Source organism: Candoia aspera, chromosome 11, assembly GCF_035149785.1.
Source record: "Candoia aspera isolate rCanAsp1 chromosome 11, rCanAsp1.hap2, whole genome shotgun sequence".
Lineage (NCBI taxonomy): Eukaryota > Metazoa > Chordata > Lepidosauria > Squamata > Boidae > Candoia > Candoia aspera.
The window spans coordinates 22,261,349-22,321,132 of record NC_086163.1 but is presented as its reverse complement, the minus strand read 5'-3'; the positions used below and the strand labels follow the sequence as shown (position 1 = coordinate 22,321,132).

The 59,784-nt window shown below is 47.3% G+C and overlaps 3 protein-coding genes across 4 annotated transcripts; 2 read left to right on the top strand and 1 right to left on the bottom strand.

Annotated features, from left to right (window-relative positions):
- Positions 1 to 2,328: 2,328 nt before the first annotated feature.
- Positions 2,329 to 9,425, bottom strand: KLHL36 (kelch like family member 36). 2 transcript variants are annotated; one of them, XM_063312855.1, is made up of 5 exons: positions 9,309 to 9,396; positions 8,019 to 8,098; positions 5,905 to 6,978; positions 5,091 to 5,248; positions 2,329 to 3,286 (listed from the first exon to the last, which is right to left on the bottom strand). In XM_063312855.1, exons 2-5 carry the CDS (start codon positions 8,076 to 8,078, stop codon positions 2,731 to 2,733), a joined length of 1,848 nt encoding a protein of 615 aa, XP_063168925.1. In that variant the 5' UTR covers positions 8,079 to 8,098; positions 9,309 to 9,396; the 3' UTR covers positions 2,329 to 2,730. The 2 variants fall into 2 exon arrangements, with proteins under 2 accessions (XP_063168925.1, XP_063168926.1); XM_063312856.1 differs by lacking the exon at positions 5,091 to 5,248 and having other exon boundaries at positions 5,936 to 6,978; positions 9,309 to 9,425.
- Positions 9,426 to 21,718: 12,293 nt separating this feature from the next.
- Positions 21,719 to 32,433, top strand: COTL1 (coactosin like F-actin binding protein 1). Its single transcript, XM_063312865.1, has 4 exons — positions 21,719 to 21,999; positions 22,501 to 22,583; positions 26,891 to 27,048; positions 30,670 to 32,433. The coding sequence occupies exons 1-4, from the start codon at positions 21,923 to 21,925 to the stop codon at positions 30,778 to 30,780; spliced, it is 429 nt and encodes a 142-aa protein (XP_063168935.1). The 5' UTR covers positions 21,719 to 21,922; the 3' UTR covers positions 30,781 to 32,433.
- A 13,765-nt stretch (positions 32,434 to 46,198) lies between these two features.
- Positions 46,199 to 58,717, top strand: MEAK7 (MTOR associated protein, eak-7 homolog). Its single transcript, XM_063313078.1, has 9 exons — positions 46,199 to 46,276; positions 48,215 to 48,397; positions 49,969 to 50,163; positions 51,035 to 51,265; positions 52,046 to 52,190; positions 54,126 to 54,566; positions 55,616 to 55,734; positions 56,872 to 57,051; positions 58,388 to 58,717. Exons 3-9 carry the CDS (start codon positions 49,993 to 49,995, stop codon positions 58,505 to 58,507), a joined length of 1,407 nt encoding a protein of 468 aa, XP_063169148.1. The 5' UTR covers positions 46,199 to 46,276; positions 48,215 to 48,397; positions 49,969 to 49,992; the 3' UTR covers positions 58,508 to 58,717.
- The last annotated feature ends 1,067 nt before the right edge of the window (positions 58,718 to 59,784 follow it).

The window sequence follows — 59,784 nt, the reverse complement described above, 5'->3', positions numbered from 1 at the left end:
TATAGTGGAGGTTATGAATGGCTGAATCAGAATTTTAAATTCCCAGGCCCAGAACAAAATAAGGCACTTAAAAAATGTCACCTGCTGCATTGCCCTCAAGTTTATCCAAAATCAAGACTATATCAAATAAAGTTCCAGGATCTAAGCCTGTTCAGGAGGGGCAACTTTTAATTTCACTGATCAGCAGCAAATCAGCTTTCATCCACTTTGACTTACAAGGATTCCCCTTCAGTCCGTAGGTAATTATTTTTAAATTTCATGCAACGTGGCATTACTTTCCTGCAATATTTTACCTCTGGACAGCTTCTCTTTCTATCGCATGTGAAAACAATACTGCAACCCCATTTTTAGCAGCTAAAGAACACATACATGTTGGATGTGATCCAGCTGCATTCTTCATATGAAGTCTGGACGATTTACCCACTTCACATGCTCAGTTCAAAATTATTATTCTATCCCTTATTCACTCCCTCCTTTTCTGAACTCTTGTGACGGAAAGCAGCATCACTGGCTGGTCAGCGTGTAGCGAGGCCAACTCTTCTTTGGAAACGATTTATTTTTTGATATCCAAGTCTAGGATTGTAAGAAAAGCAAGGGGAAATGAGAATACATAATTCCATGCTAATATTTATTAAACCTTGTAAAAATAATCAGCTCCACCTACATTAAAGAATAATTCTACACAAATTAGTTCTCAAAGATCGTTCTCTCTCTCTCCCACAGAATATTTACAGTGAATCTCTTAATGGAAACCCTCAAATGCATTTTTTTTCCTGAGTCAGGAAAAACGTCTGACCTTTTGCTCCATAAATTTCCCATTGGCTTAGAAGGGCCCCACCCCTTGCGTTCCTTAACTGGGGGTTTCCTAACTGAATACTGGATGGGTTTAACCACCAGAACAAATGGCACGTGCCACACTAAATACGGTGGGCTTCTGGGTGGAATTCAAGATGCCAATGGTCACCCATACAGCCTTCACGGCATAGGACCTGGCTATTTGTAGAACTGTGTCTCCAGTTCTCTCTGCTTGTCCTATAAAATCCAACCAGGCTGGCAAACTCTGGATTCCATCAATTAGAGTATCACCTTACGGGACCCACAAGGGATGTCTTCTCTGTTGCAGTGTCTGCTGATGGAACATCCTCCCCCTGCCCTCCCAAAACATTTGGTTGGCCCCAATCCTGCCGATTTTTTAAAAAAGCCCCGAAGATCTGCTTCTACCCCAAGCACTGGCCCAGTTGTAACTATATGAGTTGTCAGGCCCAATATAGTATATTTTATTTTATCACATTCCTTTGTTTTGGATTTTTTAATCCTTGTTAGCCATCCAGAGCCACCCAAGAGCGGGGCAGGCATATAAACAGAACAAATAAACAAGAGGAAATGAGGGATTGAGGCTTAAAGAATCACCCATAAAAGAATGGAAAAATGATTCACATTTCATAGAAAATGGTGGGACAGGTGGGGAAAATGGTGAGGTCAAGTTGTTCCTGAGCCATCCTCAGGGAATTGGACTCTTGTCATCCTGTTTTGCTGCTGTTTTCCTACAGACAGTAAAATACTACTAGCAATGGTAATAAACATCTCTTCCAAGACAAGATTTCACAACAAAACAATGCCTACAGGCTGGCAGAAGGGAAAGGAACCTTCCCGTGCCAAAAGTTGCAGGACTATAATTACACAGTAAAAACACTATGTGTGAATAGCATGCTATTTGATCACTGCCAGGTTTTGTGGGGTTTTTTACCTTCAAGTCCATCAGCTCCTAGTGACTACAGGGACAAGTCCCTGCAGTTTTTTCAGCAACATTTTCAGAAGCGGTTGGCCCTTGCCTCCATCTCCCTAAGGCTGAGAGAGAGGGGCTGGCCAAAGTCACCCAACTGGCTTTGTGTCTAAGCCAAGACTAAGACTCAGGTTTTCCTGCTTCTAGTTCAGAACCTTAACCCCTTAACAGCTCCTAAGTGCCAGGCTAGGAATTAGCAAAACTGGGTCTTCAATTAAGAAAGCCTTGCCCCAAACTCATGAGAAATGTGCTTTGCCTGGAATAGAGGGATAATCTTATACCTAATAATTTAAACCATGTCCAAATGTTGACACTGAAGTCCTTGTAAAACCAGAGGCCTATGATTGTGTGTCACAAATGTGCTATATAATAGGCGGAGCGGGATCATTCAGGCCAAAACAAAGCATCAGTGTCATTACCAGTGGGGTAAAAAATGATGTTTCAGGAACCTGTTTTAGCCGCTGAAACCAGAATATACAAATGAAGTACTCCAGAAGAGTTTCAGAAATCTCCAGTTTAGGTGCAGGGGACAGCTGAATACTGCTGCTTCTCAGTTTTGGTCGATTTTCCAGAAGCAGGATGTTTAATATGGCAAGTGAGTTTTGAAGGACAGGCTTCTATTTACACTGCTCTACTTTAAAGAAAAGCTAGCTGCCTGCTCGGCTTTCTCCGAAGACCCCTGACATTCCTCTCCCTCGTCACCGTTTGACAGATGCCCTGTGATTCCTCCTAACTGACTTTGCCCTGTAACACTGTGGCTACGCCAAAGATGAGGATGTCTACCACTGCAGTTTTCTCGCCACTCCGGAGAAGCAAAGATCTACAACAGAGGAAATTCTCCAGCCCAAGTGGAGAAGGAATTTTTCTGATACTTTTGCTGAAGTTTCGAAAAACAGTTCTCCCTATCCGGAAAAGAAAAGGACAGGGCGAGATCCATGCAAGGTTCATCATCTCCCCCTGTCCTGATGGCGTTGTGGTTTGGACTTCTTCTTTTTGTCATCCAGTCTGGGCTTCAAGGCGCACACACAAGCGGAAACCCCGGCTATCGCTCTGGGGAGGTCACCCCCTTTGTGCCATTGCTTTGTCGTTTTGTCGTACACCTGAACAGCTCTGGAGAAGACAGTGTTCTCCCAGCTGTAGCCCCCAAGGATGTAGATCTTGCCCTCCCAGGTGGCCACACCCGATTCACTGTTGGCTTGGAGCAAAGGGGCCACTCTGGTCCACTGGTTGCACTTTGGGCTGTAGGATTCCACCCCCAGAATGTCGAAGCGGGTCATGGTTTCGAGATAGTCGTCGCTGCCCCCGATCGAATAAATGTCATCCTGTAAAGTGCACATGCTGTGCCAGCCCCGAGCTGTGATCATAGGCCTCTTCTCTTCCCAGGTATCCGTCCGATAATCGTAGCACAGCAGATTTTTGCGATAGGGACCAATCTGGTAATCGTGGCCTCCCGAAATGTAGACAAGCTCATCGTGGACAGCACCTGCGTGACCATACGTAAACCTGCGGCAGAAGGAAAAACGAAAGGGGAAGGTAAGCAGCCCTTTAGAGCAGGATGGGAGGATGCTTTCAAACCCCCTTCAATATTTAACTATTTACTTTGTGGTGCAAAGGAGAGTGCCTGGCTGTTTTGAGTTCCTGAAGCCAATGGATTAAATTCTTAAGAGCGCAGAGGTAACAGACAAACGTAAGAGTGGAAATACACCCATGGAGATAGACAAAACTAAACTTCAGGCTCCCTGATAGGTTGGCTGTGATCTAAAACCTTGCACAAGAACTCTGCATTCAGCTAGGAGTCTGACTTTACTCAACAGAGGAGGCTGTCTTACACCAACTCCAACGGCTGGCCCGCCTGGTTGCAAGGTTTTATATTTTGCCTTATAGGAGCTTTCTGGGGCCGGGAACAGAGAAGGATCCTTCCCGTTATTCATCACCTAAATCCATGCAATCCAACCTATGCACTCCCTCACTGAATGGTTTTGCTTCTTGACCCCTTGGACACAATCTTAGATTGCACAACTGCATTTGGTGATGTATCAGCCATGAGATAAAGGTAAGCAGCTGGTAATGCTACAGCTGCAGGCAACCCCTGGTCTAATTTCAAAATTGTTTTGCAAGAAAATACCTGGGAGTTGTTTCATCTTAGTGGCCTGGGGAGGAAGAGCTGGGATAGAAAATTAAAAAAAAAAAAAGAGCAGAGAGGGAAAAAAAGTTGTGTACGCAGGAAATGGCCAGGACCTGTGGTGCCACCAGTTTTCCCGGATCTTCTCTCTGTTGACCTTCCAAAGCAGAGGCCTCCTCAGTCTGGCACTTTCCAGATGGGGGACAACTACAGTTCCCCAAATTCCCCAGCTATGCATGGGCTTTCTTTGCAGACCCAACATATCCAGAGGTCATTGGGGGAAAAGGCAGCACTCTAACTTGGGCAGACGATCTTTGGTGCCAACGACCCATTCTCATTTGCCAATCCAAGGGCCATACGCACCTCCAAAACTGGAGGTCATATCTGGCCCCTTGATACAGGTAGTCCATGCTTAACCACCGTTTAACGAGAGCCCAAAGTTATGACATCCTCAGAAAAAGTGCTTTACAATGTGTATACACAACTATTGCAAAACGTCGCACCACCCCCACCCCCGCAGTCACGTGATCGCAATTTGGGCACTTGGCAGCCAGCTCGCGTTTACAACCAGTTGCAGCATCCTGCGGTTACGTGATCACAATTTGCAATGTTTTTTGCCAGTTTCTGGCAAAAAAGTCCATTGGGGAAGCTGGATTCACTTAACAGCTGCGGTGATTTGCTTAACAACTGTCGTAAAAAATGCCATAAAACCGGGTCCAGTCACGTGGTGACTCACTTAACAACATTTTCTGGTCCCTATTGTGGTTGTTAAGTGAGGACTACCTGTAGTGATAGCTTCCTGCTCCATGAATGTTTCCAACTGTTTTCAGAAGCCACCCACGTGGGCAACTACCACTACGTTGCTAGGGCTGCAAACGTTGGTGCCATCATTACCTCTTTGTGGTGGCAACTTCAGTCATACAACCATGAATCATTTCATGGTGCAGAGCTTCAACTGCATCATCATAGTCCCTATCTTGACTTTTTTGACACCCCAGCAGCGTTTGAAAGAGCCCTTGTGTTCTTTGAATGCTAAAAGCACCCACATCCCCTTGCCACCACCAAGAGTGAGCACTGACCAGCAGATGGCTTTGTCTTACAGTTTTTCTCAACTCAAGGGATAGTTTCAGCCTTCAACCGTTTACCACTGTGACATTTCTCTATCATCGGGCTGCTCCGTTTCACCTTGGCAAGCCTGCTACGTAGGACCACGTGTCTTTCTCAGGGCTGTAGGTCTCAACTGATGACAGTGCTCCATTTTCATTCCTTCCACCCACAGCCACCAGCATATCTTTGGTGGCTGCAAGATAAAAGTCCACTCGCTGTTGCTTCATTGAGGCAAGCTAGGTACGGAAGAGAAAGGCAAAAACATGCCAACGGTCATCCAGTCACAGAAACTGACTATTTAAAACAGCATATTTGTCATAACTTAGGTCAGGGGTGGACGACTGGCAAACCTCAGGGCAAGTGCAGTCTATGAAACTGTTTGCCTGGGCCCTGATAGGTTGTAATCATGTCTTTTTAAAAAGATTTTTCAGAAAGACTATTTTCCAAAATCCAGAGAAACCATAAGGATAGACAAACTGTGGCTTAGTGCAACTGTGAACCCAAACTGTGTATTTATCGCTCCTCTTTGGAAGGATACAGCGCCCTCCTTGAATTTAGTTTTCCCACAATCCCAAGACTTGGAATTAGAACGTCATAGGAATTAAAGTACCCTATGGCCTGCTGGGAGCCCAATCTCACAGTTCAGAGCAGTGTTTCTCAACCTCAGCCGCTTCAAGATGGGTGGACTTCAACTCCCAGAATTCCTCAGCCAGCACCCATGGCTGAGGAATCCTGGGAGTTGAAGTCCACACTGGTCACTGACGTTGAGAAACACTGGTTTGGAGCATCACCCTTCTCACGCCGATTTTTGTTACTTTGGATGCAGAAATGTTGTCCCCCTTTATCCTCAGACATATAGAAAGAAAAATTTCTATTGCAGCTCAAGCCTCACCTTTATCCACTGTTTACACCGAGGATCATACCTATAGAGAAGACCAGACGCAGCATCCCCACCGTTGTCGCGTAAAAAGCTGCCTCCGGCGAGGAAGATGAACCCCCCAAGGACTGCCACGCAGTGGTGGCTCCGCCTTGCTGGGAGCGGCGTCTCCTTCACCCACTGCCCCGTTTTGGGGTCCAGAAAGCACGTGTCGTCACTCAGCTCCAGGCAATTCTCCGACACCTCCCCCCCGACAAACAGGAGCCTCTCTTCATTTGTCCTAAGCGCCGTCCTCTTGTTCTGCAGGATGGGCTGAGCTGCCACCTGGTTGTGATACTCCACCGCCTCTTCGACAAAGTCTCCGCAGTTGGCCTCTTTCGGAAGGAGGGAGCAGATGGCCGGCTTGACCCGATGCAGAAGGTCGCTCTTCGGTATCAGAGGGAAATGGATGTTTTCCAAGACCCGGTGGGCCTCAGTTTCCTGCTCGGGGTGCTGCATCAGCCACTGGAGAGCCGCCTGCAGCAAGTCATGCTCGCATTCCTGCTGAACGTCGCTACTGCCGAGGTACTGGCACAGCTTCTCGACGGGGATGTTTTGCGAGAAGTCCGGGGTGAAAGAGAGCGTGCCGAAGTTCTTCAGGATGAACGAGTCGATGTAGGCGTCCAGGCGCTTGAGGCTGAAGATGGAAGCTAGCTCCTGGAGGTACAAGTAGTTCTCTTCGTTGACCTCGTTCTCCAAGTATTCGCAGCAGAAATCAACCACTTGCCAGATCTGCAGCAGATGGGCTGTTTCCAGGATGTAATCGATATTCCCACCGTTGAGAAACAGATCACACCCGTACAGGAAGTCCATGACCGCTGTCAGGCCGATGCCAGTAGCCCCAAAGAGTTCGACTTCTTTCTGGTAAGCTTCTCGCATGCCGATAGTGAACATGGTGTGGAAATACTCACTGCAGACAGCTAGAACGTTCCGGTGGGCAGGGACTTTCTGCTCATCCACAACGAGAACAACATCGCAGAAGAGGTTGCGATGTCTCTGTTCATTCAAGCTCTGAAGAACAAAGCTGGGGTGGGCAGCACATTTATACACCTGGAGGGAGGTTAAACTGGATCAGACAACACGGCCTACAAATTAGGGTTAGCCATACTCCAGCGCATAGTTTGCTTCTGAGAGTGGCAAAAGAACACCTTCTGTCACTAAGGCTGAAATTCAAAAAACCACTCGCTGAGTGAAATCACTAAGGCTGAAGGGCAAGAAATCATTCACTGCGTACTATATTTTAGAAAGCCAAAATTGAAGCAGCAAGGATATCTCCACTGCACGAAGGACAGAGCTGTGAGATCTACCCTGAGTGCACTCACAAGGGTGTCAAGATCTAGAAAGGGCCAACCTATTCTTCACTCGCAGCAGGGACAATGGTCTCCTTAATTCCAAAAGATTCCTTTAGCCTTGTGACATACGCCATTCCTTGTCCCTCTGACCATGCTGCCAAATTTTAAATTTCCCTGGAGCACCTGCAAAAATTGGCAGCATGGTCTCCTGCTATTCCAAGGTGCAAAACCGGACTGTAAACCATGGCACAGACTTCGAACAGGCGTAGTTAAATAACACCAACACCAGCCTCCTATTCCCCAAATTCTCACCCTACCTCCAGGCATCATGGGGCACTGCCCACGTTGCTTGGCTGCACCACCCCTGAAGTCCTCAGCACCATCAAATTAGGTTCAGCACAGCCCCTGCTCTATATTTAAGGTAGAGGTTCATCTCTGAGGATGGGAGCAGGAATTTGGGCAGGCAGGCAGGCAGGCAGGCAAAATCTAACTCCCCCCAAAAGATTGGCAAAGGTATACTTTTTTGGATGCCTTTCTCAATAGGGTTCCGGCCAAAGATTGAAATGCAAGATGTCCAACCTTGCCTGGCAGGGTTAAAACTAGAGGAATGCATTACCGCCCAGGCCAGCGGCAAAGCAGCAGTGGCTGGGGCTGGGGAGGGGACTGAAAAAGTGGCAAAACACTAATGAAGGGAATAAAACCCTAAAGTCCCATGGCATTCCCCAACCCGGTGCTCTCCAAACACACCGACATTGGAACGCCCATACCAAATATAGAAAGGAAATAAATTAACCAGACCTTTGAAGACTGGCTTATCTTGGACGGGCGAGAAAATCTCACTTGCCTGGTTCCCTCCATCAAGGCAGCGTCTTGCAATTCTGGGGAGGGTTGAAAAAATATAATCAGTGAATGGAAACCAGCCTCAGTCTTCCAGGGGTCACAAAATTCTCTGCTAAAATAAAGACACAGTTTTAGATATTAGTCCCTGGGTGTCACCCCGTCGAACTTAGTGGCTTTACTTCTAAGGAGACACACACAGAATCGCCCTGCAAGCCTGGAACATGCTGCTTTTTAAAAGAAGGGAATATCTACTCAACAAAGGGGATTTATTCACTCAGTCGAAGGCTTATCTTACATCTGAACCAAAAGGGTAAGAAATCTGGCTAGTGGTGTGTGGGCAGAAAGGGGAATGCAAAACACAATTTTGTCGGTTCCTTGAAAGCTGGAGGGAAGATTGGTGGCAGTATCAAGAGAGCATGAAGAATAGCAGCTTACAATTGTTCATGGGCTAGAAGCGCATGATACTCTACACCCATTTGTCAACCTTGGCAGCTTTCAGATGTGTGGACTTCAACTCCCAGAATTCCCCAGCCAGCATGAATTCTGGGAGTTGGAGTCCACACAACTGAAAGCTGCCAAGGTTGAGAAACACTGCTCTACACTATGGTTGGCTTAGGCATGATTTGCTAAACAAACTACCACATTCTGGCTGGCTGTGTGTGTGTGTGTGTGTGTGTGTGTCTTCACGTTAGTGTTGACTCCTGGCAAGTGCCTGGACAAGTCCCTGCAGTTTCCTTGGCAAGGTTTTTCCGAGGTGGTTTGCCATTGCCTCCTTCCTAGGGCTGAGAGAGAGTGACTGGCCCAAGGTCACCCAGCTACCTTTGTGCTCAAGGCAGGACTAGAACTCACGGTCTCTGGGTTTCTAGCCTGGTGCCTCCACCACACCCAACTGGCTCTCTGCACGCCCAGCCATAAACCATGGTTTGCAGATTGCACACCAGATTGCTCTGCCACAAATAAACAAACCAGTTTTCTCTGGGCGGGGCCCAAGGCGGAGTTTGGATCTCAGCCTCTGTCGCCTTGGGAACAGTCTAGACCCCCCCCCACCCCCAGAAGCAACAGTCAGGCTGCCGCCCCCTCCCCAGGAAAAGCCGACGACCCACGCCGGAGTAGGACGCGATCTTCCCGCGAGGCAGAGTGCGGAGGCTGCTAGCAGGGCAGAGGAGGACCGCGGGAGTTTCCCATCATGCCTCAGCCCCAGCATCCCTGGACTTCGCCAGCTGGAGCTGCGACGGCTGCTGTTCTTACCGCTCTCCCCGCGGCTATCCCGATTCCCCTCCGCTCCTTCGGCAGCCCAGGCTCTCAACCAGGAACTGCAGGCGGGAGTGGCAGGCGAGCGCGCCAATGGGAGCCGAAAGGGGCCTGGCGGGGAGGTGGGACTTGTCCGGGCTCTGTTGCGCTGCAGCCCAGAAGAAGCGGCGGCGGCGCTTTGCAGGGGCTTGAGTGGCAGGGGCGTCCGCTGCCCCCCCTCCTCCCCATTAGCACGCCTCTCAGGCGGCTGGAAGAGGAAGAGGCCCCGCCAAGGACCGCCTCTGGATACACTGACGAAGAGGCGGGGGCGGCTGGAGAAAAACTTGCTCCGGGGCCGCGAGAATCCCACGCCGCCGCCCTCGAGGGTGTCCAGCCGCTGTAGGTCCGCTGTTGCGCAGCACATTCAGCCCCCAAGTCTCGGTAGTGGGCAGCATTACAAGAAATTGCACGTTCGGTAAAACACAGGCTTGCAACGTTGACATTTTGATTCTCCCAGGCAGTGTTTCTCAACCTTGGTAACTTTAAGAAGGGTGGACTTCAACTCCCAGAATCCCCCAGCCAGCCATAGCAGAAACACTGCTCTCAAAGGGTTAAACCAAAGGAGGCACAGTTTTTACATTTCTGACCAGCCCTGCCCAAGATTCAGGGCAGCCAACAGTCAAATTGATGACTGACTGACTGACTGACAGACTGACTAATTGATTATGTAACATCAGGTCATTTTTGACTCCTAATGACCACATATATAGGTTGTATCCGTGACAATCTGTTTTCACCTTACGAGGCGGACCAGACGGGAAACACAACCAGATGAGCTAATTCTACTTTATTGTAAGGTTACATTAATCTTCTCTTCTGACTGTTCCCTTGGTTGTGTCTTGTTGCCCTGTCTCCCAAGGTCATTCCTGGGCAGCACCATGCAATCTGGCCTTCCAAGAGAGCACCCATCGCCAGTGTAACTGAGTCCATCCCCCTTGCTGCTGGTCATCCTTCTCCTTCATTCCACCTTTTCTAGCATGAGAGCCTTTTCCAGGGAGTTAGGTCTTTGCACAATATATCTGAAGTGGGATAATTTGAGCCCGGTCATTTGCGCCTTGAGTGAGAACTCTGGGTTGATTTGTTTGATGATCCATCTGTCTGTTTGCTTGGCTGTCCACAGTATTCTCAGGAGTCTTCTCCAGCGCCAAAGTTCAAAGGTGTCAATACTCTTCCTGTTCTGTTTCTTCAAAGTCCAGCTTCCACTTCCATAGAATGTCACAGGGAATGTTATGGCTTGCACAGTTCTGATCTTTTGTAGGTATAGACATATCTATAGTAAAGGTAAAGGTTTCCCTTGACGTAAAGTCCAGTCGTGTCCGACTCTAGGGGGCGGTGCTCATCTCCGTTTCTAAGCCTTAGAGCCGGCGTTGTCCGTAGACACTTCCGGGTCATGTGGCCGGCATGACGACACAGAACGCCGTTACCTTCCCGCCGAAGTGGTACCTATTGATCTACTCACATTCGCATGTTTTCGAACTGCTAGGTGAGCAGGAGCTGGGACGAGCAACGGGAGCTCACCCCGCCGCGCAGTTTTGAACCGCTGACCTTCCGATCGGCAGCTCAGCGGTTTAACCCGCAGCGCCACCGCGTCCCTATAGACTTATCTATACTGTCCAATAAAAACTCCCAAATTGCTCCATTCATGATAGCAATGTATCAGTAGTAAGATAAAACCAAGAGATGATGCAGACACGTTTGTAAAGGTTAAACGTAATCCACGTTGCTAGGTATGACTTAGATGTGCAAAGCCAGCCAACTGTAGTTTACAGTATTCATTAAACCATAATCAACAGTGGCTTCATAAGTGTGACACAAACCGTAATGATGACTTACAAACCATTGCCAGTCACCTGCTTACAAACCATGGCTTATGAGCTACAGTGGCTGGTGTTCAGATTTATGCTAAACAAACTGACAAATATGGGATGCAGGTAATACAATAAATAAGTGATACTGTATATCTGGGCTATCAAATAATATTTAGCACAATGAAATTGTGGGGTGCATGCACCCTAGGGGGTGTACACAGGACAATCCATTGGAGTATGGGAAGAAAACATGACAGTAGAGAGCCTATTTATATTTATTTTTTATTTTTATAAAGTAAAAATGAAGCTGCATTAATACTTAATATACAAAATATATATTGGGGGTATGTTTTATAATCTACCTATTATTACAGTAATGCATGTACATTGTTTATAAATAAATTAAGCATATATTGCAGTGTACGCTCACTTTTTTTTTTTTTTTTTACTGACAAAGAGGTGCAATTAAACATGTTTGGAGACCAATTGTCATGTTCACCGTTTCAATGTGCCTGGTACATCGTAACGCCTCGCATGCCATTTCCTTGGAGGGGGCTGACTCTCAGGAGCGGGTGGATAATTCCACTCTGCTGAGGTGTTATCTCTTGGCTGCTGCATTGGAATGTGTTTGGGTCAGGTCATGGATTCAAGGTTGCTTTCTCAGGCTGAGGCTAACGGTTTCCAGCACCTGGGAAGGGGCGGTTGAGATGTTCGGCCGAGGGAGGGGTTCTCCTCAAGCCAGGGGATTTAGTTTGTATTTTCGCATGCTTTTGCTCATTCTCAGCTTTCTCTGCCATAATATCCCTAATAAACCAGATTTCATTTAAGTAACCTCTTGTGAGTCTGAGTGTTTGGGGTAGGCAACCATTACATAAAGCTGAGAATCTAAAACTTTCAATTCCGCTGGCCCCTATCCTGGAGAAGAAAGGTTCTTCCGATCCTGAGAGGGAGAGTGCCGGCGATGACCGATCCAACTGTGCTACTTGTGGAGAGCGACGAGTCGAGCGAGGGAGAGCCTGACTCTACCATGATGCGACCCGACAGAGCCCCTCTGGGAGAGCTCTCAGCGATTCGGGAGGAGGCGAGTTCGGGGTCTGAAGGCGAAGCTGCGGGCATGAAAACCGCGCCAGAGACCACGGTCACGACCCCGGGCGAACTGGTCACCTGGGACGACAGTCATGGGGACTTCTCGGAGGCGGGGGGCTCGTCCTGGAGGCAGCGATACCCACTATCCCTGACGGTGGTACAGGTGCCGCCGAGGGAGGACTCCCCCACTCTAGACCGGATCCGAGTATTAGAGTCGAAGATGGACTCCCTGGAGCTCATTCTGCAGAAAATGAGCATGGACTTGAGTTCGCTAAAAGAAGTGCGGGAGGGGTCAAGCCAGCGGCATTCGACCCCTTTCTCCCAGATGCAGTCTCCGGAACAGAGAAGGGGAGCTCGCCCGAGAGAGGGGACCCGGGCTCCCAGGGTGGAACTAGTGCAGCCGCTCGTCCCGGAGAGGAGGCAGCAGGGAGCTGTCAAAGCGGCTGAACCGCCAGTGGGGGGGCGCGGCCCGCCAGGCGGAGGACTGAGGGATTTCTCCGTCAAGTTCGATGGAGACCCGACAAAACTCTCGTTCTTCCTGACGAATGCCAATGCTTACATGGAAGAGTGGGGGTCGCTTTTTCGCTTAGAGAAAGCAAAAATCATCACCATTGCCACGAAGCTTAAGGGGAGGGCAGTGGACTGGTATGTACAGATGTGCCAGTCGGAAGCCCCTGAACTGGAGAAATTTGACGACTTCCTCTGGGCCCTACAGCACCATTTCGAAGATCCACTAGCTAAGGAGCAGGCAAAGCGTGCCTTGAAGGAACTCAAGCAGGGATCGAGAACCGTGGCTGACTACGTGCTGGAGTTTAAAGCGCTAGCAGGGAAGGTGGAAGACTGGTCGCAGGCAACTGTAATAGAGTTGTTCAAAGATGGCTTAAACACCGAAGTGCTGCACTGGTCGCTGGGACGAGACGATCCCGACAGCTTGTACGGGTGGATACAGCTCGCTGGAAAGGCTGAGCATGCCCATGAGTTGTTCGCGCAGAGACGGGCGACGAAGTCGGGGCGGGATGGAAAACCCACCCGCCCTTCGGGCACCGTAGGAAGATCTGGACAACGTTCATGGGAAGAGGAGAAGGAGCACTGCTATGCGAAGGGGCAGTGCCTGCGCTGCGGCAAAGAGGGGCACCGTGCGGCGGCGTGCCCGAAGGGGAAGGGCGACGACCGGCAGGGAAAGTCGACTGCGAAGTCCCCCTCCTTGCCGAGAAAGATGAAAGCAGCCGTGGCTGACAGCGAGATGGAAAGCGTGCCGTTTTACGGGGACGAGGGTGAGCCTGAGTTGCTGCAGTCGGCGGGAAACGCCAGCCACCTGCTCTAAAGGGCGCCGCGGGACAGGTGGTAGAGGAGGGGCGCGAGCCTGTGTTGGTGAGTGGCAACTATCACATTCTCACTGCGAAGGTAAAGTTGGGATCACGCACGAAGATGATAGAAGTGTGGGCGATGATTGATTCTGGGTGCTCACGGTGCTTAATGCACCCCGATGTGGTGGCTGCCTTGAAGTTGCCCACCTTTCCGTTGCAACGACCTATGGTTTTCACCCAATTGGACGGATCCATGGCAGGGGGCAAACTGGTCACGCATTTCACCGGTTTGGTAGCCTTGCAAGTGGGTAGCCACCGGGAAGGGTTATCATTTGTAGTAGCTCCGGTGGGGGGCCCTTTGGTGGTTTTGGGGGTCCCATGGTTGGTCCAGCAAAATCCTCAGATAAATTGGGTCTATCGGACTGTAACCTTTAGGGACGGATTTTATCAAGTGCCAGAGGGGAATGAAGCCCCAGAGGAGGTGGTGGGGATAGCAGCAGCTGCGACTCCGCAGTACCCAACCCCTCCTCTTGAGGGTCTACCAGAGGAATACCAGGCGTTTGCGGATGTGTTTGGGGAGAAAGAAGCGGATCAACTCCCCCCACATCGAAAAACTGACTGTGCCATTGAGCTGGTGCCTAACACCCAATTGCCTAAGCCAAAGATTTACTCAATGACTCAAAAGGAACTAACTTTGTTACGGGAGTTTGTGGACAAAAACTTGGCAAGAGGGTTCATTGAACCAGCTAGCTCGCCAGTGGGGGCACCGGTTCTCTTCTGCCCGAAAAAAGATGGGACATTAAGACTCTGTACCGATTTCCGTGGGCTCAATGCGGTCTCGATATCAAATAAATATCCCCTGCCCTTGATAAAAGATATGTTATCACATCTGGCTAAGGGGAAAATCTTCTCGAAACTGGATTTAAGGGAAGCTTATTACCGTGTGAGGATCCGGGAGGGAGATGAATGGAAAACGGCATTCAATTGCCCATTGGGAGCTTTTCAATATAAGGTTTTGCTGTTTAGTTTGGCTGGGGCGCCGGGGGTGTTTATGCAATTGATCAATGAGGTCTTACATGAACATCTGTTTAAGGGGGTATTGGTCTATTTGGATGATGTATTGATTTATACTGAAACTCTGGAGGAACATGTACAGTTGGTTAGGCAGGTGCTTTGCAAACTAAGGAAAGCTGAGTTGTATGGCAAACTGTCCAAATGTGCATTCCATAAAATGCAAATTGATTATCTGGGGTACAGAATCTCAGATAAGGGCATAGAGATGGATCCTGCTAAGATCCAGGCCATCTTGAAATGGGAGAGGCCCCGCACCCGCAGGCAACTTCAAAGTTTCCTGGGGTTCAGTAATTACTACAGGCTGTTCATAAAGGGGTTCGCGGAGATAACTCTGCCCCTGACGGATTTGCTCCAGACGAAGGGGGTGGGAGAAACCCACCGGGTAAAAAACCCAGGCGTGCTGCTTAGATGGACTCCTGCTTGTCAGGCGGCTTTCGATAAGCTAAAGAAGTCTTTTACACAGGAGCCTATTTTACAACATCCTGATCCCTCCAAGGCTTTTGTTGTGCAAGTGGATGCCTCTGATTACTCTATTGGAGCCCTGTTGTTGCAAGCAGATGGGGCGGGTTGTTTAAAGCCATGTGCCTACCTGTCGCGCGAATTCTCTGAGACAGACGATGGCATGTGTGGGAAAAGGAGGCTTTTGCAGTCAAAGCGGCTTTGGACACTTGGCGCCACTTGCTGGAAGGGGCTAATCATCCATTTGAGGTGTGGACTGACCATAAGAACTTGGAAGCCCTTAGTACCCCCCGCAAGCTGAGTCCTAAACAAGTTCGCTGGGCTCAGTTCTTTAGCTGTTTCAACTTCAAACTGAAGTTTATTCCGGGGAAAAAGAACTTTTTAGCAGACGCGCTGTCCAGGCGGCCCCAGGACTCCGGTTCAGCGCCAGAGGTGGTCAGTACGCTATGGACACAACCACAACTGGGAATGCCGGCTGTGACTCGTAGTCAAGCCCATGTGCAGCAGCCTGCCGGCAATGATTCTGCCCCGCAGGGCACCTTGTCCATTTCATCTCAATTGCAACAAAAGTTTCTAAAGGAGCTAAAAACTGACACTTGGTTGCTAGCGAATAGAGACAGTGTTACTTTTGACCAAGGATTCACTTGGAAGTCCAATCGTCTCTATGTTCCTGACGGCTTGCGAAAGGAGGTGTTACTCCGTTCGCACGATGATAAGGTTGCTGGGCACTTTGGCTTTGTAAAGACTTTGCACCTGGTTCGCAGACAGTTTTGGTGGCCTGCGTTGTGCAAGGATGTAAAGGACTATGTTGCTTCCTGTTCTGTTTGCGCTATGTCTAAACGCAAGGTGGGGAAGCCTCAAGGCTTGTTGCAACCAGTAGCCAGTCCCGCTTGCCCATGGGAGGAGGTTTCCATGGATTTCATAGTGGAGTTACCTCCCAGCCAACGAAAAACTGTTATTTGGGTAGTAAAAGACTATTTCTCCAAGCAAGCTCATTTCATCCCATGCGCCTCCATCCCTTCGGTGCAACAGTTGGCCCGCCTATTCCTTGTACACGTGTACAGGTTACACGGATATCCCTCCCGCTTAATTTCTGACAGGGGCACACAGTTCACCTCTCAGTTTTGGCGGGCATTTTTGAAACTTTTGGGCACTAAACAGGCATTGTCCACGGCTTGGCATCCTGAGACTGACGGGGCCACAGAGGCGCTAAATCCAACACTAGAGCAATATTTGCGTGCTTTCGTGAACTATCAACAAGATAACTGGGTGGACCTCCTTCCCTTTGCTGAGGTTGCCTACAACAACGCTGTTCATCAAAGCACCGGTCAAACCCCTTTTCGCACCGTTTTCGGCAGAGACTTTGTCCCGATCCCTGACTTGCCGCAGCCGCCTGTCTCGCTGGCTTCACCATCCGACTGGGCAACGCAGTTGGCGGACTCTTGGCCAGTCATCCAGCAGGCACTTGCAGATGCACAGTCCGCTTACAAACAGTATGCGGATCAGAAGCGTGCTCCTCACCCTTCATTCCAAGTCGGTGACATGGTGTACCTGTCTACCAAGTTCATCAAGTCCTCTCAACCATCTAAAAAATTGGCTCCTAAATTTGTGGGTCCATTCCCTATTGTGGCACAAATTAACCCAGTGACTTTTAAACTTGACTTGCCGCATAATCTAAAACGCTTACACCCTGTCTTTCATTGCAGTTTGCTCAAACCCCTTACTCGTTCAGACCACTGGTGTCCTAACTACCAGGAAACACACTGAGACAATGAACTGGTCTCTAATATCTATTACTAGTACTTAACAAGAATCCTAACAAACTGAAGAAGCGTGGGAAAACCCAGACATATAACCCCCAAGGGTTAAGGCGGTCCCGATCTGTGTCTCTTTGAATGGCTGAACAGTTCCTCAGTGCTACGCATGCGCTTGACAGTCTGGGTGGGAGCCCCCTGCTCGCCATCCTTACTCATGACAACTGGCATGATCAACCTCCGCCTCCTCCTCCCATCATGATTGACGGGCAACAGCATTTTGAAGTAAAAGACATTCTTGACTCTCGCCGGCTTCGCAACACACTGCAGTACCTGGTTCGCTGGAAACATTTTCCCCATCCGGAATGGGTGGCCGCTCACGATGTTGCTTCCCCTGTTCTTGTTCGTAGATTCCATGATGCTTATCCCTCCAAACCAGGTCCTTAGCTATTTTGGGGGGGGCAGTATGTCATGTTCACCGTTTCAATGTGCCTGGTACATCGTAACGCCTCGCATGCCATTTCCTTGGAGGGGGCTTACTCTCAGGAGCGGGTGGATAATTCCACTCTGCTGAGGTGTTATCTCTTGGCTGCTGTATCGGAATGTGTTTGGGTTAAGTCATGGATTCAAGGTTGCTTTCCCAGGCTGAGGCTAACGGTTTCCAGCACCTGGGAAGGGGCGGTTGAGATGTTCGGCCGAGGGAGGGGTTCTCCTCAAGCCAGGGGATTTAGTTTGTATTTTCGCATGCTTTTGCTCATTCTCAGCTTTCTCTGTATTTGCCATAATATCCCTAATAAACCAGATTTCATTTAAGTAACCTCTTGTGAGTCTGAGTGTTTGGGGTAGGCAACCATTACACCAATGAACTCGACAGGTTTTCTTCTCTGAACCAGCAAGTCTGCTCTTGTGTTCAGATAAAGCCAGAGGCATTTTGAGATGGGGAGAGGGAACACACTTGCACGGATATATGGCAATCAGTATTAAGATCAGTATTCACCTTTGGCATAAATATGCTCCTACATCAATCATTTTATAGGCCTGGTTTCAGTTCTGGGTGAGAGGATAGGCAGCAATTTTTCTGATTACTAATTAAACACAAATCAGGGAATCTGAAACTGGGGCAGGGGGACCCAAGAGGAGAAGTTTTCAAGACCGTAACTGAACCAAGCACTCCTTGGATAGGAGGCCCAGGGAATACCAGGGTTGTGGACTAGACCGGCAGGTCAAAAAAGAATTAAAAAAAAATATCTGGGAAGAATGACATGACACCCACTTCTATTTTCTCGCTAGGAAAACTGCATGGTTGCATCCGTGGAATTCACCAGGAGTTGCCCTGAGTTGTTATTTAATTTTTTAAATCTTTTCCTGGGCTCCACTGCTTTCTGAATTCTTCAGCCTTGTTACTAAAAATTCTGCCAAATTTAGAGATGGCAATAGTTTCCAAAGGCCAGAGTGAGGCAGGGTCTGTTTCCCAATCTCTGCAATAACCCAAGTAGTCAACTTTGATTCTTGATTAGACGTGAGGACGAGTAGTGTTTGGAGGTTTCTGTCCCCCAGCCTCCATTTGCTTTTGTCACTTTTAACACAAAAGACAAATTTTTCAGACCAGTAGAGGGAGACAGCTGCATTTGAAATGGATATGAAGAAATAAAATTCAACTTTCTAATTCAAAGGATAATTGCCCTGGAGGGAGTGTCTAATTCAAGAGATAACTGTAAGATTTAAATGGTGTTCCGTAACTGTAAACAACTTCTACTTCAAATTTACTAAGAGATGGAATATTTCTCTTTGGTTTTAACAGTATCATTTATCAGGATGATGTATAAATTTGCTACCAAAACTGGGCTTAACTTTTCTGTATGGATTTTATATCCTGCATTCATTTATTTGGTGTTATTTGGAGTTCTGCCCTAGCTTTACACAGAGGTTTTCAAGGGTGACTGCATGCAAAGAAAAAGTAAAAAAAAAAAGAAAAAGCATTTAAATGAACGGTGTGTTCCCATGTTTCTTCCCTGCTGAAAGATTGACTTCTCATTGCCAGACTTCCAAGACTTATCGACCACACAAATCAGATTTATTTATTCTCAATTCTCGTTTATGGTGTTCTCTAAGGCAGGGTTCCTCAACCTTGGCAACCCTAAGCTGTGCGGACTTTGACTCCCAGAATTCCCCAGCACAGTGAACCCCCTTCCCCGTCCCGCAAGACACTTCCTGGGTTCACACAGCATACTAAGGCATAACACACTCTTTGGTTTCATCTCATAAACTCAACTATTTTTGTCAAAACCCTGTTTGTAGGAATGGGCATTTCTGTATAAAGACGGTAAGTACAGTGGCTGCCATGAAAGACAGACAGATGTCACAGGCACAGAAACGGAAGAAGGACAAATCAGTGAATACCAAGGGCGTTTCTTCCCTGGCGTAGTGAGCAATATCACATGACAAGCAACGCCATCTTCCTCTTCTCTGAGTCATGCTACCATTTTTGGCACGCTTACCTGAGGAGTTTCCTGTGCGTGTACACACAAAGGATTGGTAAGGTGGGGTAAGAAAACAATGCAGATAATTCTTCCAGGAAGGGGTGGGGAATATGTAACGAATTCCTGCTCTTGATAAAGATCTCCTTTCATAGGCTGTGTTCCTTTTCTTTGGACCATAAGTTGTTTGTGGTGCTTTCAACCTTTTCTTCTTTTAGTTCATACTACAAACACGGTTAATCTGTAACTGCCGGTCAATGGAGTACAAATACCTGTGTAGAAAGCAAGGGATTTTTTTAATCCGAGAAGGTGGGGGATCAGAGGAACAGGAGAAAGATGCCTTTATGCTCCACAGAGACATCTTGCCGATCACGATTGAGAGCACAGTGCTGGGCCTGTGACTTATTAGAGGTCTCCTTACCTACTTGCTGGTCATAAGATTTAAGGGCAGGACTTCTGCATATAGGAGCAACATATCTTGAAGTGTTGGAGACATTGAATAGGTACAGGTGGTCCTCGCTTAACAACCACAACTGGGACTGGAATTTTGGTTGCTAATCAAATCTGACCTGATTTTACGACCTTTTTTGCAGTGGTCATTAAGCAAATCACACAGTTCCCCATTGATTTTGCTTGCCAGAAGCCAGCTGGGAAGCTCACAAATGGCGATCACGTGACCACGGGACACTGCAATGGTCATAAATGAGAACCGATTGCAAGCTCCCAAATTGTGATCATGTGACCATGGGGATGCTACAGTGGTTATACAGTAAATGGGAGGACTGATTGTAAGTTGGGTTTTAGCACTGTCGTAAGTCTGAATGGTTGTTAAGCAAGGACTACCTGCAATGATCTTCCTCTCCTGCTGGTGAATTTCCTGGTGATTTTAGATGCAGGATCCTGGCATCATCATCATCATCATCATCATCTCCTGTTCTGATCCAGCAGGATTCTTCTCAAATTCCTACTTTTCTACAATAGTACTATTGGTCATGAGACTGTTGCGTTTCTAAAGGAGTGGATGGAAAAATACCAGCCCTGCCCTGCCCACCCCCATGAGTTTGTCTCTGGAGTGTGAACACCACTGGCCACATCTGGCTGTCCCAACATCAGTGGTGACTAAGCAGCTGAGAAGCTGTTGAAGCAACTCTCCAAGACTTTGGGGTGGGGAAACTGTGGATTTGGCCTTCCAGCTGTTCTGGATGCTGCCTCCCCTTCGTCCCAATCAGCGGCCAGGGAAGGTCATGCTGTAGTCCCACCGGATTTCCCACTCATCTCTTGAACACCACCATCCTGCCTCAGCCAGGAGAGCAACCCACAGAACCACCATGGCCACAGCCATTTATGTCCCTATTAAATCATCCTAAATAGTTTGATCCGAGAGTTACTTGGTTGAGATGGGCGGCTATAGAAATCAAATAAATCAGTGAAGATCCATAAAAATCAGTCAATCTTCTTTTGCACGTTATTTCTGACAAGCCGAAGGGCTCGCAAGGACATCATGGCTGAGAAAACGCCTTCGTAGCTTTCTTCCGTCGCTTTTCCAATTTACACCGGGCCTCCTCTTATTAGTGGGAAAAAGTCCAGGGCCATACAAATGCTCTAACTCCCGTCCTTTGTAATTAAAAAATAAAAATAAAAAACCTAAGATCTGGGGCTTTGGCTCAAGATCGACCCGGTTTCTTGCAAAGCTGAGTTTGCGCTGCTCCGAAAACTTTCTCGGCTGACGCGCCTCCGGGTCTCTCTACTGCCATCTAGCGCTCGCCCCCAGAGTTTCATGCGCAGATCCCGCCGCTCTCGCCCGGTTGCCAGGCTCCCTCCCCCGCGCCCCACCAAACCCCCTCATCTCGGTTTGGGTTGCCGAGGGGAGGGGGCGTTGCCCTGGCATCCAAAGGTCGGGCATGCGATCCACCCCCTTCCCCATGGAGCACCATTCCTCCAAATCGTCTCTTATCGGTGGCTATCGATCTGGCTCTCTCGCGACCACCCACCCACGGTCACCCACCCACCCACGCACGCACACGCTCTCTCCCTCCCCCCCTCCCCACCCCCAGCTATAAACATTCCAAGGCGGAGGAACGGATCCTAGTGCACCCGCGTGCAGAGATCCGAGGCAGCCCACCGCTTCTCTCGGTCCCCCTTTGGCAGAAGGAGGCGGGCGGAGAGACCGCTGGGCTGGAAAGAAGAGGGGCGTCGGGGGGCGCTGGTGGCGGGGAGGGGAGGAAACGGCCCAGCCCTCTTCCTCCTCCTCCTCGGATCAGGGGCAAATAAAGCCGCTGCTGAGCAGGGCCGCCGGCAGAGGAGGGGTTAAGCCGGCACCGATCCCTTCGCGGCGAGGCTGCGGGACCGACTGCAGAAGCGAGGCGCAGCCGGCTCTCCGAGCTCCTCCGATCGGTCGTGTCTAGCGGCGGCGGCGGCGAAGGGACCCATCCCCGCTGGCAGGCGACGGTCCCTGCGGATGCTGGCCAAGCCCGCTCTGTTGGGACACTTTTTTCTCCCCCGGCGGGCGGGCGCCTCCCCTTTTCCGCAAGGATCCCAGCTCTCCGGGCGTCTCTCCAGCAGACCCCCCCCGGCCTTGAATTTCGGGAGCGCGTCTTAGGGAAGGCGATGGCCACCAAAATCGACAAAGAAGCTTGCCGAAGGGCCTACAATCTGGTGAGGGATGACAGCACGGGGGTGAACTGGTAAGGACCGAGCCCCGGAATGGGTCGCGTCTCGCCAAAGGGAAGGAGGAAGGAAGAGACAGAAAGCGGGTCTGGTCATTCACCTCTCCCAGCGGGATTGGCCCTGCTTGGGAAGAGTGGGTCGCTGATGCTTGTCTTCCCAAGCTAGCCCAACCTTGGAAGGGGGGGGGATGATGGGCATTGGAACCCATCGGGAGGGCCTTGGGTTGGGCCAGATTGCTTTGAAGTCTGCAAAGCCTGCGGCTTGCCCTCCTCCCTTGCTTGAAACCCAAACTGTTTGACCTGCATGGAAGGACCTCAACTTGGCATCTGAGTTCTTGCAAAGTGCATTCCGAGAGGACATCACCTTCCTTTGGTAGCTTCTGGGGCAAGGGAACTGGGCTACCTCACTCTGTAAGCCCTGGGGTGGGTCTGGGTAGGTGCAAGACTCCTGAAATCTCCTGGAGATGAACCATCTCAATTCTTTTTTTTTTTAATGTCCTCCCTCTCTGCTTCCCAAAGGGTGACCTTTAAGTACGATGGCTCCACCATCATCCCAGGACATAACGGGGTTGATTACGAAGAGTTTATAGGACAATGTACAGGTGAGATCTCTTTTATTCTCTTCAACCATCACATGCTCCTTGGTTGCCAAGGGGGAAGGAACAAAAGGCCAGACAGCTCGAGATTTGCTTTCCGAACACTCTCCCCTCCACCCCACCCCCGCCCCCCAAAAAGCTTTGAAAAGCTCTGAATTGTAATGATGTCATCCATCTCATAGGCCTTTTGTTGGGAAAGAGATTTTTAGTCCTCTCTTCAAAGAAAAACTCAGCTCCTGCATTGGTGCTTTTGTTCCTATTTTCCAATACCAGCCCAAATTCTAGTAAGTCATCAAAGATTTTTTTTTTTTTAATTTTATGCTAATGGTTGGAATCAGTAAACGGAGACCTTTGAAATGGAATGGTTGTCCTTGCTTTAATTCACGCCAAAGGGCAGCTTGCAACTTTTCCCCAACGTCAGCAGTCTCCTGCAAGTGATGTAACAAACACGCAAAGCCTGACATTAATTTTGGCGGAGGGGGACGTATCCTTAGGAATGTCACCTTATACTGGTGGAATTTCTGCTTCTGTCTCTCAACACCGAGCATGTCAGAACGTGGATGCACAGCTAATGGGCGAACGGAGGGCCGTGTACCAATATTCAAACAAATGTTCTTGGGCGCTGGCAGAAAGACAAAGACAAAAAAGCCTTTGCAAGCATAAAGTGGCATCCCTCCACCACCACCGAGAAAACGTCTGGGTTGACATGTGGATGATGTCACTTGCAAACGTTGCAGCCTGCATTTTGCCATGAATTAACGCAAGAAAAAACCCATCGCTTTGCGGCTTACTAGTTTTTTAAATTCTCTATTGGACTCGCCTTTTTTAGATGATACCCTTGGCTTTAGTTTTTGCAGCCTTCCTAAGGGAAAGCGTGGTTATGATGCCTGTTATCTATGGTGGCTCAGCTAATAAGTAAGAATTACTACTACAGCAGAGTACGGAGGTAAAGTCATAGCGCTATCAGTTCAGGAGGTTGCTTTCCTTCCTTTCATTCATGCACCAACCAGCAAAGAGAATTTTGGGGTCTGCTTTTAATGTGTGCACGTGAATAAGGAGAATGGAATTTCTACCATTCGGACCCATGTGGTAGAAAACTGCTTTGGATCTGCAAAGCTGGAATCACCAGTAGTATAATTTAGAGCAGTGTTTGTCAACCTTGGCCACTTTAAGATGTGTGGACTTCAACTCCCAGAATTCCCCAGCTAGCATGGCTGGCTGGGGAATTCTGGGAGTTGAAGTCCACACATCTTAAAGTGGCCAAGGTTGACAAACACTGAATTAGAGACTGGCATAGTCCCCCTATGTGTCCTTATTCTGTTTGCTCCCTTATATACCTGCCTAACCTCTCTGTCTGTAAGCAGATGATCACCCAAGAGACTCTCCTGTTTTCTCTTCCCAAGATTACACAGAATATCTTCATATTCCCTGAGGAAGATATATGCTGTTCAATGCCCTTTGTCACTTCTCTGGGAAACCTTCCAACCTCTACGTGTCCATAGAGAAGGTGTGGATGGGCCATTCCCTTATATACTCTTGGTTTATTTGTGGAGGACTTCAGTTGCTCCTGATGGTTTCTTCCAACTCAAACACTGGCCAGAGGGTGGTTCCTGCTGGTTTTTAGATTTAGGATAACAACAGCAGAAAAGGGAGGCTCAGCAGGAAAGATATTCATTTGTAATGTAGATTTCTAAATCGTTCAACTCAGCAGAGACTCTGGTCAAAGCTTTGGCAAATGACTTGGGCCATCTTGTAAATGATTTGGGCCATCTTTTTATAATTAACTTGGTAGGAAACAGGCTCCTCTTCCCCCAGTCAATTATCCAGAAATAGGCTCCATTCGCAGGAACCAAGTTAGGCCCAAGTCTTTCTGGAGAAATTGTGATGGGTTGCTTGAGGAAATATTTGTTCCTTTTCTGGATTATTTGTATTGGCTTGATGTGCAAGGCTTAATTTCAGGCAAGAAGAACCATGTTCAGTGATGATTAGGGTCAGGATTAGAATTGGGGTTAGATGTGGTTCATCAACATCTGGGAGGTTACATGTTGCACACCCAGGAATCTTACTAGCATTTCTTTCCTACAGAGGAGATAACCACTATATCTTGGTAAGGTTCACACATTATGCTAAACCAAGATGTATTTTAACTATGGCTGAAACAATACAGTGGTTGTGTTCATACATTCCACTAAGCAATCAGTCAGGGTTAGGGTTATGCAACATAGTTAGCAAAGCAAGCAAACCCCAGAAGGGTGTAATACAATGAGTGAATCAGGCTTGTACTGGACAGTGAATGTGGCTAGGGGATTGCTCAGAGTCGCAGTCGCTCTGTGAGTGAGATGGGCAGGGAATAAATTAGAGAGAGAGAGATAAAATGTTTGGTGGGGCCAGGCTGGATTATGTCCAGTTTAGGTAAGATTCACATGACCAGACCATTCTGTTGGAAGACAAACACACCGATTTTACCCCATTCTCAAGTTCACTAACTCTGAAGGATATCTACTTAACCCGTGGTTGATCAGACATCTTGTCACAATTTAAACTGTGGTGCTGGGACAGCCAAGGCAGGAAACCAGGGCTTTGAGTCAGGGGAGTAGGTGATAAGAGGCAGTGAGATAAGCATCTTTGAAAATTTGAAAGAATGTCCCAGAGACAATGGAGTAAATTTGCTTTCGGTGACTCCGAAGAGATAGGGACTGAACAAGGGGGGTTAAATTTCCAGAGAAAGGATTCCAGCTGAATGTTAGGAAGAACCTCTTGACTGAACCAACTGTTAGGCAGTGAAATAGATTATCCAAGAAGCTGGTATGTTCCAAGGTTCAAAGTTGGTAAGCAGATACTGGATAACCTTTGAAGTCCTCTGAGCTCTATGATTCTAGGGAAAGAAAGACTGTTTTTGTAGTAAATATTGGAAGAGAGTGTTGGAAACAAGAAAGACTTGGTTAACCCTATGCACAACATTTCCTTCCCACTGAGATACACAAACTGATTTTCAAAGATTGGCAAAAATAAACAGAGGTGACAAATCTACCTACCTACCTACCTACCTACCTACGTATCTACCTACCTACCTACGTATCTACCTACCTACCTACCTATCTACCTACCTACCTATCCATCTACCTACCTATCTACCTACCTACCTATCCATCTACCTACCTATCTACCTACCTACCTATCCATCTACCTACCTATATACCTACCTACCTACCTATTTTACAGGAGATGCAATTCCCAGGTGTGATATAGAAGATGGGGTCAGGGAGACAAGGAGCTGTGGATGTCATAGATCAACATGAATGGTTTTTAAAAAATATATTTCAGAGCCTCCAAGAAAGCTACCCCCTTTTTTTTCTTCTGCTCTGCTTTCTTCCCTTTCAACTTACAGAAAAATATTTGCAGCAGGAAGCACTCTGAAGTGTTAATGTCTTGCTTTTCATCTTCCATTTCTGCCTCCCCAAGCTTTTCTCTTTAATGTTGACTTTAAAGGGCCAGCCTGTAAAAGAAGCAAAAGTGTGTGTGGGGGAGGGAGGGAGGAAGATGAGTCTTCCTTATGGTAATGATTGTGGTTGAGTTTTTCATTGGCAGGCCATTCCTATCTGTCTGCAAATCATTTCTTCCCTTTCTTTTGCTTTGCAAAAAAAAAAATCCATTTCCTTGGGCTGCAGGACAGATGCCATTTTACTGGCTTCTTGTTCTGCTGCTGCTTGTTCTTTTAGCTACTTGGAATTCCAATTTAATCTTGCACAAAGGAAAGTCCCTAATTTCCCCCCCTCCTTTCTCTATCCTACTTATTTCCATAAACAAACATGTACATGCACCCAAATCATGCCTGATGTTCCCCTCCTTCCATTTACTTCCTTTTTCAGTTTTTGCTGTAAGTTCTTCAGGGCAGGAACCTTTGGGTTTGATGATGTTCTAGAATTTGGGCCAGAGGTGTCCAGAGGGAGGGATTCAAAAATGTTAAGATGGTAGCAACAACCATGTGATCAAAGCCCTGCCTGTTTTACCTGCATCGTGACTTAATAGTGCGGGAAGCTAGAGAAGTTCACAAGTCTTGAAAAAATAAGTAGCGGAGTGACAGACAGGACATGATCCTCAGCCATCAGATTACTCAGAGGAGGTCCTGAATCCCACCAATGAAAATTTGTTTTGTATGCAACTGAATGAGAACAGGAGGAGAAAAAAAATGCAAAATAATGTTTCGACACAGATAATGCTTGTTTGCCATCCTGGTGACCAATTTAGTATGCCTAATTTTCCTTCTCCTTCTCCAGCTCCATGACCATTCCTTTATTTTATTTTTTCTCAAGATGACATTCGGTTGTTTGGCTTCATCCGATTCACCACTGGAGATACCATGAGCAAGCGGGTCAAGTTTGCACTGATCACATGGATAGGGGAGAATGTCAGTGGCCTTCAGAGAGCTAAAACAGGGACTGATAAGACACTTGTGAAAGAAGTCGTACAGGTAAGTTGAAGTTTTCAAGTCAATATTTCTTGTCCCATCGGAGTACACCATACTTTGCAGTGTTCAAGAAGGCGGATTTTTGCCCTGAGATGCTCATGATCTAAAATTCAGCAAATAATAGAGGAAGGGAAAAAATAGGAAGGAAAAACATGTACTGGATTAAACTACTGGCTTGGTTATCAGCAGAGTTGTGGTAGCACATGAGAATAGAGACTTCAGCAGAAGGCTGCTTCAAAGACAAATTTTGGAAAAATCAAAAACAGAGTTTAAGACAACATTCGCAACTGAACCAGGAATTACCACATTAGTTGAACTCAGAACTGATACCAGGAATGTTAGACCAACCCAACAAATTCCTGAGAGACTAAGAGACATAGTAAAAAAAAAAAGGAGTTCAGAAAATGCTCTGATTAGGAATCAGTGAACCATCACATAGTTAGTGGGCCTCACCAATGACTCAGAAGTTGCAGATGCAAGCATGATGACATCAAACAGATGATGGGAGTATTTTTGAGTGGGGAATAAAAGTGCTGAAGGGAGGAGAAGACCTTTAGAAGTGGAAGGGGGGTTAAAATGGCAATTGATGAGCTAGGATATCCCACATTCTAAGAGTGGAGAGACACAGGCCAGGAGGTAGGAGGAATATGGAAATGGTGACAAGACCTGAAAGAGAAGAGGCTTTGAGTCACTGCCGTTCGTAGCATGGGGTGTGTCATGGAGGAAAACTCACAAACTTTTATTGTTCAGCTGAGATTCCTTGTCTGGTGTTGAGATGAGGGTTGCCAGTCAGCGAGGGAGAAAGACATGGGTCTGGATGGCTTTGGCACCTTTAGTGGCATTCCTGATTCAGTAGGTAACCTTTTGTTTCTAGACTTTGGAGATACCTGTTATCACAGGCAGATTGAATTGTCCAAAAGCTGGGACTGATTCCAACAGGGAAATCTTGGTTGAGGTACCTGCTTGGAGTACTGGACAATCCCATGACTGCATCCACCAGCATTTTGTGGATGAATAAAAGAAAAATGGTAGCAACAGGGGCTGGCATAATTCAGAATCTTTCTCTTGAGCATGACAGGGCCTTTGCATTGATCTGGTTCATCAATACTGGAAAATCCTTAAAACCCCAGATGATTTTACTGTGTGTAGGCAATAATTGCTGCAAGGCTGGGCTTTCAATCCACCCTAATTAACAAGTCAGCACAGGGGGCTTGCAATGTGTGCTTAATCTTTTCCTGGTGGAATTTCTCCCTCTGAGGGACTGGGGAAGGGAGGGAGGTTTAATCCAGCTTGCATTTTAACGCAGCTTCATTGAATATGCACTTTGTGTGAAACTGCCTTTTATTTGGACATAAAGATAACTCCAGGCTGAGTGCTGGCCTCCACGTGTTCAAGCAGAATTGGAACCCCTTAGATAAACTCACAAGGAAATCAAGAACCTAGAATAAGTAATTTTTTTGAAGAAAGCTAGGGAGCCATGACCAAAAGAATTTTAGGAACTGCAATGATCTGAGAACCTGCCTTGTTTATGGAGAAAGGTTCAAACCTCCTTGCCTTTCATTTTCTTTCCAGCTCTGTGTAACAGACTGCGTGGCCCCCTCTTTTTCAGTAGTGGGTCCATTTCTGTCTCTCCTTTGTTCTGCAGTGGTCAGCTTTGTTCTTACCTTGTTTTTCACTAACGGTGTGAGAACTTATACCCCGTTCCCTTCTTTCTATGGCTCTCAGTCAACTTCCGTTCTTAAGTTAATTATTATTCCATGGGATGACCAAACAAGGAGGAGCACTCTTTCGTTCACATGATGGTTCCTTAAGAAGCCAGGGTTGGATCCAGGCATAGCTGAAGGAAGTTTCTCCTAGCTTGGTGAGAATTAGGAATTTTGGCGAGTTTGAAATGGGAAGGAGCTGTTTTTGATCTCCAGTTGATGCCCACGTGGGCAAAGGGGTGGATGTCTGCTCCTGTTCACCTAGTGCAGAGCTTGGTGTACTTTGCGGCTGACAACACAGGTTTTGCGTGTTTCCTGTCTCAGTGAGAAAGCTGTGCCACTAATTTTAGCTATTATGGTTGAAGAGAACTTCTTCTGAAGCTGCAAGAAAAAAAAAGTCATTTGAGGCCATATGACCAAAGCCTAAAACGGCCCAATTCAGGACTAAATGCCCACATGTAATGGAGCCTTTTGCGAAGCTGTTTCACGGACAGGAGAAAATGCTAATATAGGGGCATCCTTGGTTACACCTTGAGATTTGATGCCTAGGATCATTGGAACATCTTTCTAATGTGGAGCAGGGCGCTTGGTTCCAGCACCCTCAATTCCTTACTATGGGTCCCACTAGCTGGGACCGAGAGTCCATAAATTTGGAAGGTGTCAGGTTGCCTAACCTTGGATGTACATCAGAACTATGGAGCCCAACACCTTCCAGAAGTGTTGAACTTCAACTTCCTTTAGCCCAACTGTTGTAACCAGTGGCAAGGAGTTGTGGGAGCTGTAGTCAAAAGCCTCAGAAGGGCACCAACCTGACTCAATACGTTTGATCTACACCAGTGATCGCAAGCTGCTTTGCATTATTATCCTTCTGCTGAAATGAGGAAGCCAAGATCTAAGGGCAGATACCCTCCAAGATACCAGACTGGCTAATTTAGATGTCAGGATCATTTCTCTTTTGCATGCAGACGCTACAGTCAGTTGGAAACAGCTCTGAAGGACATTAATGCTTGGTTACTAAACTACGAATAAGCTTGATTTCTTTGCCCGGCACAAGGGAATGAATGAGATGCTTGCGGAGATGTTTGTTGTGGCTCTCCTTAGAGTGTTACGCAAACTCCGCCTTTTGTGTTGTGTGAAGCCATTCAGGTTGTGAATGCCGCCAGCTTCCTGGCCCCAAATAAATGGGCATGTTTGTTTGCGGGGCTCATATGCTCTAGACTGAACACAGAGGTGGTAATTCATTCCCAGGGCATAGCCAAGGTCAAAATGGGATGGCGAGTCGAGTGTGGGGACTGAGAGGCCCTTGTATGTCTTGGGACTGGAATTTTAAAATGGTTTCAGCGGGAAACAGAAACGACATTCTCTCCTGTATGTCAACAGGGCCGTCAGCTTAAGAATTACTCAAAATCCGTGAGCTATGCCCATTCTTGCCCATCAGGAATTGAACTGCCCACCCTACCCATCAGTGCTCCTGTCCTTCTCGCTGGGAAAAAGAGAAAAAGGTTTCCCAGATTTGACACCTTCCCCCTCTGTTGAATTAGAGCTCTTATATCGGACATGGTCGACACTGGGGGGTTGAATCCAGCACATCTGAAGGGCCCCTGATACACTGATATTTGGGAAACACCTGTTTTCTATGTCTTTTCATGCCTCTCTGCAGCCATGAGGTGATTACTGATTGGTTAGGACCATGCAGCAATGGTTTCAGATGAATATGAGAAAGGGGGGACATCACGGCAGTGAGCAACTACCAAAAACCCATGAGAGAGTTTCCCTGGAACAATGATTTTGGAAATCTTTCCACCCCCATTCAAAAGTGTGGAGGCCACCATCTTATTCAGCCCCACTTCCTAGGGTGGACATTCTGCAATATCTAACCACGCACTCTACTAAACAAACCTGCAAATTTTGTCTCCTGCAGAATTTTGCCAAAGAGTTTGTGATTAGTGACCACAAGGAACTGGATGAAGATTACATCAGGAGTGAGTTGAAGAAAGCTGGGGGTGCAAATTACGATGCTCAGGCAGAGTAAACAAGAAAGTGAATACACTGTGCCTCCTGCAGCCACCTGTCTAGATCTGCAAGGAGAGGAGGGGGGAAAAGCACAATTTATTTTTGAAAGCAAAACTGGAAGATGATTTGAGCGAGGCAAGTGTGAGAACGAAGCGGCTTCATTTTAGATGTCTCTGAAGTCTGTTCCTGTCTCCTGAAGTGGACCTCAATTTTTCATTCCACCCACCAAACCAGCTCCTTCTCATGTGATCTTTCCATCTGACGTGTTCTTTTAACTGCTGTCTTTCTAATTTAACAAATATTACATAGGTACCTGGCTCCATAGGAAATTGGCCACAAGTCAATGTGTTCGTTGTAGAGCTTGCTGAATGGTTCTTGAGAGCTTTAGATCTTTGTTTGATCCTTGGTCAATCTGGAAAGCCTCCAAGGATGAAAAATGCTTTTTGACTGAATCCATTCTTGACTGCTGACCCCCCTAACCAGCCGACCAAAGGGCTCCCGTCGTGCAGAATGAGTTACGCAGCCCATGAATTGCATGCTTTCTCAAAAGTAATCTCTACTGTGTTGGGTGAGATTTGCAATCTTCTCCACTCCACAGCAGGATTTACTTCTAGGTTTCAAAAAACCACAGAATCGCACAGTTTCCCCCAAATAAGAATAGCAAGGGAGCAGTGAACTAAGACCCACACAAGGCTAAATGCAGCTCCACAACTGGGTTGTAATTGTTAATGGGACAGAAGAGAGAAAATTAGATACAGAGTGAATTATGAGGCAGGTGGTGTTTGATTAACTGAAATGAAATGGTATTTAAACTGGGCCTGGATCTTTGGCCAATGGAGCAGTCGAGTGTGATGACTGATCTGCTGTTCAAAGCCAAATGTGGGCCTTGGTTAAAATAGGTTATGTACTTGTGGGGTATAAAACTGTGCCCTTATAGCATCCTAGCAAGCATATTCATGTATTTACTGTTTCACTGTGTCCAGGGGGCTTTATTCCCAGATAGGTACATGCCAGACTGTGGTTTTATACCATTCCATTGAGCAGGTTTACTTAAAAGTAATTTCCTCTGAGCAAAATGGAACTTCATCTCAAATAGTTGGGCTGAGCATTGTAGTCTCTGGCTGCAATCATGCACACATTTTCCTAGGAGTAAGCTCCATAGGACACAATGGGATTTCTGGGCAAGCATGCATAGGTGGAAAGTCAGAGGAAATTTGGGGGGGAATGTGTTTGTTTGCAGCCCCTGAAATCAACTCAAGCTAATGTCACTAATGGTCAGAGGGAAGCTGAAATATTTGGTTGCATTAAACAGCCATCATGGGAAAACAATCTTTTATTTCAGTTCTTAATGGAATAAGAAGGAATGTAATTTGCCTTAAAGTAGTAGCTTGGTTCTGTATCATAGGATTTTTTCTCTTTCTTTCTTTCTTTCTTTCTTTCTTTCTTTCTTTCTTTCTTTCTTTCTTTCTTTCTTTCTTTCTTTTTCTTTCTAATACTTTTCTTTGAATTTTTTTTTAAAGAAGAAATTGCTGTAAAGGGCAGTAAATAAGGGGAGAAATGTCTCCCCTTCTGATTGTACTGTTTTGTACCTTCATTGTTAATTTTTAAAATGTCTGCATTTGTACCCTGTGTAAGATGATTGCTGGTGAGGACTTGTAAACAATTACACAACCACCCTGGGTTGCATTCTTGTGAAACGTTGCTGCTTGAGGGCTTCTCTTTGCTTTGGTGGGGTTCGCCCTGGAATGAATGGGAGTTGTATGACTGACTCTGCTCTTTCATTGACAATTAACAGTATTGGATGTCAAATCATGGGCTGTGTCTACCTTACATCTTTCAACAGTCTTCTGGTTTGGCGGTTGAGAGATGGTGGATCCTGTGGTGGTCAAACTCCTAATGTTTGGGTAAAATGAAGCAAACTTTTCATTGTACAATTCTCCTCTTCAGCCCTATAATCTTCAGAGACATGCAGTCTGAATAACGGCATGGTGGAGAAACCACAAAACAAAAGGAAATAATCAAAGGTTACAGTGGTAGGGAAAGGAAGGCTGGAAGAGGAAATGGAAGTGATCTTTTTATGGCTGTGTTTTCCTTTCCTGAATGTCCATTATGGAAGTTCAGCACTGCCAGGCTTGAAGGGCAGCTATAGGTCACTGGTAGAGTCTCAGCTGGGCATGCACAAAGTGCCAGTTACGTCCCTGGCATTTCCAAGTAGAGTTGGAAAGACTTGGAAAGGCTTTGTCAATCCTAAGTAAGATGGACAAGCCATCAATTATCTGTGCTTGTCTCTTCCCAAGTAAGCCCCACTGAGTTCAGTGGGACTTATTCCCAGGATTGCACCCTAAGGTCTACTACGTTCAACGGACTTGTTCAGGAGTAGAGAAGAACTTCAAGTCTGAAGAAAAGACGACTTAGAAGAAATGTGGTAGCCATGTTCATATAGAAGGAAGCTATAGGGAAAATGCCCAAGAAATATTTTCCAGGGCCACAAAAACTAGGACCAGAAATAACAGGTATACATTTAGCTGCCTAGATGTCATCTAAGTATAAGAAAAACTTCCTGACTGTTCCACATAGTCTGCTACAGAGGTTGTGGGTTCTGGAGGCTTTTGAGAAGAAGCTGGACGGTTACCTCTTGACAATTGTCTAATTAGTCTTCCTGCATATTGGAGAGGGTTGTGCTAGATGATCCTTCTGGTCTCTTCCAACTCTACAGTTCCATGATTCTATATTGCATCCTTTTTTCTAGTATAGCCGGATGTAATGACCTCTCTAAATGAGCCAAGGGGATGCCACGATTTAGCAGCTCTTCCCAGCTGCATAGTACCTTTGTGCACTGGTGGTGGTGGTCCATACTGGGGGACAGAGGGAGGAGGAAGAAACCCTGCATGCATGTCTGCACAGAGGCCAAGCTCCTGCGTCCTTCCTAATCCCTTATGCATCGGAACAGCAAGCATTCAGATTAATAACTCATTATGTGTCCAGGGATGAGGAACCATAGAACCATTACGTTGGAGAGGATGCTAAGAAAGGGAAAATATTTTGACTGGTTTCTCTGATGATTATGATGATGATGGGAGGGGATGTGGGGCTGTCCCCTTTTCTATCTCTGCAGCCCCACTGTTTCTGGCCATCCTGTGATTCTTCTGCTTTCAGCTAAAGGTGCTTTCTAACCATGCGCACAAAATTATGTTCATTGACCTACATATATTTCCCACACACTAGAGATCTGAATGCACATTGATGTGTTGTTATAGTGACAAAACCAGCTGCAGTTACTGAAACCCTATGGTGATGCCCTTAATCTTGCCTCTCTAAGGATTTCTTGGTTGTTATCAGCCTATTAACTGAGGTTTAGGCATATATCTGGCCCCAAGTGACTTTGAGCAAGGTGGCAAGTCACTGCTCACCCACCTAATCCAAGTGAACTGACAATGGTCCAGAGCTGGCAGGTCCTTCAAAACAACAACAACAACAATGAAAGACACTCCTGGTATGACCCAGTTCCTGGTATAAACCAAATTGTCACCAATTGCAAAATCTTGGACATCCTCTGCAAAATGTGTGCATGATGGTCCTCATTCCACTTTCTCAGACAGCTGAAGTAGAAAGAGGACCACCATGCACATGTTTTGCAGAGGATGTCCAAGATTTTCCAATTGGGGGTTGGGGGGGAGTTTGGATTTCTTTTTTTTAAGATAGAGCCAAACATTCACTACAATTTTTGAGTGTTTCAAAATGGTGGGAAAGTGCACCTGTCAATTTTGGGCCCTCACTGAAGCACACAGCAGCCACTGCAAGGAGTCAGATACAGGAAATCTCCTGTGCTGTACCGTGTGAGTTGTGCCTGAACAGATGCTCCTTCTGTTCCTGACACCTGCTAACAAGTGATGTCAGAGTGTTTAGAACTGGAGGTGTCTTGAACCTGCAGCTTTCCACTTCCTTGGTGTCCACCAGATCCCTCTGAACCCCACCAGATATGGAAAAATGCGTCTTCCACCTTAGATGATGTCTCAGAAGATGAATCTGGACCTGACAAGAAGATAGTAAGAGAGAATCAACGTAGGGCAAATATTGCAAATATGCAAGCACACCTTCCTTCCTTTGTAAGATATTGATGGGGATGAGGAACTTGACCAGCAGGTTGGCAGAATTCAAGGAAGGGAAGACCTTGGGATGTTGTAATAGGATACATATTAAGGAGGTTAAGAGAGGGGTGGGGTGGGGGATATAATCAGAACAGAGCTTGTGGGAGGAACTATATGTAGCTCTGGGGCAGACTGAACAAGTCTTGCAAATCTATTGTATTAGGGGTGTGATATTTGGGCTGCAAAAATCCAGATGTTTACTTGAGGGCAACAGAGATACAAAACATCCAAAGGCACCTTACTGGGAAAGGCTATTCAAGGAGATAGCTCAGTATCCTGGTTAAAATCAGAATCTCTTCCCTGTCCTCCCCCTCCAAGCACATTGGTACCAGACTCCTTGACAACTGTTGTCATAGCAATCGAGCATTTTCTCCATATGAAAGATGTATTTGCACACACAGTAAAGCAATAAACCCAAACCAGGTCATTAGGGGAGATAAAGTAAGAGTCAAAAGTCTTCCCCAAGTAGAGGTCGACTCCCACTGACCACAGGGTGAAAGCAGTTTGCCATTTTCAACTTTCAGATCTGTGTTTTCTTTGCAACCACCCATCCAAGAACAGACCAAATTGGAGCCTGCTTAGTGTTTTCAAGATACACCACGTTTGAGCTAAGCACTGCCACTTAATGATGCACTGTCAGCCTTTGGCGGTGCGCTTTAAGGTAAGCAAGATTGGGAAACAGATGCCGCAATTAATAGCAGAATTCTACTTCACTGAGGTCGGCTATAGCAACAGAATCTTGAAAGTCTGACAGCATTTCCCCTTCCTTCCCTCTAACACCAAAGAGAGTCAAAGGGGCACAGTCTTGAGTTTCTTTCTCATGCCTTCCTGTTTTCCTGGGCTAAGTTCATGTTAGGATTCGTCAATCATACCTATCATGGAATAATGGGAGATGACAACTGGCTGGGGATGATGGCAATTGCAGTCCCACATCTGAAGGGTCCCAGGTTGGAGGAGGACCTGGATATGTAGGTGGGATATGTAGGTGGGAACTCCCAGCCATCTTCCTGAAAACAGGCCGGTGTACAAAGACGGGAGCCTCAGCATCTCATTCCACTGAATCATTTTGATTTGCAGGAGGCCAAATTGTTGCTCTGGGAAATATCTGAAATTTGACCTCTCACTGTAGGGCCTGTTGAATTGCTGAAACAATCAATCAGAGTTTCCTGCACAGTCATCCTTCTGACCACCCAGCTGTCTGGGTGGAGTATTCTGGTCCCATCTCAGCTGACTCAGCAAAATGGAGAACGGTTAGATTTTCCAAAGCTTAGGAAATTTTCCGTCGCTCCATGGAACTCAGGCTGAGACAGCAGCAAGGTTGGGAAGGGAACTGAACAATTCTCAAAAAGAAAATGTAGCCAAGACCATTGTTTGCAAAGCTGAAGGAGATGATAGAACAGGGACCAGACCAGGAAGCTGATATGGGGCAGAGGCCTCATGGAGGTATGGCAGGAAACAGACAGGCGACCCAGAAATGGATTTCCTTATGAATTATTTTTTCTTCCTCTGTTGTAATCTGACAATTTAGGGTCATCCAATGTACTGGATTAATACTGGCTTGAGGATAGACCACTTGCTTCTTGATGCAACACATCCATATTCTATCAAATTGCCTGTCCCAAGAGCTAGCGTGACTGCCAAAAACAATGATATGGATTCCTGAGCTTCTTCCCTAAACATATAATATGCAGGGGCATCCAAAAAAGAAAAAAAGAATGGGGCTGCAGGTCCATTATTTGGGCTCTATTCCTGAAGAAAAAGTAAAAATGCTATTCCAGGTGTGCACAATTCCTACCGTACGGGGCATTTTCAGACTAAGAGGTCAGAGCAACTAGAAAGCCTTCAGTAGGGTGGAATGACATACAAGAGAAAAGAAGACCAGCAGTAGCAGCCTTCATGACCTCAAGGCACAAAGTTGAAGCCAATTTAGTGGCCTGCTAGAACCACTGAAATGGAGCTGAGAAGCACAGAAACACAGCTAAGAAGCTGGCACAGAAAAAAGAATATTATCTTAAAATAGCTTCAATGAGCATGTCAGAGGAACACAGGTTATTGATCTTACACATTCAGCCCTCCCAAGCATAAAGAATCACACACTTAGATGGTTTAGGTTAAGATAAGTAAAAGAGAGTTTTACTGACTTTATTGTTGCTTCTGTTACATCCAACTTGGTGGAAAATATGAAGTTCCTTTGTTCTTCTTTTCTTTCTAAATACTTAGTTTTGCCCTAAACTCTCAGCCCTACAGCTGCCAAGAGCTGTGTGGAAGAAAGGGGCAGAATCCTTCATCAAGGCCTGAGCACATGGCCCTGATGAATGGAGAGCAAAGCAGCATGCTTGCTCCTCCCTGGGTGGAAGAAGGAGGAAGAGAGAAAGAGGAAGTGGGAGTGGCAACAAACAGATTCCTCAGAGTTGCATTGTGGGCCAACTCAATTTACATGCTAATTCACATGCTAATGAGGCATGCTGGATTTGCCAGGACTTCCAACAAAAGTGAACCTGAAAAACACCACCAGGAGAAGCTCAAAATAAATTCTAAGGCATCCTAAAGGAGGCAGAACCACAGGAGAACAAAACCTTCTGGACGGTGGAAGGCAAATTTCACCACAATAAAATCATGAGAAGAACAGGAACCTTGCTTCACTCTCCATGCTTGGCTCCAAGATTCTCTTTCCTAGACAAGGAAGCCTTCAGATAATTTGTTTGGGCACAGCAAAAAAAAAAAAAAGGAAACGACACCATTTGTCTTCCATTAAAAATATAATGCTAGGACCTTCCACACTTTTAAGTTTTCAAAGTTGCTGAGAAACAGATATAATCAATGTTTCATTTCTTCTTGATCCTGGGATTTATTCTTTCGGCAGATGAAAGGATCTGGCTGCACAGTCACAGCGAAGCATTGCCTTTTCTCCATACATAATTAGGAAAAGATTTTACCCTTTCTCCCACTCTGTCTTTATGTCATCTTTAACCAAAGGAAGGTGGAAAATGGCTCCATCTGGTTTGAAACACTGAAGAACAGCAGCTGCTAACAAGTCTGGAGATCTCACTTCCTGCCATCAGAACTGACCTTAATGCAGATGAGATTAATGAAGCACCATTGACCCGTTTCCTTGACTAGCTGTCAGGCAATGGATCAGCATTTGCTCACATCACTGGCCCATTAAGTCAAGCGCAGCCAAGCTCACAGTCTGCATTCTCCATGTGCACTCACATAACGGGCAATCGTGAACTCTTTCTTTACAATCACACATAACCCCACATGCAACTTCTAGGGACTTTTGCATTTGAAGAGCTCTTCTGGGCCATCTCAAGGGGAGGCATTATGATGCGCCTGCTAATGACTTGGGTGTCAGCTGGGAACTTCCAGCTGACCTGATTCTAGAAAATGGCTGCTCCAGATATGGGGTCATACCCAGGAAACTGTCCCAGGATGCTCCGTAAAGCAAAGGTGCGCCACTTCGGCGAATCAGAGACCCTCACCCCTAGAAGAATGTCCAAGATTTGGTGTGTATTTACTCCAGGCTAACTTTAAAGGCATCTTACTGACATCTGTGTGGTTCTGGCTCAGCAGTGCAGAACCTGACCTCAATCTTGGAAACGGTGATAGGGCTTTCCCAGCCTAATTTTACGATGAGTTCATTAAGGTGGAGTCTCTTTGGCCGACGGGAAATGCTGCTTCCCAGCTTTCTTCCCATCTGCACTAAGTTGCTGTTTATGAGACAGGCTGTCAGCTGATTCACCTGCTTTCTCTTGGCTGTTTACTTCCACTCTCTCTTCTCTTCCTTTCCCAGCTTTCCCCGTGATTTCTCACTAAAACCTTGCCCATCTGCTTTCTAGCCAATGGATGATTTGTGCCCACCCAGACATACCCCAGCAGCCTTTTTGCAAATATGCAGTCTCCTTCCTCACTGCCAGGCATTTTGGGAGCACATTCCCTACCTGCTCATAATAGTATGTGGGAAAGACCTTGGGAGACTGGGCAAAGAGGTGCTGCCGAGGGAGCGGTCAGATAAGAGACAGCGTAGCCCACAGCTGGATAGTGGGCGAGGCAAGAGGCTCAGAAGAGACCCTCCCTAGTTTCTCAGGGGGTGAAGGAGATGGCGGGAGAAGTGTACTTTCAGACTTGCAAGATTCTGTTAATGTAGCTTTACAACAAAGCAGAAATAGCTCACCTGGTTGTGTTTCCTGTCTGGTCTACCTGGTAAGGTTGACACAAGCACACAGTGAGTGCTAACAGGTACAGGGGAAAAATAAGGGACCCTCCCTAGTTTCCTGGGCTGTAAAGGAAGCGGGGGGGGGGGGAGATGTACTTTGCATGATTCTGTCAGTGTAGCTTTACAGTCAAGTAGAATTGGCTCACCTGGTTGTGATTCCTATCTGGTTGACCCTGTGGGGCCAACACACTGCTAAGCATGTGCAAAAAACTTGGAGACTTTTAACACTAAGCTCTAATGCTCTGGTTGGCAAGTAGGTATCATATCCCTCCAACTTTATATAGCCTGATGTTGCTTTGCGTTTGTCTGAGCCAAGAGCCTTCTCTGTATAGTGAGACCCAGGGCACTACTGGGGTTCTGCTTTTTCAGTTCAAGCAGTCAGAAGGACAGCACGATGCGGCCACTTCATTGCCGAGGGAAGGATGTGAGCCTGCTTCAGCCCCTGATAAATATTGGAAACCCCTCAATACACCAAGTTATTAAAGCAGCTGGCCTGGTTGATTCTTTTATTTTCCCTTCAATCTGCTATTGATTCAGTCTTTGCTGCGGTTCGCTGTAAATTAATAGGCAATTTAGTTGCTGTTACAAGATGCGTTTATAGCTTGCCATTAAATACTTGGGGGTCTGAATTCTTCTTCCATCTCTTCAGGATACAAAGGGCTGTTTTATGCACGGAACATCTAGGTTGTACTATGGACAGCGCACTGCACTGGAAGTGCATCCTCACTCACTGGGATGCAGTGACCTGACACTCCACAACAGTGTTTCTCAAACTTGGCAACTTTAAGATGTGTGGACTTCAACTGCCACAATTCCCCAGCCAGCATGCTGGCTGGGGAATTGTGGGAGTTGAAGTCCACACATCTTAAAAGCGTGCTGGCTGGGGAACTGTGGGAGCTGAAGTCCACACATCTTAAAAGCGTGCTGGCTGGGGAACTGTGGGAGCTGAAGTCCACACATCTTAAAAGCGTGCTGGCTGGGGAACTGTGGGAGCTGAAGTCCACACATCTTAAAAGCGTGCTGGCTGGGGAACTGTGGGAGCTGAAGTCCACACATCTTAAAAGCGTGCTGGCTGGGGAACTGTGGGAGCTGAAGTCCACACATCTTAAAAGCGTGCTGGCTGGGGAACTGTGGGAGCTGAAGTCCACACATCTTAAAAGCGTGCTGGCTGGGGAACTGTGGGAGCTGAAGTCCACACATCTTAAAAGCGTGCTGGCTGGGGAACTGTGGGAGCTGAAGTCCACACATCTTAAAAGCGTGCTGGCTGGGGAACTGTGGGAGCTGAAGTCCACACATCTTAAAAGCGTGCTGGCTGGGGAACTGTGGGAGCTGAAGTCCACACATCTTAAAAGCGTGCTGGCTGGGGAACTGTGGCAGTTGAAGTCCACACATCTTAAAAGCGTGCTGGCTGGTGAACTGTGGGAGCTGAAGTCCACACATCTTAACAGCATGCTGGCTGGGGAACTGTGGGAGCTGAAGTCCACACATCTTAAAAGCATGCTGGCTGGGGAACTGTGGGAGCTGAAGTCCACACATCTTAAAAGCATGCTGGCTGGGGAACTGTGGCAGCTGAAGTCCACACATCTTAAAAGCATGCTGGCTGGGGAACTGTGGCAGTTGAAGTCCACACATCTTAAAAGCATGCTGGCTGGGGAACTGTGGGAGCTGAAGTCCACACATCTTAACAGCATGCTGGCTGGGGAACTGTGGCAGTTGAAGTCCACACATCTTAAAAGCATGCTGGCTGGGGAACTGTGGGAGCTGAAGTCCACACATCTTAACAGCATGCTGGCTGGGGAACTGTGGGAGCTGAAGTCCACACATCTTAAAAGCATGCTGGCTGGGGAACTGTGGGAGCTGAAGTCCACACATCTTAAAAGCATGCTGGCTGGGGAACTGTGGCAGTTGAAGTCCACACATCTTAAAAGCATGCTGGCTGGGGAACTGTGGGAGCTGAAGTCCACACATCTTAAAAGCATGCTGGCTGGGGAACTGTGGGAGCTGAAGTCCACACATCTTAAAAGCATGCTGGCTGGGGAACTGTGGGAGCTGAAGTCCACACATCTTAAAAGCATGCTGGCTGGGGATCTGTGGGAGCTGAAGTCCACACATCTTAAAAGCATGCTGGCTGGGGAACTGTGGGAGCTGAAGTCCACACATCTTAAAAGCATGCTGGCTGGGGAACTGTGGGAGCTGAAGACCACACATCTTAAAAGCATGCTGGCTGGGGAACTGTGGGAGCTGAAGTCCACACATCTTAAAAGCATGCTGGCTGGGGAACTGTGGGAGCTGAAGTCCACACATCTTAAAAGCATGCTGGCTGGGGAACTGTGGGAGCTGAAGTCCACACATCTTAAAAGCATGCTGGCTGGGGAACTGTGGGAGCTGAAGTCCACACATCTTAAAAGCATGCTGGCTGGGGAACTGTGGGAGCTGAAGTCCACACATCTTAAAAGCATGCTGGCTGGGGAACTGTGGCAGTTGAAGTCCATACATCTTAAAGTTGCCTAGTTTGAGAAACACTGCTCTACAGCAGAGTTGGGTTCAAATATTTTACTAATGCATGGTTTGTTTTAATAATTGACTTTCTCAACCTAGGCACAAAGGGTTGGATTCATATGTCAGGCTGAACAGACAGGCACACATTATGATTAAGCTTCTTCATTTCATAAACACATGGTAGCGTATTAAGTGTTGTGTGAACCTAATTATGTCTGGTGGCTTAACCAGCCACTGAGTAAACCATGATTTCACGCAATGTGTCTGGACCCATGGCTTAGTGGGCTGGCCAAACTGCAATCAGCATCTCCTCAAACGTTGCTTGGCCGCATCTCCCCAAACTGACTGGGAAGTCCAAGGATCGTCATGCCACCACACTCTCAAACGCTCCCGATTTCAGATGGCTCACGGAAAGTTTTAGATTCTGCAGCGGGCTCTGAACTAGGCAGCAAAATGTTTGGTTGCAAGCCACAATACGTGGGTCTCTTCGCCCACACTCTTCCCTTAACAGACATGTCTAAAAAGAATTGAAGGTACTTGCATGGTTCGGTTGTTTTATTGCATTGTGCATAGACCCATTAATCCTGTCAAGTCTTCTTGCTGGAAAAATCAGCGGCTAAAACCAACCGAGGTTTAAGGGACGGGATTCCTCTTCACGTAGGGCCCAAATCAAAGGAAGAGAAGGAATTCCCAATGGGAACTTTCTCCAGATGTCACCACCACCACCCACCACCACCACCTTTCTTTCTAGTTTGCTCTAAATAAGTCATACAGCGCCTTGATTTTTATCAGAATGGCACAGAAGGAGGGGAGACGTGACAGCAGTCTTCCAATACTCGAAGGGCTGCCCCAGGGAAGAGGGCATCGGCTTATTCTCCGTGGCACCTGAGGGCAGGACAAGAAGCCATGGGTGGAAGCTCATCAGAGGGAGCTCCAACCTGGAAACAAGGAGGAATTTCCTGAAAGTGAGAACCATTAAGCAGTGGAACAGCTGGCCTCCCGGAGTGGTGGGTGCTCCATAGCTGGAGGTCTTTAAGAAAAGATTGGACAACCATTTGTATGAGATGGTATGATTATTCCTGGCTTGGACAGGGGGTTGGGCTTGAAGACCTCCAAGGTCCCTTCCAACCTTAAGATTCTATGATTCTAAGTAAAACCATGCAAGCTCAGATGCATTTGCTGGAGGGCGGTGGTGGTTATTGCTTACCGATCAGTGCCTCTGCCTGAAATAGGCATCCACTGGGGATGGGGAGTTGCTAAGGAGAGGGTCGCAAAATGAGTGGGGCCACATTTTGGAGAGAAGTTTTCTTTCAATCTGCAGTATGCTTATTTTAGGATCAGCACTCCTGTTTCCCCATGTTTTCTATCTCAAAATGGTGAGGAGACCATTGTCTTTCTCTTTTGGGGGGGCAGTTAAAGGGGGCTTGAAGGGCCATAAAACAGATTTGGGGGCTGCCCATCCATTGCTGTGCTCGGCCCATGCTGTGGAATCAGCCTTTGTCTCTCTCCTGCTGATCTGCAAGGACGGATGCAACCGGCGTGAAAAACCAAGGTCTCTTCTTTCAGGACTGACTGATGCTTCAGGGACAAGCTTCTGATTCAGCTCAAGAGAGCTTCTTCCCACTTTGTAGCCATATATGGTCAACACATTTATGTAAGGAATGTCAACAAATCAGGTAAGCTATCTGCAAAGGGGAACCTCTCTGAGCCAAAAGCAAAACCACAGGAAGATGACTGTGCAGAACAAACTGGACCAGTTGGAGGGAAGCAGAAGCAAAGGCTGCCTTTTATGGTAAAAATGATAATAAGGAAGAACCTTTGCTGGAATCCAGATCTACTAAAAGTCAAATTTAGCCAGTGGTCAGGTGACTGAGTAGCCAGCGGCAGAAGCTTTGGATGGGAGGGCTTGGACTGCTGCATTTACTTGATGAGAGAAACCCAGGCAAGGACAGGTGTGCAAAGCAATTCACATTTCCTTACAAGGAAGGTTTATTCTTAAATCATGCGTGTGCAGATTGCAGCTTCAGCGTCGTGCATGTATGTCTTGGGGAACATCATGGCTTCATTTTTCCTTCATAACCTGTGTGGTAAAATCAGCTGCTAACCTTTAGGGCAGAGCGAGTGGATTTTGACTCAGGTCTCCTTGTTTTAAATCAAATACCCAGGGCTTGTCACTACTCTTCACCAAATCTATCTCATGAATGCTTCCTCCTTACCCTGACGTTTCAGATGTTTGTGTGCAAAAGCGGGTATGTCCAGACCCCTGTAAGGAGGGTAATAACCTGGTGTCACAGGTAGTCCTTGTTTAGCGACTGCCTCATTTAGCAACCATTCGCACTTACGACAATGATGTAAAAGTAACATTACAACCAATCCTCCCATTTACGACTTTCGCAGGTCTGTAAAACAAAGGAAAGCTGAGGTCAGATCCTAAGCACAGTCATCGTTTCACTTAGCGACCACTTTGCTTAACAACTGAGTCGCTGGTCCCAATTGTGGTCACTAAACAAGGACTACCTGTACTTTGATGAGAGCAGTGGCCAATGGCCCCTCTTTCCCTTACTTCTTTTTCTTAAAAAACAAAGCAACCAACAGCAATTGGATTGCTGGATTCCAGTGGCCACCTAACTGAAGAGTGGGATGTTTTTGTGATTCCTTTGCAAGTTCTCCTAAGAAAGAATTCATGTGTCAGCAAGTGTTGCATCCTGCATCTTGGAGGAACAATGTTGTTCCCCACCTCCCCAAATCTATGCATGCACAGAAGTTAAATTAGGTGGGTCAGCTGATTTCTTTCAAGCTTAGATCATCAGAAAATGATGCTTCACCTTGAGCAAAACTGTAGGCAGACCACAGCGTCATATTCTTGTCATTGTTCGTCAGACGGGTGGCTAGTTATGAGTCTGGAATGAACAACTGACAGTTTGGCTGTGGAAAATTATTAGGGGATAATTCTACCTCCTTGCCATCTTTCTACAGAAGTGGGGGCGCCTTCATGGGCTGTAGAATAGGGGCCCTGCTGTATGTATCAGTTCATAAGTAGCTTCTGTCATCTGACCACACAGGACATCTTCAGAAGATGAGCTGGTTTGTGTTTCAGCTGCAGTTGCAGACCATGCCTCTGCAACTTACGCGTCACATCTCTGACTCCTGAGGAGGTGGAAAAAGTTGGCTCAGAAAAAGTTGAGCAGTTCTGATCTGATTCCCCCGTGAATCTAATTCCCCACCAAACTCAAGCTGCACTTACTTCGGAGTGTGGGATTGTGATATAAATGTAGCACGACTTTGTTCTCATTGGCACCCATTGCATTGTGGAGAAACACAGCCCGGACATTTGTGCCTTTGCACAACGGTGCAAAATGTGGAAGACGATGATTTGGGCTGCGGAAATCACTTATTCAAGACAATCAGTTTGGAACACGAATGGGAATTGGCACAAGGCTGCTTGTTTACTGCACAATCCCCCTCTTTCATTCCCTCTGGACAACTGGGTACACGATGGGAGGGTTCCTGTTTTCTGGAACGCGTCGTGCATTAATAAACATCCCACTGGCATTGGTCCAAAAAGCAGAAGGCGGATGGCAGCATCATGGGCACTTTTATTCATGCCCAGCCAAGCCGCCACGGCTGCGTCTGGGCTTTGCAGGCTGGGGAGGCTGTTCTGGAAGAGGCAGCAACTAAGTGGCAAAGTCTAATGCAATGTTTCCCAACCGTTGCAACTTTAAACTGTGTGGACTTCAATTCCTAGAATTCCCCAGCCAGCCATGCTGGCTGGGGAATTCTGGGAGTTGAAGTCCACATAGCTTAAAGTTGCAAAGGATGGGAAACACTGGTCAAATTACTCCATTTTCAGAGTCTGGGTTAGTGTCAGACTGCTGATCCAGCTAGCTGGAAGCATGCCTTTAACCTGCATGGTTTGTCTTCTGCAACCAGCTCTCCAAATTGCATGCTTTGTTATAGCAGCAAAAAGTCAGGCATAATTCGGATGGACAGGCACAGGAAAAAAAAAAAACTACAGGAAAAAAATAACTGGCTTGAGCTCCCTGCAACTGCTAAACTGTAATACTAAAAATGTTTTCTTTGGGCGCAATCGGGATTCGAACTCAAGACTTCAGAGCACGCCTTCGAGGCTTCTGCCCGTCTCGCCCTAGGAGGGTTCCCATTGGCTACGACAGCTGAGTTGGGCGAGCACTGAAAACGAGGACGCTCCTCCCGCAGGAGGGCGCTCGCTTCGGAACGCGTCTCCCAAACTTCCGCCCCGCAGAGCGCAAAATAATGTAAAAAGTCAACTCCCTCACTTCCGGCCTGATTGCGCAAGCACCCAGGAGGGTTTCTTACCACGGAGCTGTCGATGCCTAGAACAGCTCCATGCGCCAACGCCCTGGGCCGAATTCCGCTTCCGCGTCTCTAAGCAATATGACTGACGGAGGCGGTGACGTAACGTTTAGAACCGGCCCCCGAGGTAATCTGACGCTCCTATTGGCTGAGTGCTCTGTGGCTCCAGCGGGCCAGGGGCGGAGCTCCAGCCGGCGGCTTCTCGGAGCTGAGGGCGGCGGCGGCGGCGGCGGCGGCGGCGCTGCGGAACTGGGGGGCCGCTGAGGGAAAGGAAAGCGAGCGGCGGGGACCCTGCGGGCCTCCGGCGTCGTCCCTGCGAGGTTAGGAGGCGGCAAACTCGCGGCCTTGGGGAGGGGGCGGGGCCGCACGTGGCGTCATTCATTATTCATGAGCGGCGCGAGGCACGCTGGGGGACCCTCGTTAAGATTCATGAGCCTCATGCATATTAATATAGAGGGCAGGAACCGTGATTTCTCGCTGCTTTTCCTTCCTCAGTTCTCCCGGCTTCGTTAGATCGAGCATTTCTTTTACCTTCGCACGTGTTTAAGAAAAAAGAAAGGGAAGCTCCCCCGCCCAGCTCTTTTTCTGTGCGCGACCACCTTGCAAGGGAGGCCGGCCTGGGGCTGCAGGGAGCATCCGCGCGCCTCTCCCAAGCCCTGCCCGGCCCCCACTGGGGTGGGGGGCAAATGCAAGACGCCTTTGCTTGGTCTCATTGCACCGGGGGCTGCTTGTTACATGCACCGCCTGCCTGTTACGTTTTTTCTGTTTTTCCCTGCTTTTGCGCCCTGTTTCCCTCCAGCAGGAGAGCTGTGCTAGTCGATAGCAGCCAAAAGTCTGGAGGCGCCGGGTGGTCCCCTTTCCGCCCCAAAAATGCCATTAAAAGGCGTCGGCTTTTGAGCGGCAGAGCCAAGCCACGCCATGCATGGATGAACGGTGAAGTGAGCTGCAGCTACGCTAGACCAGCCTTTCTGAACCTTTTCTGACCCCGGAGGAACCCTTCAAATACCTTCCAGGCCTGGGGGAACCCCTGCCCATTCAGGCTCAAAGATAGGCCAGATGGTACAAAATTAGTCTATGCGCTTCGTGGGTAGGCCTGTATAGATGCATCAACAGTGTTCCTAAACTAAAAATAAAGAATGAAACTTACCATTTTGATGTGAAGTTGCCCGAATTGGAAATAATTTTTTAAATAAATCATGATCTCCCAGGGAACCCCTAGGACCACTCGCGGAACCCGAGGGTACCACAGAACCCGGTTTGAGAAACTCTGGTCTAGCCACTCTAAGCACCTGATGAAGTGAGCTGCATATATATCTATATATCTACACACACACACACACACACACACAGACACACACACGACAACCCATGACCCCCTGAGCCATCGTTTCAGAGATATTTCCTTACCAGGCTTCTTGATGCCTTCAGGAACGGCAGAGCTTCTAATGTGCTCCCTTCTCTGGAAAAGTTCTTAAAAATTCAGGGAGATCTTCAGAGATGCATCCGCCTTGAAAATAGCCCGTGTCGTCCCTACTGAACTGTATAGCACAGTCAGACCTCAGGAGGTGACCGCAGGAAATGTTTTATTACAATTTCTATGTCATAAAATGTTCTATAAAATTTGCCAAATTTCAATTCCACGGGAGCCATAGGTCCTGGATTTTGGATGCATTCTGTAAATCAGCCCATCTGAGGTACCCTGGTCCAAAAATTGTCGCCCTATGATGTGCTGTTTCGCCCAGTTAAAGGTTACCCACAGACAAACTGGCTGGGGAATTAAAGTTCACCCATCTTAAAATTGCCAAGTTTGAAAAACACTGTATAGAATTCTAACGGTTTATTCTTGTAACGATATAGTTCATATTTTTATTTTCTTTTTCTATTATACTTTTAGCACTTTTTAAAGTACCCGTTACGGGTTTTTCTATAATGAACGTACCTTTGTGTATTTTTTTTTGTTTTTTCTTTTTCTGTTGTTATCTAAAAAAAGCAATAAAATTAATTTTAAAAAGCTGGGAAAACCACTGCTCTCACATCTGCTTTTTCTGCCTCTCAAATACTGTGTTACAGTTTTCAGGTCTACATCTGTTATAAAATTGGTGCAACCAGACAAGGAGAAGAATAAATTGCTAGAACACCAGCAGTCATTCCCTCCTTCAACACCAGCAGCTATTAATATATATACTGCCATAAATAATCAGAAACCTAGCCCTGGTGGCTTATTATATATTGAGAAAGGCTGTTTTTCTTTTCACCAGGCTCCTGGTCCATTAACATCAGTCTACCGGCCAAGACAAGCTTGCCTTGAAGAGATGAGTAAATAAGGGACCCACATTTCATCTGTTAAATTTTGGCATAAGCTGGGCAAACCTTGGCTTGAGTCACACCAAAGGTAGAAGGGAAAGCAGCTGCTTTGTGGAGGCCCTCATTCTTAAAAGGAGGTAAATGCCTTCTTGGGACAGCTGTCAGCTGTCTTCATTATGCTAAACAGAAACGGGTAACATGCGCTGCGTGTGATAATATTTTTATTACTCCTGATATTCCCCATGTGTTTTTTCTTTTCGTCTTTGACATGTTTTTTGGCCGCTGAATAATTCAACCTTGGGAGGCTTTGATGCTTTAAAATTTGTCGCTCATTGGAGCTTGTTCAATAAAAAAGACTCAGGTCGCACGCTTGATTCCCCCCCCCCCCTTTATCCTCCCGCTCTTTGATGCATATGTGCGAGAGAGATGCCACCAGGAGAAAGTCTTTCATTCTTTCTCCCCAAGGGGGGAAAACGAGCCCTCGTAAGATGGTTGCAGTGACGCCTGTGTAGCTTCTGCGTTGCGAAAGTTTTCGTCTCTCTGCGAAAGTAAGGCATGCCGTTTCCAAAGCGTGATTTATGAAGGCAATATGGAAGGTGCCATTTTGACAAGCAACAGATGGTTTTTAAATGAATTAAAACAGAATTCCGTGGCCTTGTTTATCCAGCATTCATTTTTAGAAGCCCTTTCTGACCCCGCTCCCTTCGTTCCAACCATACCTGTTTTCCCAGGAGTGTCAGAGTTATGAAGACATGCTGGGTTCATATATTGTGCCATGCATTAACTATGTCTCTTTGATTAAGCTGTGATTGGTTGGTTTGCCCAACACCTTATGCCATAAATCACGGTTTACAAGCCATAATGCCCGGGTTCAGACTACATCTTAAGCCGAAGACAAACAATCCATATTTGTTGCTTAATTTGGGGTGTGAATCAGACCAAAATGAGAGAGGCTGAAAAGCAGTTTATACTATTTTTGTGTAGTTTCCAGTTTGGCTCTGATTCCTTCCCATTAACATTTGGAGGAGAAAAGGGATTTTATTCTTATTTTTCATTCCCTCCTTCTGGACACGTCCTGCCTACAGAATTAGGTCCTTGCCCATAAAATAGCACAGACGTTCTGGTATCTTCCACACAAGGAGGATGAACCTTTGGACCGCTTGATTCACAGACTGGAGCTGACAGCTCACCACTGTTATGTCTGCCCTTACAAAATCAGTTCTTTAACTTGCCGGCTTTTCCTATTTTTACGGCAGTGCTGTGTTTGCAGGGAAGGGGCTTTGGAGAAGATCCTGAAGTCCCTGCATTTTTCAACATCCCATCTCCTACTTTGACTTCTCATTCAGCCCTTTGAGGTAGGTCAGGCCAGGAAACAGGTTGCCCAAGGACTACCAGAGCTCTACTTTTTGTTGTTGCTGCAGGGTTTAATAACAGAGTCTTGAAAGCCTACAGAGTTTTTCTCTTCTCCCCCCTCCCCCCAGAGCAGGGAAGTCTTGAGTTTCTTCTTTACTTCCTCCTCCCTTTTTGGACTAAGCTGACGTTTACCTAATGGCTGTTGAATACCTTCAAGGCCATCTCGGGGTTCCTCTACAGCCCGTTAAGTTCTTCATCTGCTTATTCCCTGATGCCTTTGCGGGGCTGAGTCCATCTGAGCCTGCTGCTGTTAGCATCCTTGCTTCTCCTCATTTTTCTTCTCAATTCCTTGCAGGATTTCACTATCGGCTAGAAGAAAATGGGCAACGTGGAAAGCAACAGCTCTTACCAGAACTATTTCTCCAGGTTTCTTTGTGATGAGCAAGTGGACATTGACCGTGTTTTCAGGGCCTTATCTGGAGCAGATGAGGCCATCGCTGTAAAGACGGGGAAAGTGGCCCAGACTGGTGTGACGCTTGAAGCGCTCCAGGTAAACCACCTAGCTCTTTTTTAAAGATTAATAAAAGCTGTTCCAGCAGATGGAAGTACCCAGCAGATCGTGGTTGATCTCAGAACTCAGCTGGGTGGGAGCTGGTTGATGGGAGATGGTCACTAGAGTTGGTTTATGGGAACTGGTCACTGGGAGATGATCAGGATATGGTTAAGGAGGCCAGACTGGGGAGTTGAAATAATATCCCAGTAGAAGGCAGTGACAACCACCATTGAGAATGTCCACGAAGTCACCAGGGGTTCAGGCTCATTTTGAGGGAGGCTTTCCATCTGCCTACAACTCACCATTTCTGTGTTTCTGGACAGGCCGCCAGGCTAGTCTCTTGTAGCAGAAAAACTACCAAGATCCTTGATGCTTCCTGAAGATCAACACGTTTGTTACTGTCACAGCCGTTTCAGGGCTTCTGTTGCCAATTAAAGTTGGGATGTTGTGGAGAAGCCCACAATGCTGAAACTGCTTGTGGGTTTCTGTTTGAACAGAGTACTTTTCAGGGAAAAGGGTAGATCCACCAGGTCATTTCAAAAGCGAATCATAGCTGAGATGCCCCTTTCCCTGTGTATATAAGCTTTGGTGAACAATGGTCTGCCTCATCAGGCGAATGACATCTTATCCTGAGATTGGAGTAACAGTGGTACTTTAGCTCTCCCTGGCAGCTGTCCAGATGGACACACAGCCTAGTTCTGAGATGATTAGAAATGGATATCGATGGAGTTTAGTAATAGAGAAAAACTTGGCTTACGGCGTTTGTAAGAGAAGCCCTCCTTGGGCCTTGTTCTTCCATTAATAGGGTAAGCTCTTCTCATTTTTCCATGCAGTTAAACTTCCTTGATGCATTTGGTTCTTTTGCTAGGCCTACTTCAAGGAAGCTGTCCCTCAGTCGATGGTTACGAGGCTGTACAGCGGGATGAAGAGCATCCAGGTGACACACAAGTCCCCAGAGCCCAGCACCCTGGTGGTGAAGGAGCAGTTTGTTGTCTTCCTGTCAGCACTCTTCAAGGGCAATGCCCAGGAGAAAAGTGGCATTGTCATGAAGATGATCTCAGATGCTCAGGAGACTGTCAAGGGAAGCCAGATCCTAGAGGTAAGCAGAGGAAGGCGCGTCTCGTTTGTGCCCAGGGGAAAGGTGAGGTGATGGACCCCTAAATTGACTAAGTCTTCATAATTATGACTCTAATTCATAGGGTGCCACGTGGTGCGGCGTGGTTGCTTGGAGATCGATCCAAGTGGGGAGCCAGAAGACAGGAGTTCATCAAGAGTGTGGTTGCCCAACCCTTTATAATTCTCTCAGGGCATGGGAGTTGTGCTGTCTTAGAGTCCAGAAGCACTTCATCCCAGGCTTCTCAGCCTCCCAAAGTTTTGGCCCGCAGTTCCTCCTTTGCACCACTGACCTTGTCGGCTGGGCCAGCGAGAGCTTAATTCAGCTGGGCGGAGCCCGCCGGAACAGCTGGCTCCGAGCCACAGCAGAGCAGCTCCTTATACCGAGAAACAGTAGGCAGAACTGTAAGTTCGCTTTTCCTCTGTGAAGAGATTACCAAGTTTAAAATGCTTTTGGCACTGCTCCTGTGTGCCCACACACACACTCCCACAAAAGCATTTAGCAAACCTCCTCCAGGATATAGAACAAAGTTTCTCCTGGGGAGAAACTGTATTATGCTAATGGTTGTCTGTCTTCCTGAGAGATTCTGAGCATGTCAGAAAAGAATTTGAAACCAGGGATGACGGCAGATATGGAAGGTTTTAGGCCGTAAACCTTACCTTTTCAAATGAGCAGCTTTCTGTCCTTGTTTCAGGACTGTTTCTGGAAATACCTTTGGCATTAAAATCTTCCAACACATTAAAAACCCTAATTATTCCCTTGAAGTTTGCAGGGGATCTGGTTGGCTCTGTGGTTCACGTCCTAAACTACAGGAAGGAGCTGAAAGGTTGGAATCCGAAGAACATGCCTAATTCCGTAGCTGGGATAAAAGCTTTGGCTTCTCAGCTGGCATCTGAACTGAAACCGGCAGGTGAGCTACGAATGCTTACGTTTGTAGGCTTTGACCTGGGCAGCAGCAAGCATTCGGACATAAAGCAAAGGCTGTAACAGCCACACTAAAAGAGCAGATAATCAAATTTTTAGCACAACCCTCTTGCTATGGCCCTAACATCTTTGCAGGACTTCCCTAGGTGTCATGGAGAGTTTGGATTTTCCTAAATTACAGATAGAGAATTCCAAGAATGTTGGAGATTTTTAGACACCGACTTTGAGTGACCATTATTTGGGGGATTTTAAAATACAGTGCTCCGCAAAGTTCTGTTTCGTTGCTGCTTTCTGCGGTTAGCAAAATGTTCCAGCAGACCGGTTGCTTTCCGCTGAGTCTGTTTTATGTCCTTTGTAGTTTAGATCCCATAACTGCCTTATTGTAATGTCCGTTGTCGTTGCAAGGGCACGGAAGCAATAGAGAGAATGACAGGCTGAAAATAAATGCACATAGATGCTGTTGTGTTCTGCCAAATTGCATCTAGAACAGCTTAGGCCTCAGATACAGATAGAAGTGCAGTTTTATTAGGGTTGTGATAAGCTGCGTAGGCTTTACTCGCAGAGAGTAAAAAGGTTGTTGGCTCCGTTCTCTCAGGTATCCATAAAAATTGTCAGCCCCGGGCAGTTGGAAATCCTCTTTCTGTTCTGGTTTCTTGTGGAAATAAATCTGCCAGCATTTCTCAACCTTAGCAACTTTAAGATGTGTGGACTTCGACTCCCAGAATTCCCCAGCCAGCCATGCTGGGAGTTGAAATCTACATGTCTTAAAGTTGCCAAGGTTGAGAAACACTGGTATATACAGTTCATTTTCAGACAGGGAAATATAGATGTTATATTTTGTCATGGCTTCATTTTACAAGTTTCATATTACTTCCACCCCTCTTGGGGTGTGCTGGGGGGAATGTCTCTGTTTTCACCCAGTGTATACCTTGGGTGGTGTTTTTATGTATAGTGGTCATCAGGTGGCAGCACCCAGCTCCTTTGGTTCTGTTTGGAACTCATGAGGGGTACAAAGCCAAGATCTTACTATGGGGTTTGGATCCTCTACTGCAGCAGTCCCCAACCTTTTTGGCACCAGGTAGCTGTTTTGTGGAAGACAATTTTTCACGGACCGAGGTGGGGGTGGGGATGGTTTTGAGATTATTCAAGTGCTTCCTCTTTTTCCCGACCTTTTATTCTTTTTTCTTCGTGCCGTTTGGAGATAGCAGCCAATGGGCTTGCTTTCTCTGACAGGAGGCGGAGCTCAGGCAGTAGTGCGAGCGATGGGGAGCAGCTGTACATACTCAGGCTGTAAATTCACTCGCTCGCCCACCGCTCACCTCCTGCTGTGTGGCCCGGTTCCTAACAGGCCACGGCCCGGGGGTTGGGGACCCCTGCTCTACCGGACTTGCAGTTTTGGTGACTGTATACAGCATGTTCGTTTTAGGAGCTGTCTAGTCCTGGTGCTCAGGACTGTTTCAGGAATAGCTCTGTAGAGTCTGTCTCTATATGCCTATAGGATATGGCAGCCCTCTATATGCCTATAGGATATGGCAGCCCTTCTCAACCTTTTGTCCCCGGAGGAACCCTTGAAATATTTTTCAGGCCTCAGGGAACCCCTGCACTCTCAGGCTCAAATATAAGCCAGAAGTTACAAAATTATATTAGTTTCATGTGTAGGCCTATATAGATGCATTAACAGTGTTCTCAAACTGAAAATAAAGAGTGAAACTTGCCCCTTTAATGTGAAGTTGCCCAAATTTTAATGTTTTCTTTTTAAATAACCCATGATCTCCCAGGGAATGCCCAGTGACCTCTCGTGGAACCCGAGGGTGCCAGGGAAACCTGGTGGAGAAACCCTGGTCTGTGCTATGTTTGGGTGTGTACATCACCTTGCCAGACTCTGATCTGGCCCTGGCCAAACCCGTGTTTCTTGCTTCAGAGGGGAAGAAGATGGAGGTAGCGCCTGCCCTGGATGCCCTCTGCGACCGAAGCAGCGTCGAGGACTGGCTTTTCCGAGTCCCGCAGATCCCTGCCTTTCTCAACGTGGTCGTCCAGCAGGGCCTGCTTGTCCTGCAGTCTCTCCCAGACGCAGCTGGGGGGATCCTCCACCTGCTCCCAGAATGCCGAGGTGTGCGAGGGGGCCGTTTCGTCAGCCTTCTTGACATCCCCTCCATCATGTACCTCAATGCCCACCTCCCCCCGGAACTGCAGCACCGTTGGCAGCTCCTCTTTGCCTCCGGGGTTCACGGGGAGAGCTTCACGCAGCTGTGCGGCCATATTGTGAACAAAGGGCCCTGCCTTCTGGTTCTGAAGGACACCGACGGCTACGTCTTCGGCGGGTTTTCCTCATGCTCCTGGGAGGTGAAGCCACAGTTTCAAGGTGAGGCCCCTTTTCTAACCTCACCAAGCCAAAGTTCTGGTCCTTTTGGGTTTGCAGAGATCAGGCAAATTCTTTTCGGGGGGTGGGGGGGGGGAGAAATTTTGCTCCCAGTCTGCAGAATTCTGGGATATGTGTAAATTAGACCACATAAACAATTCAGAATTGTGCATTTTCCCCTCCCCCATAATTTGCTCTCATTCCCTTGTCGTCTCCCAGCCACTAGAAATCTCAGCCTGGCACCTTTCTCTTGAGATTTCAACCCTGCCTTTGCTGGCACAAGGGCTAGATGCTTTGCTCCCACGTTTGAAAACAATTCCTTGGAAAGGTTGAATTTTGCAGACAAGACTGCTTTCTACAGCTTTTTAAAGTCAACTGCATTAAATGACTTTTTGCCCCCACATAGAATTTTTGGCAGGAGCCAAATCTCTCTTCCCTGTTCAGTTCCCTTTTGTATCCAGGGAGCTAAAAATCAGGGTGTTGGGAGCACCTTTTCAGACTAACAGATTTTATTAAGAGGCAGCTGCAGTTCCTAAAAGTTTCTGTCTATTAATAAAATCCGTTAGTCTGCAAAGGAACTACTGTGTTCCTCCTGAACTTTGGCTATCCTAGGCTAACACGGCTCTCTTCCTGCAGTATTGTGTGAGCTGAAATCTCAAATAACTACACCCAGATTTAGCACTAAGTAAAGTGTGACAGCTGTTGCTGTCCACTGGGTGGCAATCTTCTCCTAGTTTATGATTCTCCTGAGATTAAGATAAGGCAGTGTTTCTCAACCTTGGCAGGTTGCAGAGGTGTGGACTTCAATTCCCAAAGTTCCCTAGGCAGCAAGCTGGCTGGGGAGTTCTGGGAGTTGAAGTCCACATCCCTTCAAGTTCACAAGGTTGGGAAACACTGGGATAAGGTAAAGAAACTGCATCAGCTAGCTCTCAGTCACAATGGGAGATGAATGAGGACTAGCAACTTCTTTTTTCCAATTAGACTCTGTTGGGGCGAATGTTGCTGTTTTCCTCTCTTTGGTCCATGTCTCTTCATTCAGTTGTTCCTTGCAGGAAACAATGCGTGTTTTCTGTTTTCCGTTTCTCCCTCACTTGCTGTGTTTACCTGCACTGGCTACAATAACCACTACATGTACCTCAATCACGGGCAGCAGACCATGCCGAATGGACTTGTGAGTATCAAGCAGTTGGCCTCTTGAGCGTGCTTTGGTCCTGTGGCTCCACCTTCCTTTTGCCTAAAATCCCCCCATTCTCCTTGCCGGATGGCAACAGGTCACAGGGGTTAGACTAGCCTTTCTCGATCTTCTGACCCTGGAGAAACCCTTGAAATATTTTTCAGGCCTCGGGGAACCCCTGCACATTCAGGCTCAAAGATAGGCCAGAAGTTACAAAAGTATTCGTTTCATGGGTAGGCCTGTATAGATGCATGAAACTAAAAATAAGGAAACTTCTTTAATGTGAAATTGCCTGAATCTGAAATAACTTTTTAAATAAATCGTGATCTCCCAGGGAACCCCTAGGGACCTCTCACGGAACCTGAGGGTGCCACGGAACCCTGTTGGAGAAACCCTGGGCCAGAGTGAAGGCTTATGTGGGCAACTGCAAAGTCCACAGCTGCTAGGCGGTGGGGAAGTTTGGCAGTTGTGATCCAGTGTTACAGGGGGTTCCATGTTGGGAAAGCGGGATAAGTTCCTGGGAAGAAGGGAGTTCTGTGAATGGCTATCATCACAGGGTGAAACCTCCAAGTCAAGAGGCAGTCTACCACTGCTGAATGCAAATTGCAGGGAAGAAGTACCATAAACCGCCCCCAGACCAAGCTGTTACTTACGAATGGAGGAAAGAATGAATGAATGAAGTATAAAAGGCCGCTGTGTCAAGCATGAGTCAGAAGAGGTTGCTTTGGACCTCATGCGAGGGCCCAGCTCTCTGTGGCTCAGTAGGGCAGCCAACTTTCAGGTGCCCTTGCAAATGTGAGGGCAAGATGCCCTTGCTTTAAAAAAAAATCCACGGATGAAAGTGGATGTGACTCTTCAAGCAGCACCGTTTCTCCCCCGGGCTCACGGAGAGGCTGCTTCAATGAGCAGCAGAGGTCCACCGCACTTCTTCCTGATTCTTTGTGAAGCGTGTCCAGCCATGCGAGATGGCCTTTGCCCTCAGCAGTGTTTTGATTGATTCATCAGCCCGGCAGGCCTATCCCTTGGTTGGAGGGTCATGCTGGCCTTCCCCAACCTTTTGCTGCACCGGTACAGGCACGCCAGCAAGCCCCCTACTGCAGCCTTGCATGGTGGGACTCTTCCTTTTCCTTGCAGGGCATGGGAGGCCAGCTTGAATACTTTGGGCTCTGGCTGGACAGCAACTATGGGAAAGGCCACAGCAAAGCAAAGCCTCGGTGCAGCACGTACAACAGCCCTCAGCTGTCTGCCAAGGAGAACTTCGTGCTGGATTCCCTGGAGGTGTGGGCTTTGGGAGACCCCCCTGAAGCTGACGGGGTAAGTCTTGCCACTCTGAGCAAAGCTGCCATAAGGCGGTGATCTAAACTCCCTGCTGGGCCACAAAGCAGGCCATGAAATCCAAGCGTCAAAGCTGGTTTGGCTCATTGTTTTCCCCTGGGCAGAGTTGTAAGGGGTTCTGCAGCAGAAGATGGAAAAGGTCTCCAAGACTAGGTTGCATGGAGGTCTCCAGACGCATGGCCCAGGCTAGGGGGAGAAGAAGGGGAGAGGAAACTGGACCTCTGGGGCTCTGCGGGGTCTGCCTAGGTGTCTCTGGGGGTGGCCCATATGAGGGAGACAGAATGAGCAGAGTGACTGAAAGGGATGGAGGAAGTGGGGATGAGAGGGGCGTCCTTGTGCATTTCTGGCTTCAACCCTGGCCTGTTTTGGATGTGGTGGCAATTGCCACGCGTATGTAAGCCCCGGTTGGCTCTTTCATGATGAAGGCCGCTCTTGAACACGCCAACGTTTTGCTTTCCTAGGTGAGTGAACAACATTTGGCCAAGAACGAGGAGGGTTTATCAGAGTATGTTCTACTCCCCCATCAAAACTGATTTAAAGGCCTAGGTTGCCTGGTGGTTTCCTGTTTACCTCCTCGCCAGGTCCAGCCCTGTTTAGCTACCTCCTAACTGGGCACCGCGGGCAAAAACTAGGTTAAAGGGGGATGGGCAGTGTGTGGCCGAACATATTGGGGTTACATAGCCCTTGGCTCATTGTGTGAACAGCTTAAATCATCACATGGTTGACTTGCTTGGACCGTAGCGTGCAATGGTGTTTTGTTAACCTGGGTTTAGCCTGTTGTGCGTCCTCTGTCCCTTCCCATCCAAGGGGCTCCACCCCTAGCAAGGCAAATCAGTTAATACAGGACACAGAATATTTTAAATCCCCAGGTATTTTATTTCTAAGATCTTACTGGAACCAAAGGCTTTTGTATATCTTGAGCTTTGGCTTGGCAGCTGCATTTTCTCTTTCTTTTGAACAACCTTAAAAAAAAAATCAGCGCTCTTTGATTTCTTCCTCCCCTGCGGTGCCCCAGGGTTTCCATTCAAGGGGCTTGGCAGTCAGAGATTGACGTAGTTTTGCTTTCTCGGGCAGCCCCGTCATCCGACCTAAACCTGTTTCACACCGACCAGGTCGAAGTGCATGTGGCAGAACCCGTTCCACTGTTTGCCGAGCAGAGGGGCAGACAAGGAAACCGGGCAATTTCCTCGGGTCAGGTTTCAGGAGCCGACAAAATTGCTGAGAGATGGGTCCAGCCCAGATCACCTCTGACCTCCCCCCCAACCCAGCTCTGGTTTGTTTGTTTTTCCAATCTCTCTCCTGGGTTTGACTTTAGGGAAAAGGCCAGAGGAGCGTCTTAGACGTTGACCCAGGGGCCCAAGCTTTGCTAGAGATGATCGGGAGAAGCCGCCAGAGCGATGGGTTTCGGGTACCAGTGGATGATGAAGGCAACTGAGATCGCATCCTAGAAGTCTTTTCCCAAGTCTGACCAGTGTTTTGCTAGAACACTTTCTCTTTTCCACCCGTCAGTATAAAGTATCCAATCTCTTCAGAGTGATGATGTTCCCTGAAATAACAATTTGCTTGTCTTTGCGAACTTCGGACGTGTTACCTGTGGGAGTTATTTCCAGGGATTGGGCATGTATCGTACTAAATTCAGGACACTTTTTTTCTTCTTTTCACTTTATTCACATTTCACTGACAATTCTGGGGGCACAGCACCCAAGGGGACCTCCAGATTTCTGGTGGGAAACAATTCCTTGAACGGATCCCAGTTCACTGACACAGTTCTCAAAGCTCAGGGCCTTCCTTGCCAATCAATCTGTATTTTGTTGGGGAAATTTAAATGCTGCAGAAACATCTTTCTGGATTGTTGGAATGCAATATCTGGAAATCAGGATTTCATGTATTAATTGATCCATCACAACTGGGTCAGATTTAGATGGGGTGCAGTATGAGTCTTTTTTAGAGTTTGGACAAATTCCGGCTATGAATTTCCAGCTCAGTGCGGCATCAACGAGGCAGACTGTTTAAGCCACTTGAAATTAAGTTGATCCCAAATCTGCTGATCCTAAAGAGGAGACAAGCTGGGCATAGGTGGTTGCTAAATGTTGTGGCAAGCAGTGGATCTACCTCAGTTTTGAATGATGAGACATTAATTTTTGCCAGTCCTAGTAACAGTCAAAATTCACAGATTCAGATAACTCTGCCAAGTATCCCGAAGAAATGAACTTGTACAGTCAGAATTTCAGGCTACATCGGTTTGAGTAGCAATGGGATAAAACTTCTGGTGACGTTGCATAAGCTTTGGAAATAAAGGAGGACCGAGAGCAGAAACAAAAAGTAGAAAACAGCTGGTCAGAAATACAGAATGTGTCTGTGGCTCCTTTGTGAATTTGTTTGCCTCTTCAGACACAACTTAGTCAGAAGCTGCGCTGAGGCCAAGTTAGCTGTGGCCCTGCAAAGCAAGAAGTACTTCATCTGCACCACTGACTTGATGTCATGTTTAAGGCCTGTAAACCAGAAAAGGAACTTGCTTATACGATCAATGTTCTTGCAGTAAATCTTTCAGACACACCAGGTGTTCTTTTCCAGTTCGTGCTAATCCTTGGTACAAACTCCTTGTGCCGGAAGTTTGCCTTGTAAGAGCTCATCTACCAAAGACTGAAATAGGAGGAACGCTTTTTAGGGAGCAGGGCTGATGAAATTCAGAAGGGGCTTTCACCTGAAAAA

Coding starts and splice junctions, on each gene's coding strand:
- KLHL36 (XM_063312855.1), bottom strand. CDS start 8,078: ATGGAGGGAACCAGGCAAGTGAGATTTTCTCGCCCGTCCAAGATAAGC. Junction 5,249..5,904: donor GGTGTAAACAGTGGATAAAG/GTGAGGCTTGAG, acceptor TTCCGTACCTAG/CTTGCCTCAATGAAGCAACA. Junction 3,287..5,090: donor TACGTAGCAGGCTTGCCAAG/GTGAAACGGAGC, acceptor CTTCTGCCGCAG/GTTTACGTATGGTCACGCAG.
- COTL1 (XM_063312865.1), top strand. CDS start 21,923: ATGGCCACCAAAATCGACAAAGAAGCTTGCCGAAGGGCCTACAATCTG. Junction 22,000..22,500: donor GACAGCACGGGGGTGAACTG/GTAAGGACCGAG, acceptor TGCTTCCCAAAG/GGTGACCTTTAAGTACGATG. Junction 22,584..26,890: donor GTTTATAGGACAATGTACAG/GTGAGATCTCTT, acceptor TTTTTTCTCAAG/ATGACATTCGGTTGTTTGGC.
- MEAK7 (XM_063313078.1), top strand. CDS start 49,993: ATGGGCAACGTGGAAAGCAACAGCTCTTACCAGAACTATTTCTCCAGG. Junction 50,164..51,034: donor TGACGCTTGAAGCGCTCCAG/GTAAACCACCTA, acceptor TTCTTTTGCTAG/GCCTACTTCAAGGAAGCTGT. Junction 54,567..55,615: donor GGTGAAGCCACAGTTTCAAG/GTGAGGCCCCTT, acceptor TGTTCCTTGCAG/GAAACAATGCGTGTTTTCTG.